At 37.0% G+C, this 72,089-nt stretch overlaps 2 protein-coding genes across 2 annotated transcripts; one reads left to right on the top strand and one right to left on the bottom strand.

Moving 5' to 3' along the window:
* Window positions 1-8,928: 8,928 nt before the first annotated feature.
* LOC107809942 (inorganic phosphate transporter 1-4-like) lies at window positions 8,929-12,985 on the bottom strand. The gene is given in 2 exon segments (NM_001325846.1): window positions 8,929-10,781; window positions 12,789-12,985. A coding segment is annotated over 1 exon segment (1,614 nt). The 5' UTR covers window positions 10,755-10,781; window positions 12,789-12,985; the 3' UTR covers window positions 8,929-9,140.
* A 30,168-nt stretch (window positions 12,986-43,153) lies between these two features.
* LOC142162009 (uncharacterized) lies at window positions 43,154-45,798 on the top strand. Its single transcript, XM_075218306.1, has 5 exons — window positions 43,154-43,475; window positions 43,818-44,485; window positions 44,654-44,764; window positions 45,044-45,363; window positions 45,546-45,798. Exons 1-5 carry the CDS (start codon window positions 43,154-43,156, stop codon window positions 45,796-45,798), a joined length of 1,674 nt encoding a protein of 557 aa, XP_075074407.1.
* The last annotated feature ends 26,291 nt before the right edge of the window (window positions 45,799-72,089 follow it).

Genomic DNA, 72,089 nt, shown 5'->3' with positions numbered 1-72,089 from the left:
TGCAACATAGTGGAAGAGTTAGGAAAATGAAGAACGAGGCCCGAGAAATAAAGAAGTATACAAGAAATAGATAGCACCTGCTGCAAGAACCCCTCTGTCGCCTTGACGGCACCAGGAATGTCGAGACTGACGTTATCGCTAATACCATTGAAGATATTGGCGAGTGAGCCTCCCCCCTTGAGAGGAATTCCCACTTTGGCGGCATTTGCATCTTGAGCATCGCCCAGCTCCCCCGATGAGACCTGAAAGCATGAGATGAAATTGCCCATATTGCCGATTTCTCAAAAAGACAACCCATGCTCCTAAAAAGCTCCATGATCGATGGCAGCGGTCCCGCCAAACAGAAACTGCGTCGAACCCGGTTGTGCGTTTTGAGGCTGCATTAACACCCTCTTCAAGGGTATCCGATTCACGAGATCAACCGGAGTAAGCCGTTCCGAACTTAGCAGCCTCCGATCGAGGCACTTGTGAGGCTCTCGCATTCGACCTCGTCCTCTACGCTAGCTAACATTCATCATCATAATCTTCCTCGATGATGGGATTTGCCCCTGAAGTTGAAACAGAGGTCCCAGCAGCGGCTCGATGCCCGAGTGACCTGGGTTTCTTTGTCGTAGGAAGGGCGACAGTTGCCTTGCCTTTTCTCTTTTTGCCCTTACCGGGCTCCGAAGCCTCTACTTCAATGCCAGGGGGCGGCCTCAACTGCATATTCTCGCCAAGACCGGCACAAGCGCAGTAACCGCAAGATGCCATCACTAAGGGTGCAGGAAGAAACACAAATATAAGGCGTAGGTGGTAAAGAAACTCTATAATGATTCTTGGCCACCCATCTCTCCTTGTCCAGGTCGGTCCAAGACCGAACAAGATATGGGAACGCCTTGTCCAACCGCTCAATCCATCCCAACAAATCCGGAACCGCCTCGGGGTACCAAGCAGCGGCTGCAGGAAGCGTAGAGAGGTCGTTATTTCAAAAGAGATGTAGTAAAAATGGTTAAGGGAAAATTGCTTACGTTGCGTGTTCCATCTCTCCGGAAAAGGCATCCTCCAGGCCGGGATGATATCTTAGGTCTTCACCCGGACAAATCTGCTCATCCACCCTCGATCCTTCCCCTCATCGATGTTCGAGAAGAATAATTTTTTGGATCGATGATGGAGCCTGATCAAACCTCAATAAAATCGAGGGCTATACATCCTGATCAAATGGTTGAGGGTAAAAGTCTCACCCCCAACCCCTTTGGTGAAATGGCAGAGCATCAATACTATCCTCCAGAAAGAAGGATAGATCTGACCAAGCGTCACTTGGTACTTGTCACAGAAGTTAAGGATGACCGGGTCTATCTCCGGAGGAGAAGATTCAGAAGAATTGTCAGGACCCAAGGTGAACGGGTAGGTATACACGTAAAGAAAGCCGGCCTTATGGTCCGTAATATTCTTATTAGGACCGGGAATCTCCACTTACACTGCCTCGTTCCATCAGCAGTCTATCCTCACCGTTTGTATGTTGGTCACGATGCTAATTTATCTAGAGACGTGCTCACACCGGCTCAGTATGGATGAAGTGGCATCAATGTTAAAATACTTTGACATATCGAGATTAGGTGGGGTACATTGTTTCAAGAAAGGAATTGCTCTAGCTTTCTCTTTAGATGATCGAGATGATGATGCAACTTCGTTCCGCCGAGGAACTGTTCTAGAAATCCTAGCCATATCAATGGTAAAAATTTCTCTAGAAAAAGATGAAAGAGTATCAAAGACAAAGGGTTCTGACTCGTGAATTTGGAGATGGGATGAAAGTAAGAAGTATCAAACAGTTGATGCATTTATAGGAACCGCTTGGGTAGCGGAAAGGACGAGCCAATGGCATTTCGTGGGTTCCTCGATTATTGCATTAGACGGCGACCTTTGCACGGTTTTCTAGAACATGGCATTTAATGCTCTTATCGGTTGATATCACGGCAGTGATATACTCGGAACGCCGACTCAAAATTGTTTCATGTTACTTCATTCCAGGAAACACGGAGACTATCTGTATACGGTGAGATCGGAGGGTCCGATTTCTCGCCATTAAGGTATTTTTAGGGAGTCATATCAATATCTCGAGGATGTGGGGTTGCGATCGAGTTCTCTCCCTTGAGGTTCATTTACGCTCGATCCAACGATGATCTCAAGGCTGGGAAATTCCCGAGGCGAGCAAATAGCACCAGTAGAGTCTAATATCATGTCTAGCCATCCCATCTCCGTATCTTTACAATTAATGCATTATGTACTATGTTGTATTTCCCCTCCAAAATAAAGGGGATCTCACCACTTTGTAAAGGGCTATTGTTGCTCCAACTATTCTACATAAGATCAATAATATCTCTCTCTCTTTTCTCTCTAACTTACACGCTCGAGACTACCTCTCTCGTTTATTGCTTTCATATTTGTTCTTCATTTATTGCTTGATATTGGCCACAAAGAGCCTCCTTTTAATTATATCCTAACTGTTATTCCCTTCTCGGTTACCCCCGATAGCTCGTGCTCGAGCCCAGGTATCGACCTCGAGGCCCCTCGCCGGTCAGCCTGAGGCCCGGATAGCAAGCCCCTCGGTTCTTTTATAACTCTGTTTTAGCTCGCTTTTCATCTTTTATCTTCGCGTATCTAGTATTAACTGCTCGAACAACTAGCATAAAAATAGGTCACGTATTTTTAGAGTCTCATCAATAAATTTAATTGTTATTACCATTTTTATAGTAAATACCTCTACATAAAGGATTAGACCTAATTTCATTCCCTTACCCTAGAGAACATATCAGATGAGAGAACACCCCAAAAAAATAGAAAAAAAAACTAGCAGCCTTCTCTAACAAAAGGAACAAGAATTGGATAGAAAGAAGCGGCCACCCTCCTTCCTCTCCTTCTTCTTTCTTCACTCATAACACACACAGAAGCTTATAATAAAAAATAGCTTAAAGCTTGTGGGTTCAAGCTTTGCATTTCAAATCTGGAAAAAAATATTTAAAAAAAAAAGAACATAAAACTTCTAAAGAAAAGGAGTTTCTGCGTTCGTTGGGGTTTCCATCGCTTGGCTTCACATTTTTGGGCTTTAAAGTTCGTGGTGAGCTTGGAGTGCTGTTGGTTCTGCTGCTAATTCTGCTTTAGAGGTCGGATTCTAGTTCGTGTTTATTTTCGGCCTGTATTTGGCTTGTTGCAGCCCTATTTCACCTTTTCCGAATTAGGTACGCACACATTAACTTGTAATTCACTTCTTTCATTTGAATAACTGGATTCATGAGATAAATGGTGTTTTGTGACTGTTGTTATTTTTCTATCATATACATATAATGTGATGCTTAGCCGGTTTAAATTTGATTTATCATGCCTATAATATCTGTAATTGGATAAAACCGAAGGTCCATCCCATGTGCTCAATTCGTTGTCTTCTCAAAGCAACCAGAGACAAATCTCTTGAATTCTAATCCTTTAATATTTTGGTTGCTCTTGGATCTAGCTCAAGGGAAAGAAATAATATTGTTTTTGCAATTACAAACTTTCTCGATTCTTTCTTCTTCTTTTTCTGCTGAAGTGAATGTTATTCCAATTGGGTTAGTTGAGATCAATTAATTGAAGATTTCTGTTGCAAATTTTGTCATTTATCTTGACTTTAATGTGAAGTAATTTTTCATTTGGGTAAGTTGTGATCAAGCAATTGAAGATTTGCACTTTGTATTCCGAAAAAAGATAGAAGTATTTTTACTGTGGAATTGCCTTTTTGTTGATAATGTATTGGGCCGTGGGAGTAGGGGAATGACCAAAGCCCACTAGTAATTAATAGTCTCATGTTTTAGGACTAGACTTGGTCGAAATGCATGAAATAAGAAATTTAAAAGAAAATGAGCATGAAATATCTTTTAGCAAAAGTGCTCCATAACCGCAGGCCTTTCACGCGTAATCTTAAAGTAGTTTAAAAATAATTCATAAACCTCGTAGCTTGCTTTAGGTGCGATTAGTAACAAAACATCATGATTATGGGTACGGTTCATGTGGCATGGTCACGATACATAATTCCAAATTTGGGTGTGCATTTCATGTGACCCAATCATAACTTCAAACAATATAAAATACACATGTTGTAGATCGTGGGTATGGTTCCAATGACGCGATTCGCAACGTATACAAAAACAAACAAGTGCGCGACATCGCGACTTGTTCAAACAAATTCCATAAATAAATAAAAGCGGTTATAAAATCAAAAATGCATAATAGGTTTAAAACATGTAATAAATCAGAAAATTAGGCCAATTATTAATAGTTGAGCGACCGTGCTAAAATCACGGAACCTGAAAATGCCTAACACCTTCTCCCGGGTTAACAGAATTTCTTACCCGATCTCTGTGTTTGCGGACTAAAAATAGAGTCAATTTTCCTTGATTTGGAATTTAAAATAAATCGGTGACTTGGGACACCATAAATTATTCCAAGTGGCGACTCTGAAAATTAAATAAATAATCTCATTTCGATTAATGTCACTTAAATTGGAAAAACTCCATATCCCCTCGGGAAAAAGGAGGTGTGACAACGGACGCACGTGGTTGAAATCGAGGCTGGGAACCTTTCGTACCGAGACCCATGAAAGATTAACGATATGCTCATTGTCGGGCGTGATAAAGCAACGCTCCCCGGTCCCAAAACGAGCTCTAAAACCTCGCAAAACATGGCAAACGGTCACGCACGACTAACAAAGAACGTGATATCTGTACCTAACCGGATATCACGGAGTAGATCTCGCCTGATGTCGGTTACAGATTAGTAATTAACGAGAAAGGAGAATTTTTACCTTTTTTAGACTTGTACTACGGATGAAACTCTCCTATTATATAAAGAGGGAGTTTTTCTTTGATAACACACATTGTAATTAGCAAATCAAGCTAATACAAATTCATTCTCTGTTTTCTAGCTGTTGCAAAATCTCTTTGTTTTGTTCTTTATTCGCAATTGGGTTCGAATCAAGGGACCGATCGAGAGCAAACTACTGTTCAATATAGATTCGGGCTAGGCCATAACATCGCGTTTGGTTTGGTCAATAATTTTGTCTTTAAATCGTTTATCCAATATTCTCGATTATTTGTATTGAATCAGTCTACATATCCTTTAAACCGCATACAAATTTAATTGTTATCCATGCATTTTAAGGATAAACAATGAGTCTTACCTTTTTTAGTTTATTTTAAATATAAAAAAAAGTAATACCTTCCTATATATAGTAGCTCTTTAATACTTTATCTTAATGACACTCCCTTAGATTACAAAATTCAAAGCGTATTTTTGGTATGTTACATACTCTTTAGTTTAGGACCACAAAACTCAAATATATTTTTTTACATTCAAAATCTTGCCTAAACTATAACTGTTCACATTCAAGTACTCCATTCTTTGGTCTTTCTGATTTTGATTAGCCGACCACCTGAAAGCAACATGAGAGCTACACTTTACCCTGGGGAATTGAATAATCAATGAAACATCGAGGAGGAAAAAAGATGGAAATTTCTAATATTCATGAAGTTAACAATTACGCCGAAGGAACAAATAATTAATGAATTTGTATAATCTAATAACAAGGAATAGATTCGCATTTGCCGTTGTACTATCTAAAATTGCACCATTTTGCTCTCTATTACACGGTCTATTCATACACATCCCATTAGCAAATTATCTCATAATTGCATGGAGCTTTAGCGTGAAAGGATTTGACACGATAAAAAAAATCTAAATTTACCCCTCAACTTTTCTCAGATTGGAGCTCTAGGGTTCAAGGAAAAAACGCTACTTTTTTCTAACTGCAAGGATAATATTAGACAAAAAAAAAGGATAATATTACTCAATTTCGAATAGTACATGACAAATTGAACCCTTTTCCATCTAACAAAAAATAAAATCAAATAAAATATAATCTACGAACGAGAATATATATTGCTTTGTCTTTCAACTCCAAAATCCAAATTAAACCTTGGTCTTTCTGATTTAGACTACCACCCTACCTCCTGAAAGCAACATGAATTGACAGCTAAACGTTACTAGGGAAGCAAGAATATTCAACGAAACTACGAGGTGAAACATAATTAAATTACGCCGAAGGAATAATATTACGAATAATTTTGTTATACTCTAGATTCTAACTTAGTTTAATTCGCGTTATTTCCAGGTTTTCTGCATGATTCTATATTATGTTCTTTCCTTTCGTCTAATTAACGTAGAGATTAAGGAAAAGTGTTGTCTTTTGTAGATAGAAGGCAAGCTGTTCTCCCAACTATTAAATTTGTAGGCCTGATGCAAATTGCTTTTGTAATTAATAATTTGAATGGACGTCGAAGAAACCTAGACATGACATGATGTTATATATATAATAACTTCCTTCCGTTTTCTTAGCTTTAGTTTTTTTACTGTCATTATTAAACCTTTGATCAGTACCGTATGACCTATAGGTCACAGTTCGAGCAATGGAACAAAGCGGTCACTAATGTTTATATTTGAGTCAACTGTCTACATTACACCTTTGGGTTGCGATTCTTCCCTATCCTTAGCTTTAGTTTTCTTACTGTCACTATTAAACCTTTGATCAGTATCGTATGACCTACAGGTCACAGTTCAAGCCGTGGAAGCGGTCACTAATACTTATATTTTGGTCGATTGTCTACATCACACCCTTTGGGATGCGACCTTTCCCCCGCCGGATCCTACTTGAATACGAAATGTTTTATGCATCAGGCTATTTTTATTATCAGTTTCGTCATGAACGTGGACTAATTCAGGCTATCGACAACCGGTAGGATTCCCAATCAATCACCTAAGGAGTGGAATAAAATATTGAGACTTGCCTTTATCAAGATAGAATAACTTTTTTCATGTAAGGCTCATATGGAACGTATGAATTGGTTCTTAGGTAAGAAATGAATAAATAAATAAACAAATAAATAATGACACAGAATGATAAGAACAGGAACGAATACGGCAAAGGCTTTTTGGCTGATATCTTTGGAAAAGAAAATCAAGCAAAAGGGAAAGAAACTTGCAGTTTCTTTTTTGGTTCCATCAAATCTGAAATCGTTCCAAGTTCTAACGAATTTATTATTTTAAAAGATTTATTATATTTAGATTGTTTTTAATATTGATCATGAACTTCTTGTAATCTATTATGAGCTTTAACCGGCTATGTTTTGCAGAGTCAAAGAGCCATTGTATAGTCGATGATTCTATTTTAATTTTTTAATATTATTTGTAGCATATTTTAATTATCTCCAGTGTAATCAGCTCAGTACTGATGAGGCAAACAATAAATGGCTTCTTCCATTTTTAATTACATGAACATAATTGGAACTTGTCCTTTGGTCCAATCGTTAGAGGAGAAGATTTAATGTCAGCTATTCATATAAGTAATTAAATATAAGCATACTTTCTCTAATAACGTAAATTTTCGATGATATAATCATACACTTCAATGTGACATAGGTATGTGAAAATTAATTCTTCGGCACTTCTTCAACTTCATAAAAATGTCCACTTTTTGCAACAAAAAGAAAAAAGAAGATTCAAAAATTTTAACCCTTTTCCTAAAAATAACTCGTGTATCCACAAAAAAATTAGTTGTACAAACAAGTGCAGATCTTTTTAGTTCCATTTCTTGGTCTTTCTGATTAACTTCACCGGACCATCAAATATTGTGATGAGATGGATATAATCCATTTACTCTTAACTAAATGTTTTGGATTCGTTCTAGGAATGAAAAAAATATTGGTGAAAACGCTTTTTCTTTAATAAACCTTATGCGATGCGAATTCAGATTAATTAGGGTTCCTAATATGATATCGGACACCAAGCAAAAATCAAAAAATAAAAATAAAAACTCCACATGAAAGCAACATAACAGCTAACCTTACTAGGGAAGAATATTCAATGAAACTACAAGGAGGAAAAGAGGAGATCATTTCTAGTCAACATATACAGATAGAGAAGGAAACAAAATAATGAATTTCATTATAATATAACTTATTCCATTCATTCAAATATGTTTGCTTCATCTACATGATGTCTTACGTGTAGAATTTAATAAAAGTGCTAGTTCTACGTGAAAACAACGCTATGTCTCCCGATATTTAAAAGTAGGCCCAACACAGAACTCTTGTGATTATTTTACTAAGTTAATGGTACTAATAACTAAAATCATGTTACAGCCGAAACATGAAAAAAAGAAACCGCGGTCAAAATCGCAAAAATATATAAAATTTATATATTTTCTATATATAACATAGAGAAATGTATATATATAAAAAAATACATATTTTTCGATTATTATTTTTTAAAGCGGCTATACAATATCATTTTTCCAAAACAAAAAGTACTTATTAGCTTTTAAATGAGATTTCACACAATTTAATAAAATACTAAAGCAAGCAAACGTCCAATATCTATATATCTCCACCATCAATAAATTTCTCTTTATTCTAGATTTTTTTTACGCTCCTTATAGTGTAATCCTTAGTTGAAGAAAGAAGGGAATCACATCAAAATAATATAAACCTATGCCTAATTTCATCAATGAATCATTAAAGAACGTAAATTTAGCGAGACCAATATAATCTTTTTCAACGAACTAAGGCAAAAGTCTAGAGCGGTAAAAATCCAAATATTTCAGAGATAAAAAAGATGAATTGTCTCAATTCTACCATTAAATTTGAACCATAACTCTTGCATAAAGGTGATACTCGAATCGCTAAGTTAAGTAGGTCATTTGTCATTCCAAAGAGAACCAAATAAAACGCATCCAAAATATTTCCACGTGAGAGCTTTAACAATATTATGATTTGCTCTACTTGGGGGCTTTTCTCTAGTTATACATGTGAAGATAGAAGATAAAAATGGAAGTCAACAATAAATTAAAGCAAACAAGAACATCTCTAATTGAAAATATTCTCTTCATTCTTATAATGTTAATTTTTTTTCAAAAGATAGAAATAGACAACAAAAGGACCTCATTTCTCTTCCCACTTTCCCATATAATTACCACCAGAAACAAGCAAAAAGTAGAGAGCATATTTCATCTTAAGCTCCAAAAAACACAAATTCACAAACATGCATCATATATATAGTATATGTTAAAAGGTCCAAAATTAAACAGGAACTGTCCTTCCACTATTCTTCATTTCTGTTCCACTTTCCTCTTCCCCTTCATTTTCCCTTGACATTTCTTCCAATGATTTTCCTTTGGATTCTGGCACCAAAAATGTGAACACCATTCCTAAGAAGTTAACACAACCTAAGACAATCAGTGAATTTCTCACACCAATTCCAGCAGGGTAACCGGCATCAGCCTTTTTTCGATCTGTTGGCTGAGCAGCGTACAAGAATCCGAATGCACCAATCATTGCTCCTGCTTTTCCAGCTGCTGCTGATATTCCATGGCATGTTGACCTAAGCCTGGCTGGGAAAATCTCCGCGGGGACAACAAATGTTGTGGCGTTTGGACCAAAATTCGCGAAGAAAAAGGTAAGTGAGTACATGATCACGAACCCGATTCTGTTATCCTTTAGAGTCCAATGATGATATGGAATGGCTAAGGCAAACATGAATACTGTCATGAAGAAGAATCCCATTAACTGAATTGCAAATCGACCTATTTTGTCGATGAAGAATACTGTGAACCAGTAACCAGGAACAGTACTGCAAAGGGCGATAAGAGTTTGCGCCCTTGCAATTTTGTAAACTTCCTCCAACGCATTCATGGTTTGCGCTGGAGGAATCCATCCAATTGCGCTGAAAATGTCCTTTTGGAAAAGGTTTTGACTGTAGAAAGCAATGTCCAACAAGAACCATGTACTAGCAGTTCCAAGCAAGTGAAGTCCATGGCGACGGAGGAACTCCTTAGAAAACAAACCAAACTCATTCCTAGTGTTTTGAGAAACATTCTCAACTTTCTCTTGCTCTTCTTCAATATCGACTTGCAACACTTTAGACATGTCGTTAGCTGCCTGTTTTAAGTTCTTGGCCACCAATGCAGTATAACGAGCAGTTTCAGGCATCTTCATACGCCAGTAATAAGTCATTGCAGCTGGGATTGCACCAAACATTAGAATTATGCGCCACACGAAATCAGCCTGAGAGACTGTTGAACCAAGAGGGTCAGTCTGATATGTTTGTGCAGGAAACGCGCCCTTAAATGCAGCAGAAACAATGATTGCTACCATTCCACCAGCCAAAATTCCAAAACCTTGCATTGCAAAAACAGCAGCAATGAACGCGCCACGCGTCTTTTTGTTAGCATACTCGGACATGATAGTAGCAGAAAGAGGATAATCACCACCAATGCCAAAGCCTAACCAAAACCTGAAGAAACAAAGTGTAGTCATAACACTTTTTGGTGTATGACCAAAAGAGAGTCCTGAGGCTATTGAACAAATAACCATCATCATAAGAGTCATTCCATAAACTCTTTTTCTTCCCATCTTATCTCCGAGCCACCCGAAAAACAGTTGTCCAGCAAGGGTCCCACAGAATGCGACTCCATTTACAGCAGCCGAGACATTAGGAGGGAGAGTTCCAGGTTTCGGTGCCCCGTCGTGGTGGTAGTAAATCCGGCCAAGCAATTTTGTGACCAAAGAAATGCAGAAAAGATCATAAGCATCAGTAAAGAAGCCCATACCAGCAATAACAATTGCTGTAAAGTGATACAATTGTGTTTTTGCTACATCTAGTGCATTTAGCACTTGCAATTGATCTTTAGCCATGACTATACTTTCTCAACCCTTAAATTCCTGCAAAAAACAAAACAAGAGAGGGTAAATTATAAGGATTCCACTTGCATATATTGACAATGATCTTTTTTTAACACTAGTAGTGTATTTTGACCTATTATATAACAAAGAGTTAAATGTTGAGGTAACTAATCCCAATTTATTAATGGTTTACACTGTTGTCAGTGTACATAAGTTAAACTCAAACTATACACTATTGAAAAAAACAGGGATTAGCAATGTGCAAATTCTGTAGCTAAACAGCAAAGCCCGTCACTAATCCTACTTAACGACCAATTAAAAAAATTGTTTTTTATGAGCGATTTAAAAACAAATTAGTGACGAAATTCGTAGCTAATTCTAGTTTTTTTAGTAGCGATAGAACCAAACAAGAAGATGATTTTGGATGGAATTAATCAAAGCTTATCTGAATAATTAAGTTAAGTAGTTTGACAAGTAGGGGGTGGAAGTTAAACTAAATTTCAGAACCAAACAAGATATTTATGATGGAATTAATCAAAGCTAATCTGAATAATTAAGTTTGTAATTTGTCCAGCAGGGGGGTAGATATGACTTCTTGGTAAAAGACAAAAGTAGGGGACCCCAGAGTCATTTTCCTGCCTACTTTTCAAAGTTTGCGACTTAAGCTGTGTACTTTATGGCTATTTATGTGAAAACAATAAAGAAGCGTTTAATAGTCAAAATTGAAAAAATAGGTTAGAAATTACATCAGCTATAGTACTACTATTATAACAGCTATTTCCAGGAAGGGACTCATAGATTCTTTTAGATTCTGGCTGATGTTATCATCACAATTAATTGGTGAAAAAATAAACTTCAGTCAAAAAGACACACAATTTATTTAAACTACTAGAGTATAAATAAATTAAAATATTTTGTACATATGGAGTGGTTGATATGTAGTCAAATGAAGCTTAAAGTTCCTGTCAAAGAACAATAATTGAGAGAAAATACGTATACTAAAGTTTTCTCTGATAGTCCATAGTATGAAGTCATGCACCTGATACAAAAGTATATTTTTAAAGGGATATTATATTTTTGTAAAGTTTTAAAAAGGGGAAGACTTTTCAAAAACATAGGAAGAAGGTACATGTGAACCACAATTCTAGAAGACAAGTTAGTACTTTTCATGAACAGAGATACTAAACAAACCTAAATAATGGACCAGAAAAATGTCTTTTTTTGGTACATCAAATTAAAAAGCCATGTTACATCAAGGTTTGTTGTACGAGGGTTTTTGAATAGCGCCATAAACACAAAAGAAACACTATAAGATCCCGTTTTAGACATAGATTTTTTTTTTTACTTTTTTCAAAAAAATAAAATTGAAAATATTGTTTGTTTATGGTTGATTAGTTTTTGAAAAACAAAATGAAGAAAAAAAATTCCAAGTTCCAAAAAATGGCCGAAATTTTTTCTTTCCCTCGTAATATTTTAATTTTTTTTCAAGTAAAATACACGTCTAAAAACAATTTAAACAATGTGCCATCTACTAAATATCCATCCCTGCACAATTGTTTTTGGAGGGGCGGGGACAATTTTTTTTTTTTTTTTTTTTGGATTCATGAAAGGGGAAAATGAGGAGGGAGAGAGACACTTCAACCTCTATGATTCATAAAATCCATCATTAATTTAACCAAAAACTGGTTCACATTTGCAAAAAAGGATACAGTATAAAATTGAAAAACATGAAGGAGAAAAGGCATTAGAATTCTAAAATCATTTAAGATTTCATTTAGCTTGATTTCCTACATCGTTAATCTGCTAAAAATTCCTTTTTTTTTAAATGAAAACAAAAGAAAGTTATATCAGTATATAGGCATGAATATTTAAACTAGAGCATATACGCATTGATCAATTCCTCTTATTTTTCAATTAAAAACAACCAAAAACTCAGAATTTTCACTTCCTCCATTAAAACACACATGCATGGAAGTATGAACACACACACAAGAAACAAACAAACAAACAAACAAAAGGTGTTAAAGGAAAGATTTTTACACTGACCTTAAATGATTTTCTCCACGAAATTTTCAATTCCACAGAGTGCAACAGAATCAAGAACAGCAGAGAAGCAGAAAGCTAAAAGCTTGGAAATTTCAATGAAGAAAATTTCCAATAAAATTTTACGTTCAAAGGCTTAACAAAAAGCCAAAAATAAAAACTCTGATTTTTGCATTTATTAATTAGCTTCTCTGTATCAGAAATCTCTGAGTAATGAAGAGAAGATGGAGAATTAGTGCCGTATTTAAAGGGCTTTTTGATGCTGGCATCTTCTTAAGGTATATTCCTTCTATTCGCCCGCTTTTTAGAGTTGTACACCATTATGATCTTGCCACGTAATGTATGGGTCCCACAGGATGGTCTTATTTCCTCACGTGGCATGATCAGAGGAGTTCTGAGTTCTGTTCTTAGGTGTAAGTCAACGGAGTCACGTACATCACCCCCACTTACAGAGTGTTGACCACCCTAGTTAATTCTATGTATTCCCTTATAAAATTGCATTTATTTCCCTACTTAGTTCTATCTATTCCCTTAAAAAAATAAATTAATATTTTTTTTAATATTAATCTGGATTTTCATTATCCCCAAACAAAACAAAAAACGGTACTGAATTCTAAACTACTGCTATTTTTTGCGGTATTAGTCGCTTTGCAAATTGAATTGTTCCAAGATTTGACGTTTTATAAAAATTTATTATTAGTATCACTTTGAGTATTTATTAGTTGATATATTTAAGAGAATGATATGGATTATTATTCTTATATTAATGCTATTAAATATCTTTTTGATGTAAGAGAAACATAAAAGATTACAAGATAATATTGGAACTAAGGTAGTATTGAAAGAGATAATTGTTCCCAATGTTATACTTGACCGATTGATGCCATATGAATAACAACTTACGGATTTCATATTCTAATTTTGTTAAAATATTCAATGTAAGTATATCTATTTCATTTTTGATGGATAAGTTTTTTAAGGCTTGGGTTTGTAGATTATAACCGGTTACGTGACATATTAATTGAGGTATGTACGAGTTATATTGGAATCTTATATCATCACAAAAGAGATACAATCGACGACCTTAAGTTAATCGCTTAAATTTATCTTAAAGGATGTAATGAACCCAATATCCAAAACCAACGATTGATATATTAATACTTGAGAACAAAGAAATTACACTAAGAAGAGGAGAGTACACTACTAGAATTCCTGTAAAAAGCGACCAAAAATTAGCGACCAAATTTGGTCTGTCAAGAAAAGCGACCAAAGTTGGTCGCCAAACTGCCAAAAATAATAAAAAAAATATTTGAAATACTTTAGCGACCAAAGTTGGTAGCTATTTGGCCGCAAATTTAGTCAAATTGTTGACTGGACTAGTCAAACTTGCTTGGTCAAATATATACTGATATTAGCAACCAATATTGGTCGCTAAAGTGGGACCCACATTAAATTTGTTAATAATTTTATTATAAAATATAAATATATATAATTTAAAACTTGCGACCAACGTTGGTCGCTAATTGAAGGATAAGTTGATAGCGACCAACATTGGTCGCTAACATGGGACCCAGTTATAATATTTTAATAAATATATATTTATTTAAAAAAAATTAAAATATAAATAAATATAATTCAAAAGCTAGCGACCAAAGTTGGTCGCTTAATGAAATAGAGACCAACGTTGGTCGCCAATGTGGGACCCAGTTCTAACGTTTAACAATTTTTATTATTAATTTAAATATTATATAAAATATAAATAAATCTGATTAAAATTTAGTGACCAAATTTGGTCGCTAAATTAAATTCATGTACTGTTAGTGACCAACTTTGGTCGCTAAATTAAATTCATTTACAGTTAGCGACCAAAGTTGGTCTCTATATGGTCAAAATTAAAAATCACTTTTGTATTTACTATGTAAATAATATAAATGTAAGTCGTTAACACTTTTGTAATACAAGGGATGAATAGTACTACGAAGCGGGCGTGTGTGTCTATATATATAATATATATATATACTTACGCTATATACTATGCACTAAGTATAAGTGTACTTACGCTATACTATGCACTAAGTATAAGTGTATTAGGTAATACTGTATCGAATATAGCTTATATATATATAATATATGTACTTACGCTATACTATGCACTAAGTATAAGTGTATTAGGTAATACTGTATCGAATATAGCTTATATATATATAATATATGTACTTACGCTATACTATGCACTAAGTATAAGTGTATTAGGTAATACTGTATCGAATATAGCTTATATATATATAATATATATATACTTACGCTATACTATGCACTAAGTATAAGTGTATTAGGTAATACTGTATCGAATACAACTTATATATATAATATATGTACTTACGCTATACTATGCACTAAGTATAAGTGTATTAGGTAATACTGTATCGAATACAGCTTATATATATATAATATATGTACTTATCGAATATAGCTTATATATATATATAATATATGTACTTACGCTATACTATGCACTAAGTATAAGTGTATTAGGTAATACTGTATCGAATATAGCTTATATATATATAATATATGTACTTACGCTATACTATGCACTAAGTATAAGTGTATTAGGTAATACTGTATCGAATACAGCTTATATATATATATATATATATATATATATATATATATATATATATATATATATATATATATATATGTACTTACGCTATACTATGCACTAAGTATAAGTGTATTAGGTAATACTATATCGAATATAGCTTATATATATATAATATATGTATTTACGCTATACTATGCACTAAGTATAAGTGTATTAGGTAATACTGTATCGAATATAGCTTATATATATAATATATGTACTTACGCTATACTATGCACTAAGTATAAGTGTATTAGGTAATACTGTATCGAATATAGCTTATATATATATAATATATATATACTTATGATATAGCTTATATATATAATATATATATACTTACGCTATACTATGCACTAAGTATAGACTGTTTGACCAAAATAGCGACCAACGTTGGTCGCCATTTTTGACCGTTTGACCAAAAGGCGACCAAAGTTGGTCGCTTTTGTAGGATATAAATATATATATATATATATATATATATATATATATATATATATATATATATAAGAGGAAAATAATTATTTTATTTATTTATTTTCAAATATAGCGACCAAAGTTGGTCGCCATTTTGGTCAAACTGTCAAAAATGGCGACCAACGTTGGTCGCTATTTTGGTCAAACTGTCAAAAATAATTTGGCTACCAAAATAGCGACCAAGTTTGGTCGCTATTTTTTTTAACAGGAGCCAAAACGGGTTTCAGGTCCATTCTTTCAAAATTATTCCCCAAATTAAAATCTTTCTCCTCTAACACTCAAAACCCATTCCCCCCTCCGACTTCCAGCAGCAGCGACGCTCCCGCCACCGGCGACCCCTGACGGCAGCAGCAAATTCCGGCGACCTCCACTCCCAAGGTTAGTTTCTCTTTCCTTTCTTTTAGTTTTCCGAAAAACAGTGATTTTAGGGGTTCAATTCCAATATATTAGGGATCAAAGTTATATATTATTTGTTCAACTATGTTTAGTTCAAAGTTAATTCCATGTTAGGGTTTAATTTCTCCATGTTAGGGTTCAATTTCTCCATGTTAGTGTTCAATTTCTCCATGTTATATATTATTTGCAATTTTTAGGGTTCTTTTTAATACTTTTAGGGTTCAAATAAATTAACTATTTAGGTAGACTAATTTATATATGGGGTTAAATTTTATTTTATGAAGCAACAATAATAGGATATGAATTGGACTTTTAGTTAACTAAAAAAGATTAGGCTATGAATTAACTAATTTAATTTGTTCTTGCTTTATTTAAATAGATGGAACATCGTTCTTGGATGTACAATAGGAATTATCCTAATCGGCGGGGATTGCGGGAGGATTTTGTAGAAGGGGTTGAGGACTTTATTAGACATGCAATGTCACTTTCGCCATACATAAAAGAAGGAGTAATTAGGTGCCCTTGTGTTAAGTGCGACAGTATGAAGTTTAGAAAACCGGAGGAAGTTAAGGTTCATCTTTATATGGTGGGGTTTATAGCGAATTACTTTGTGTGGACTAATCAAGGAGAGATGGATGGTAGCCACGGGATATTTCATAACATGGTTGTTGGTGAAAGTAGTAGGTCGAGGGAGAATAGAAATAGTGATTCCAGAATTCATGATATGGTTGTGAATGCTTTTGGAATGCACTTTGGGGGTGAGCCCAACGAAAATGTTGAACAAACTCCTAATGATGAAGCAAGACATTTTTATGAATAGTTAGAGGAAGCTAGTCGTCCACTACGTGAAGGACGTCCGCACTCTGAGTTGTCTGTTGCAGTTAGATTACTAAGTATCAAATCTAATTGGAATATTTCTCAAGCAGCCATGGATTCTTTCATTGACCTTATGCGTGAACTAGTTGACGAGGAAATCGAATTACCTGGTGATTTCTATAAGGCAAAGAGATTAGTTTCTAAGTTAGGACTTTCGTCAATGAGAATTGATTGTTGTGAAGATGGTTGCATGTTATATTATAAAGATGATGCAAATTTAAGCAGTTGTAAATTTGCGGAAAGTCTCGTTTCAAGAGGCTTTCCAGCGGGAAGATGGTCTCTATCAAGGCGATGAAGGTTCCATTTTAGAGAAAAGGCACCAGATCAGGGGGTGCTCTTCTATCCTTTTGGTAGGGCATTCTCATTGGATACGTTTTTGCGTAAAGTCTCATTTCAAGAGGCTTTCCAGCGGGAAGATGGTCGCTATCAAGGCGATGTATTATTTACCTCTTATACCTAGGCTAAAGAGGTTATATGCGTCGATGAGTTCTGCTCCTCATATGAGATGACACTTTGAAAATAGAAGACCACCTGGTGTTATGTGTCATCCTTCAGATGGAGAAGCTTGGAAGCACTTTGATAGGACATATCCATATTTTGCTAGTGAACCAAGGAACATTCGGTTAGGTCTGTGTGCGGATGACTTCACGCCTTTTTCTATATCTGCGACACTGTATTCATGTTAGCCTGTCTTTCTTACACCTTATAATCTACCACCCGAGTTATGCATGACTAGTCCATATATATTCTTAAATTGTATTATCCCCGGTCCACGTAATCCGAAAAGTTTGATAAATGTATATTTGCAACCTTTGATTGATGAGCTAAAACAATTGTGGTACGATGGTGTTGAAACATATGACATATCAACCAAGCAGAATTTCAATTTGTGTGCTAATTTAATGTGGACAATTAATGATTTTTCTGCGTATGGAATGTTGTCTGGGTGGTTGACTGCTGGGAAGCTAGCTTGTCCTTACTGCATGAAAAATAGTAAAGCGTTCACTTTGAAACATGGCCGAAAGCAATCATGGTTTGATTGTCATCGTCAATTCTTGCTTGAGGGTCATGAGTTTAGAAGGATGAAAAATGCTTTCAAAAAGAATAAACTGGAATATGATTATCCACCTCCGATACTTTCAGGTGATGAAATTTGGGAGAGGGTCCAGAACTTCAGTAAAGTTACTGAAGTTCCACCGCATAGATTCCTCGGATACGGTGTTACTCATAATTGGACCAAACAGAATATATTTTGGGAGTTGCCTTATTGGAAGGATAATCTTCTCTGTCACAACCTTGATGTCATGCATATTGAGAAGAATTATTTTGACAATTTGTTCAACACAGTGATAGATGTTAAAGGTAAGACAAAGGATAGCCCGAAGGCTAGAATGGACTTACAAGAATATTGCAGGCGGCCTGAATTACACTTGCAGACAGCAAACAATGGTAAGTTATTCAAGCCCAAAGCAAGTTACACATTCACTTTGGAGGAAAGACGACAGATTTGTGATTGGGTAACGAAATTGAAGATGCATAAGGGTTATGCGTCGAATTTTGAGAAAAAAGTTGATATGAAGGTAGGGAAGTTGAGCCATTTGAAAAGTCATGACTGTCATGTTTTCATGGGGACCTTAGTGCCTATTGCGTTTTCTGGTTTGCCTGAAAGAATCTGGAAATCCATCACTGAGATTAGTTTGTTTTTCAAAGACTTGTGTTCTTCCACATTAAGGGAAGAAAACCTACGCCGGATGGATCAGAACATTCGTGTAACTTCGGGTAAGATGGAAAAGATATTTCCATGTGGGTTTTTTGATGTGATGGAACACCTTCCAATCCACCTTGTACACGAGGCACAACTTGGAGGGCATGTTCAATGCAGATGGATGTATCCCTTTAAGAGGTAATATTATAGTCCATATATAATTTTCTGTTTTATTTGAATGTTCTTGGCTAACCTGAAATTATGTAGGACAATTGGCAAATGCAAACAATTTGTTAAGCAGAGGAATAGAATTGAAGGATCTATATGCGAAGCTTATCTTGCAAAGGAAACTGCTCATTTTTGTTCTTATTATTTTGAGAGCAACGTGCCATGTGCTAGGAATAGGCCCAACAGGCACACGGTCGACCTTACGAATGATCCATTATATCCGCCTATGTCCATATTCAATCAACCAGGCTGATGTTCTAAGGATGGTAGAAAGAGAAATTTGAGTGATATGGAGTTCAAGTCAGCTACACTTCATGTGTTGCTAAATTATCCCGAAGTAGTACCATTTCTCAAGTAAGTATTGATTTAAAAGTTATCAAAATATAAAATTTACTGTGATTACATCTCAATGCAACTACTAAAAATATTTGATGTGTCACAGTCACTTCGTGGGTCAATTTGGCCAAGATGCTATATATACGGCATTTCATAGGTGGTTCAAACAATTTATAAGTATATCCTTAAAATATTCTAACACTATGTAGGTAAACAATGTTTGGAAGTTATGCTAACTTATGAATTTTGTTAACAATATGTAGGTAAATGATCCAAATAATGGTGTAAATCAATTTTTGAAAGATATATCTTGGGGACTTAGGGTTGAGGTCACAACATATTCCAAGTACGTTGTGAATGGTTATAAGTTTCATACAGAGGGTTGCTCTAAAAATAAAAAAAAGCAACAACAGTGGGGTGAGGGTTCAAGGTGGTGATGGAAACCAAGTTGGAGATATTGATTATTATGGTGTGCTCAAAGAAATAATAGAACTAGAATATTCAGGTAGGCCATTTAAGAAAATTATTCTCTTTAGATGCAAGTGGTTTGACCCAAATCCAACAAGAGGTACGAGAGTACACAATCAATACAACATAATTGAGGTTAATCATACGAGGGAGTATGATCGCTATGATCCTTTCATAATTGCACATAATGTTAGGCAAGTGTATTATGCTCCTTATCCATTTCGGTGGAATAAGTCTGATTGGTGGGTTGTAATCAAAACTAAGTCTGTAGGTAGGGTCAAAGTCGAGAATGTGTTGGATGTTGCATATCAAAATGATATCTCCAGTGTTCACCAAATAGTGGACGAACTTTTAGAAAATGATTTGGAACATTCTGAACACATATTGGAAGAAGTTGATATAAATGAAGTAAGAATTATAGAAAACGAGGAAGAATAATCAACTGATGAAGCTCAAACTAGTGAGGAAGAAGAATTCTCTGACGAGGAAGAATACGTCGATGAACTTTAAAAAGTTGGTTTCTTCGATAACTCTCGTTTATAGATAGTTTTCTTATATGTTTCAATCTAAATATGTATTATATTATGCAAATGACAGGCAAGGGTCGAGGTAACAATGAAGGTAGTGGTTCTCGGGGTCGAGAAAAGGCTAGGAAGCAAAAGAGGGGGGTAGAAGATACTACTCATCAATCTTTTCCACCATCTTCTGATTTGCCTATCACTATGCCACAGCCTCTACCCCATGGCTATACTGAGCTGCCACAGCATCACCAGCCCTACACCTTCGTGCAGACCCCGGGTGTTTCTTCACAGGGCCATCGGACTGTGCGTCCGACATACAGTCCACCTGCCTCACTACCACATGGATCCCACCCAACAGTATCACATGGATCGCATCGATCCATGTCACAGCCACATGGATCACAGCCATCAGTGTCACAGCCAGTCGGGTCACAACCACTCGGGTCACAGTAGTCAGTATCACAGCCACTTGCGATCCGTGCAGCTATGTCGCAGTCACAAGGATCACATCTATCGTCATCAGCGACTCCACCTATTGGAGGCCTTCGCTTGCGGGATAGTAGCTTTGACCCCCCTACTCCTTCCACACATGCCTCTGATACACATGTTTCGGACGATGATGCTGATGCTGCTACTGCTTCTGACGAGGAGGTGCATTATGATCAGTATGGCAGGATCATCATAGTCCCTGAGGGTGATGGGTAAGAGTTATTTGTTATTTTTATGTTTATTTTTTTGTATAGTTTTTACTAAGATATTAATTTGTTTTATTTATTAAAATGCAGGTTCCTCCCGAGTAATATCACTACGATGATAATCACCAAAGCAACCAGAAAGCTTTATGATGCCCCTTATGCGTCTTGGCGTGAATTCCCATTCTCACTGAAGGAGGCAATTTTCAATGAATTTAAGGTATAAATGTTCTTTTAAGCAGTATAATTATTTATATTTATGATATTTTTATATAATATTTAACTTTTAAAATACAGAGCAAGTGTGTATGGGAACACCAGTATAGCGCGGACGTAGCTGCAAATTTTAATCTCAAATTTCGCAAGCGGTTGTCGCATTTTTTCTCCATAGCTAGACAGCTGAACCAGAAGTCTGGCTGGTTGCTTCAGGAGTTTTGGGATGATTTGCAAAGGCAATGGCTTACTGCAGAGTTCTTACAGAAGAGCGAAAAGGGAAAGAAAGCTCGCGCATCTGAGAAGGGAGGATCATTGCATACTGGAGGTGCGGTCAGCCAGGGGACAATAAAAAGAAGAATGGTACGTAATTGCTTAATTTATTTTAATTTTCAAAGTATATCTATTATATTTATTAATTAAAATTTATGAGTTTTCAGGAAAAGAAGTTGGGTCGTCCGATGAACCAAGATGAGCTATTCAGGGAGACTCATATTGTGAAGAAGAAGAAAGAGACGGATCAAGAAAGGTGGATCGAGGTACGTGCCTCGACTGTACATGTAAGTTTTCACTTTTCATTAAGTATTTTCATTTACTTTTATATAAATTTTGAAATACTAATTCAATTTACTTTTTCTTATAGGATCGCTTCAGAGTTGAAGCTGAGGAATTCATACGCAGCCAGCCACCTAATGAGTCGGGCGCGCCATTCCAACTTTCGGCCGAGGATGTTGAAAGACTATGGACGCGGGCTGCAGGCGGTCCAAAATGGGGGAAGGTATACGACCTTCCTACTAAGACATTCCATCGCTATAGGTGTGGAATGCAAGGAATAGGGACTTCCTCGCAAGCCGAGCAACTTGATGGGGAGAGCTTCTCCGCTATGCGGGAGACTGTGACAAAGCTCACATCCGAGCTAGAAGCGTCCAAGGAAAGAGAAAAGCTTAGAGATGCTCAGTGTATTGACGTGGTCGCTCAGTGCCAGAGCATGCAAGAGCAGATCAAAAATCTCCTAGCTGGATCTTTTTCGATTCCCCGGTCTCCGCCATCATCGCCAGAGGTTGCCCGTCCCCGTGCTCGTTCGTCCCGTCCTCAAAGTGGTCGTTCCTCCCGTCCTCCCCGTGATCATTCTTCCCGTCATCGACAAGTAGACCCTTCTCAATACCGTGATAATGATGAAACTTCATCAGACGGTGATGATAATGATGTACCAAACAATGAATGAATTTTAGACAATTTGAACTAGACAAATACAATTTGTTTTCCATTGGGTTATAATAAGAGTTAACTTAGTTTGGTAGTTCTATTGAAATTTACACTTTCTTGGTTTTAATGTAGCTTTTAATGTTGTTTTTGTGTTGTTGTTGTTGTTGTTGTTGGGTTGTTGTTTGGTATTGTTATTGGAATTGTTGTTTGAATTGTTGTTGTTGTTGCTTGTTAGGGTTTGGTATGACTGGCAGGTGGTGTAGCTGCCAAAACAGGCAGTTTCTCCCAAAATAATACACAAAAAAACGACCAAAGTTGGTCTCTATTTGGTCGCTTTTCATGTTAAAAAAAAAAAATTCTGGAGAATAGCGACCAACGTTGGCCGCTATTTACCCAGATTTCTACAAAAAGCGACCAAACTTGGTCGCTATTTCATTAAAAAAATAAAATTTCTGGTGATATAGTGACCAAAGTTGGTCGCTAATATTTAAAAAATAAATTAAATTCATGTATTTAGGGACCAAAGTTGGTCGCTAGTTTAATAAAATAAATAAATAATTGAATAAAAAAGCGACCAACATTGGTCTCTAGTTTTCAAATTTTAAAATATAATATTTGGATTAGAGACCAAAGTTGGTCGCTTTTTAATGATTAATAATAAATAAATAAATAACGTATTTTATATTTAGAGACCAACTTTGGTCGCTAAATTTATATTATTAAATTAATAAAGCGACCAAAGTTGGTCTCTATAGTCAATATCCGAAAACATTGGTCCATTTAGCTTAAAGACCAAAGTTGGTCGCTAATTAGTGACCAACTTTGGTCCCTAAATAAAAGGGACCATCAATATAGCTACCAGGCCCTTTTGGTCGTTTTTTGGTCGCTTTTTAGCCCAATAGCGACCAACTCTGGTTGCTTCTTGCGGTCGCTTTTTTCCGAATTTGAAGAAGAGAGTAACAGAAAGAAATAGAGGAGGAAGAGACGGAGCATAGAGAGAAACAGACGAGGGATATAGAGAGAACAGAGGGGAAGCTTCTAACAATTTCAGCTTGCCCTATCTATGCTAACGCTTAGTTCCTTTTAACTGATTCCTTATTGCACTTCTTGGGCCTAGATCCCAAATTAACCTTTTTGAAGGTCTTCTGTCCCTATGGCTTCTTCTCGGCTCAATAGTTCTTCTAAGCCCAATAGCTTGATTCATAACAATACTCCCGCCCTCAATAAGAACCTTGTCCTCAAGGTTCGAGTATAGCTTTATCAATGAGGAAAGGGCATTGATATGAGGTAAATAACAAATGATCACCAGTGGTAAATAACAAATGATGCTAATAAGCACATCAATCCAACTAGCATCATCAAGGCCGTCGACAATATCCAAAACAAGTCCACTTAGCATCTTGGATCGAGTTAATAACACAAAATCATATGTATAACCATCACCACTACTCTGTAAAGAAATGAAAACACTGACAGCAATATTCTCCCTACATATAGAACCATAGGTGTTCGGAAGCAGAACATGGGGTCCTGGATCATAAGGATAAAGGTCAAATATAGTGTACAAGCTCTAATTGTTTTGTCCTGGATATAAGGATCCTGGATCAAATTGTTTTGTCCCGCACAAGCTCTAAGCAAGTCACCTATGGTGGTCTCATAGTATACATATACGCATACTGGACTGCAAGTTGTAGGCACCCCATATAAGGTCACCGCACCAGGTTTAAGCTCCATCCAACACATTGCTACTTGCACAATGCCTTGGACGATACCATTTGCAAGCCCCTGTCGTGTGTCCCTTACCCAAAATCTATACCATAATTTTGATGCTACATAAAGCAGCATTTCAGCTGCTACCTCATGAGATAAAAGAATCACTAGAGTAGTTGCCTATCTCTTATAGTCACGAGCCACAAAAATGAAGTTTGCTGCTAGAGCAACTGATACTAAGCTAATGTCCCCAATCACTGGCTCGATTTTAAATTCAAGTTGCATATCAATTGAAGAAAAACCAACCCGGCTAATTACACCAACTATTTGCAGAGCATTGTCAACATTAAATGGCTTCTTCAGCACCATTTTGTGAAATGAATTAGTCACCAAATAGAATGGTCTAGTCATGCAAAAAACAACCAAGCAATGCTTTAAATTATTTAGTAGGCTGTCACTATCAAGCTCGAAAAAAGTTGTGTGTACTCTACTTCTCTATTCTTCAGTATCATCATATAAATTTAATGCACTACTAGGATGATGCAAAGGTAAAATATCAGCAGGCCAAGTATCAAAATGTATTTCACTTGTTAGAAGGCTAGCACACTGTTTAATGTTGCGCACATTATTTGTTGTTACATTTTTGCGGGCATCAACTGTATTTCTCAACTTAAGCAAATATGTACCAGGATCGAACGGGAAGTCTATGATGGGAATGTGGCATGGAACCTCAAATAATATATTTGTATATCCAAGTAGGGTTGTGCAGTGTACAAAAATACCAGTCTCATTCTGCCTTAGTGCTAAATCACCCTTAACTGCCAAAATTGGTTGAAACATCTCATTGAACACCTAGGTGATGGAATTTACTGAATCTTCAAAATTCATGTCAATCTTTTTTGCTGTTATTTCAGCAAACATCTTGCAGGCATAGTTCCGCGAATATTCTTATTTAACATTTTTAGTTTCAAGTGAAGTATTTGAATTCCTAGTGCAACCAAATGAAACCACTAAGGAAGGAAAATGCAGCGAGTTTGAAGAATTACCAAACGGATTTACTGGCTCATGAAGTACCTCAGGCTTGTCCACGGGACTAGAGAGATCTTTATCCAAATTAAAATCCATCTCTGCTCCTGAGAACTCCTCTGATTCGCACTTATCATCCAAATATACTGGAGCTTCAGGGATCGTCTTGGAAGAGGCAGACAACTTGTTCTCTATGTTGTCGAGCAGGTTGAGCATACGAGTGTTATTATCCATCATCGCCATCATCAGTCCCTAAATGGCGTCGAGGTGATAATTGATAATAGTAGAAGAGTAGAGACCCATAGAGTCCAAATCAATGAAAGCACCAATGTAAAGAACCCAATATCCAAAACCAACGATTGATATATTAATACTTGAGAACAAAGAAATTACACTAAGAAGAAGAGAGTAACAGAAAGAAATAGAGGAGGAAGAGACGGAGCATAGAGAGAAACAGACGAGGGAGATAGAGAGAACAGAGGGGAAGTTTCTCACAATTTCAGCTTGCCCTATCTATGCTAACGCTTAGTCCCTTTTAACTGATTTCTTATTGCACTTCTTGGGCCTAGATCCCAAATTAACCTTTTTGATGGTCTTCTGCCTCTGTGGCTTCTTCTCGGCCCAATAGTTCTTCTAAGCCCAATAGCTTGATTCATAACAATACTCCCGCCCTCAATAAGAACCTTGTCCTCAAGGTTCGAGTATAGCTTTATCAATGAGAAAAGAGCATTGACATGAGGTAAATAACAAATGATCACCAGTGGTAAATAACAAATGATGTTAATAAGCACATCAATCCAACTAGCATCATCAAGGCAGTCGACAATATCCAAAACAAGTCCACTTAGCATCTTGTATCGAGTTAATAACACAAAATCATATGTATAACCATCACCACTACTCTGTAAAGAAATCAAAATACTGACAGCAATATTCTCCCTACATATAGGACCATAGGTGTTCGGAAGCAGAACATGGGGTCCTGGATCATAAGGATAAAGGTCAAATATAGTGTCCTCTTCATAGCTACCAAACATCAAATTGTTTTGTCCCGCACAAGCTCTAAGCAAGTCACCAATGGTGGTCTCATAGTATACATATACGCATACTGGACTGCAAGTTGTAGGCACCCCATATAAGGTCACCGCACTAGGTTCAAGCTCTATCCAACACATTGCTATTTGCACAATGCCTTGGACGATACCATTTGCAAGCCCCTGTCATGTGTCCCTTACCCAAAATCTATACCATAATTTTGATGCTGCATAAAGCAGCATTTCAGCTGCTACCTCATGAGATAAAAGAATCACTAGAGTAGTTGCCTATCTCTTATAGTCACGAGCCACAAAAATGAAGTTTGCTGCTAGAGCAACTGATACTAAGCTAATGTCCCCAATCACTGGCTCGATTTTAAATTCAAGTTGCATATCAATTGAAGAAAAACCAACCCGGCTAATTACACCAACTATTTGCAGAGCATTGTCAACATTAAATGGCTTCTTCAGCACCATTTTGTGAAATGAATTAGTCACCACATAGAATGGTCTAGTCAAGCAAGAAACAACCAAGCAATGCTTTAAATTATTTAGTAGGCTGTCACTATCAAGCTCGAAGAAAGTTGTGTGTACTCTACTTCTCTGTTCTTCAGTATCATCATATAAATTTAATGCACTACTAGGATGATGCAAAGGTAAAATATCAGCAGGCCAAGTATCAAAATGTATTTCACTTGTTAGAAGGCTAGCACACTGTTTAATGTTGCGCACATTATTTGTTATTATATTTTTGCGGGCATCAACTGTATTTCTCAACTTAAGCAAATATGTACCAGGATCGAACGGGAAGTCTATGATGAGAATGTGGCATGGAACCTCAAATAATATATTTGTATATCCAAGTAGGGTTGTGCAGTGTACAAAAATACTAGTCTCATTCTGCCTTAGTGCTAAATCATCCTTAACTTCCAAAATTAGTTGAAACATCTCATTGAACACCTGGGTGATGGAATTTACTGAATCTTCAACATTCATGTCAATCTTTTTTGCTGTTATTTCAGCAAACACCTTGCAGGCATAGTTCCGCGAATATTCTTCCTTAACATTTTTAGTTTCAAGTGAAGTATTTGAAGTCCTAGTGCAACCAAATGAAACCACTAAGGAAGGAAAATGCAACGAGTTTGAAGAATTACCAAACGGATTTACTGGCTCATGAAGTACCTCAGGCTTGTCCACGGGACTAGAGAGATCTTTATCCAAATTAAAATCCATCTCTGCTCCTAAGAACTCCTCTGATTCGCACTTATCGTCCAAACATACTGGAGCTTCAGGGATCGTCTTGGAAGAGGCAGACAACTTGTTCTCTATGTTGTCGAGCAGGTTGAGCATACGAGTGTTATTATCCATCATCGCCATCATCAGTCCCTGAATGGCGTCGAGGTGATAATTGATAATAGTAGAAGAGTAGAGAGCCATGAAGTCCAAATCAATGAAAGCACCAATGTAATGAACCCAATATCCAAAACCACGATAGATATATCTATGTTAATGCTTAGTCCCTTTTAACTGATTCCTTATTGCACTTCTTGCATCTAGATCCCAAATTAACCTTTTTGAAGGTCTTCTATCCCTATGGCTTCTTCTCGGCCCAATAGTTCTTCTAAGTCCAATAGCTTGATTCATAACAAAGGATTACTCAACAAACTAGTGAATTTTTACCCACTCTCGTAATTTACCACTTCTGCTATTTTGTTTTGCAAAGCTACAAATTAAATTTACTCTTTAAAAGCCAGTTGTATTATTCAAAGTCAAATTTAGCAGAAGGATGAAACAGAAAAATCCCTTTGATCGAGACGAATTTTTTTTTTCTTGGGGGGGGGGGGAGCGTGGGATGGGGGGTTGAGGCTATTGCATGATTCATGCAACTATTCTGAATTTGTCTTAGGTCAAAATATAATTGATGCAATTATAAGCTAGTGGGAGTTATGTCGTGATACTTTGCAGGCGTAATCCAATCATTAACGTAAAAAAGTTAAAATAGAATGAACTGTAGCATAAAATAAAATTCAATGTATGGCATCTTAATAGAAACATATCATATATGGTGTGAAAGTTCACTCTGGTGAACGAGAATTGAAAATGAAAATATGTAGGCCTTCCACCTTACTTTTTGTTGCTAATTGAAGATTATATTATATGGTGTGAAAAGGCGCTTAAATGGGGGGAAGAAAATAAGAGCAGCAAATATACGTATGATTTTGGACTTTGAAGAATAAAATGTGGGCAATTAATTTGAAACGTCATGAAGCCGAGGAAAATTAGTAGTACTATTTTTATGTACTGATTACCACTAAAAAAATGAAAACTAATATCATATAAGAGTATTTTTTCCATTGTAATAACACAAATTCGAATACAATGACATGTATCACTGTCGAATTAATTTGAGCATTGTCGAAGCCAGAATTTTTAATAAGGGAATTCAAAATACTAAAAAATAAACACACAAGCAAGTCATGGGGATTCAACATTACTATTTATGCATAAAAAGTAATTTTAACTTTATATATACAATATAATTTATTTGTAAAGTGTTTTAGATGAATCCCTTCCGCCACCCTAACTCCGCCCTGCATTTGAGACTTCTCTACCTCGTTGTTTTATTATCTGCGAAGAATTATTAATATTGTGAATTAATTAATTTTCATATAAGTCTATGTAAATAATGTGTTACTAAATACAATAATCAAGTGCATGAAATGTGTTTGGCACAAGATAACAACTTCTTAAATGTAATCTAAGATATAACATGATATTTCCCTTGTTTTGGATCATAGTATCAGAAACTACCTGTAATAAATGAACATATACTTCCAAAATTAAAAGATAAGGTTTTAATGTGAACACGAGACCATTAGCGTAAACTCGACCCAAATCCCAATATCTATTTATCAGATTAATTAAATAAGTTAATCCTTAATCACACATTCACACTCAATCTTTGCAAAATTACTGTTTTCCCCTTAAATTAAGCCCATCCTTCGCCGTTAATCCATTCTCCCATTTGCATACGGAATCTGAAGCAATAATTGACAAATATTTTTATATTTTATTTGATCTTTGGAAGTGAGCAAGGATTAAGGGTGAAGGAAATAATAGGAGATAAGATCACTAGGTTCAATTTTTACAACTAATAAGTGGTTGACATATAAATAGTCGACTTTATATATTTTGCTAAATTTTATATTAAAAATGAACATTTTCATGTCGCCGAATAACAAGCTGACTTTTTACATCCAAATTCGTTGTAGATTTTTAATTATTTAGAAAAACAAGATATTCTTTTTATATCAGAAAGAGCTTGAACAATGATCTTCCACACCTGAGATATTAATTAGTTGTGTAAGTTTATAAGTTTAGTAACTCCATCTATCTCAATTTATGTATTACTATTGTTCAAATATAGAGAGTCAACTTTTTAATTTTGATCATGGATTGAGACATAGACTTTTTAAAAAATTTAAAATAAAATTTATATATTTAAAAAAGTAATAATAAATTATAATAATTAATAATTTAAAGTATTAAAAGGCATATAAAAATTACGTTAAATGCAAAACTCGTTTAATTCTTGAAATCCAAAAATTACAAATTAGGACGTAAGGATATTAAGTGGGCCAGCTGGTGGGTGGGGACTCTATTATTGTGAAAATACTAAGTCTCAAGTCAACGGGTGCGAGTTAATACAAGTAGCTGGTTGATTACAAGAATTTCTCTAGTCTGTCCTTTTCCAAAGTAGGACTTTTCATGTTACTTTCAATTATTAAAAGTAGGCTTTTTTTAATATTTTTTTTTTATTTTACATTTGTCATGTGACAGTTGTATATTTGCCTTTTAAGTCAACTCTAATAGTCTATTATTCCATTTGGTCAAGCTGTAAAAATCAGCTTATTTTGAAATGTGTTTTTTTTTCAAAAGTGTTTTTCTCAAAAGTATTTTTGGTGAGAAACAGTTTGTGTTTGACTAATTAGTTTCAAAAGCACTTCTAAGCGGCAATTAGTGTTTGGTCAAGCTTTAAAAAACTGCTTCTAAATGTATTTTCTCAAAAATGCTTCTCAAAAAAGTGCTTTTGAAGAGAAACTACTTTTTTCTACTTCTTCAAAAATGCTTCTGCTTCTCCTCAAAAGCATTTTTTTCCCTTCCAAAAGCTTGGCCAAACACCTCAATTTTTGGTTAAAAGTACTTTTGATAAAAAAAAAAAAAAAAAAAAATTGGCCAAAAAGAAGCTTGGCAAACAAGCTATATTACTACTGATAATAAAATTTTGAAAAACCTTTATATGGCTCTCATTTGAATTGCGTCCGTTATTCTTAAAAGCTTGTTCACATTTATCAATTAAAACTATATATATAGTTTACGAACAAAAATTCGAGAAAGAAACAAAAAAGAAAAGTATTCGAATGTTTTTCTCTATGGTCGTGTGTTTCTAATTTTGGTATGGATTTTATTATCCATTTAATAATGTTTGACTTTTTAACTTCAACTATTTTTCGAATGTTTTATTATATGTTTATTAATCGATGATCGCAGCAACACAGGTTCCACTATCCTCTTCTTCTTCCTTTCTTGGTGGGTATTAGACTTTAATTGTATATATTTACCGTCATACATTGAATTTCCAGTTGTGATAAGCAGTAAATTTTGAATAACTTCTAGAGTTACATTAGTAGATGATCAATTTATGTCCTAAATAAAATTCACCAAAATTTGAATTCAAAAAAAAAAAATCAAAATGATGCATGCAACTTTTTACAACAACGACGACCCAATAAAATCTCACAAGTGAGGCCTGGGGAAGATAATGTGTATGCAAATCTTACCATTACCCCGATGGGGCAGAGAGACTGTTTCTGATAGACCCTCGGTGCAAAAGACGGAAAAAAAACATAAGAGACAATATATCAGTACCGTCAATGGAAACCATAAAAATAATAACATCATCATAAAAACCAGAAAATGAATGTCATGCAATAAGAATGACCAGTAATTAAGGTCCGGTGCTATGAAAAACAGAAGGATAGTGTGAATACAACATTAACCACTACACGTCTAAGATCAACCCTATCAAGCTAGCCTCACCCTCGGTTCGACGTAGAAAAAGGCTCGACTATCTCCTATACTACAACCCTAATGCCCGACCCCCACACCTTCCTATCAAGGGTCGTGTCGTCAGAAATCTGCAGCCATGCCATGTCCTGTTTCATCACCTCTCCGGAATACTTCTTAGGCCATCTACCTCTTCCACTACTAGAAATACATACTTTTCCCACGGAAGAATCGGTGGGAAATCTATGTGAAATTTCAATATTCCCACGACATTCCCAGAGGAGACACTCAGTGGGAATTTGGCTGGTAGGAAAATAATTTCCCAGGACATTCGTGGGTAATTCCCAGGGAGATTCCCACTGAGGGTTTCACGAGAACTTGGTGGGGTCACATAGTGTATTTTCCCATAAACGTCGTGGGAAATGTAAGATAATATAATATTTTAATTTTTAGGTTTCCCACCGAATCTGTGGGATTTATTAAAAATAATTTAAATATTTGTTTATTTTACACATCAACTCAAATAATTTGTGAAGAAAACCTGTAAATACATAGCACCAACCCATATAAAAACATATCTGAAAAATAGACCAAACTAATAAGAATAAACCAACCCAATATTGTCTTTTAACAAATTTATTATTTCTAATACGAAACAAATAAAGAGTTAGGTTTTATTAGACTATACATGCACAAGAAAACGACAATACTTTTTTACTATTTTTTCATTAATTCAAAATTTAATATTATACTAATTGGAAATAACATAATAAAGCATACAAGCTAACAACAAAAAATTGCACCATAATCATAAAATCAAGAACTATACTATTGTAAAATAATATCTCATTACAATCTCCTTAAATTAAAACACATAAATAAAATAAAATTTATCCAACACAAAGTCCAATTGAAATACATGAATATTGATTTTAACAAAAGAATAAAGTATGTTGCTTCCCCAAATGCTAGTGCTAATAACTTCACTCTTGAATATATTTCCATCTTTATGTACCTTAAAAAAAGAAAAAAAATTGTAATTTTAGTACTTATTTTTTTATCAAATGAATTAGAAAACATATATTTTAAATGTTAATAATAAATTAAATATTAATAAAACAATAAATAGAGAAATAAGTAGTGATTGAGATACTTACTCCAATTCTTCTTTGGCTACAACCACAAGAATTCAGACCAAGAGATATAATGAGTAATTAACCTCTCAAAAATCAAAGACGAGTAGATAAGAAATTTCATACCAGTACAGGAAAATTAAAAATAAATAGGAACATACTAATACATACACGTCATATAGCACCGGGAGAAATCCAAATTTGTAATGTTCTAAATACATATTGAAAGTAAAGTAGATTATATACCTTGTCTTAAGATGTCTGCCATCGTAGATTTGATCTTCTATGGTATTAAATCAACAAATTATTTTTTGGAGAAGACACATACACACACGGAGAGAGAGAGAGAGAGAGATGAAAATATAGAAGATTTTACTTGGGCAGGGGTTTGATTGGGGGTATGAAGTGCATATAATAAGATATGAGGAGGGAAATAGGGGAAAACTAAATATAGGTGGCAATAAAAAGAGGGATTTCGAAAAAAAAGAGGGAATCTTGCCGCTACTTTTTCGTGAAACTTTGAGAAAATAGAAACTTAGCCATGTTTCCAGCAACTTTATAGCCCCACCATGTGCTATGAATAATAATACTCTTTCCCAATACTTTCATGGGAAATATCTGTGGGAAATATTTTTCATAAAGTACAAAAGTTTAAAATTCAAAAATATTCGGCCATACGGGAATCTGTAGGAATATTTTATTTTATTTTTAAATTTTTCCACTGTTTTCCCTCAGAAATAATTTTTTGTTTTATATAATTATTTTTTTAATAATTTTTCCCACCGAATCAGAGGGAACTAAATTATGCACATTTTTGCGCAAAAATGTTCCCACGGATAGTCAATGGGAAACGTTATTGTTTATTCTTGAAAAAGAAATTTCACTTTTCCCATTGAATTTCGGTGGGAATTGCCACTAACAATTTATCCGTGGAAAATTTCTATGGGAAAATGTTGTGTTTCTAGTAGTGTTCTCGTACCCGCCAAATCCAACTGCTCACACTTCCTTACCGGAGCATCAGGGCTTCTCCTCCGCACGTGCCAGAACTATTTGAGCCTCGCTTCCCGCATCTTGTCATCCATAGGGTCCACACCCACCTTCTCTCGAATATCTTCAATCTTAATCTTATCCATCCTAGTGTGCCCGCACATCCACCTCAACATCCTCATTTCTGCTGTTTTCATCTTCCATCTATGAGAGTTCTTAGCCGGCCAACACTCTGCCCAATACAACATGGCCGATCTAGCCATTGTTCTATAAAACTTACCTTTGAGTATCGGTAGCACTTTCTTATCACATATAACTCCAGATGCTAGCCTCTATTTCATCCACCCCACTCCTATACAGTGTGTAACGTCCTTGTCGATCTCTCCGCTCCCCTGGATAACCGACCCAAGGTACTTGAAACTACTTCTCTTTGAGATGACCTGTGATCCAAGCTTCATATCCATGCCCACTTCCCTCGATTCGGCGCTGAACTTGCACTCCAGGTATTCTATCTTAGTCCTGCTCAACTTGAAATCCTTAGACTCAAAGGCTTGTCTCTATACCTCCAACCTCTCGTTAACACAGCCTGGCGTCTCATCAATCAGAATTATGTCTCACCATGTCACCTCCCATTGAATATGGTATATCAGTGCATCCATCGCCAGGACAAATAAGAACGGGCTAAGCATAGATCCTTGGTGTAACCTCATAACAACCGAAAAATGCTCCGAGTCGCCTCCCACAGTCCTAACCCGAGTCTTAGATCCATCATATATGTCCTTGATCACTCTAATGTAATCTACCGGCACACCTTTTGCCTCCAGGCATCTCCAGAGAACATCCCTAGGGACCTTGTCATACCTTTTCTCCAAGTTAATAAACACCATGTGCAGATCCTTCTTCCTATCCCTGTATTGTTCCACCAACCGCCTAATAAGGTGGATAGCTTCCGTAGTCGAACGACCCGGCATGAACCCAAACTGGTTATCGGATATAGACATCGTCTTCTCCACCCTCATTTCCATCACCCTCTCCCAAACTTTCATGGTATGACTTAGTAACTTAATACCCCTGTAGTAACTGGATGCATGAAACATTTTGTATATCATAAATGCCAACACAGATATTATAGAAGTTTTACTGAGGAATAGTTAGACCGTAATAATGTAAGTTCTATAGTTATTTTGTAAGTGAAAAAAATAAAATAATAGTAAGAGTTTAATTAAGAAAGCAGTATCTAATTAAAATTAAATATATTTAACAATCTTGAATAAGAAACTTAAATAATAGTAAGGATTTAATTAGATAAAACAATATTTAATGTAAACTTAAATATATTTTACAATCTTGAATAAGAAAGCAGAAAGAAGAAAGTCACAAACTTCTAAAACATGTAAAACATAAGTTAGAAGAAGGATGATGTTCTTAATTCGAAATGTTACTAATTTCATGTACATCAACTTCCCAACTACGTAACCCCTAATTATTTTCTTTGCCTATATGATGGATTCAAGTTGCCCCACCCCCCACCCCCCCTTTCAATTTTGGAAAAAGGGAAAAATGCATTAAACTAATTTCATGTATTCAATCTTCCTCTCTGCCAAGAGAAAAATAAGGCACAATTTGTGCAGTTGTATAAGTTATTAATTACGACAATAAGATTGGTTTTGTTTCTTGTTTAATGTATTACTTAGAGGAGTTGTTAAGATTGCTAGGTTAGCACTTAGCCATATTTAATTTGGACTCAGTTTATTTAGTTCAGTTCAATATATTCCTTTGTTTGTTTAGAATGGAAAGGAACGGGAATATGACTAAATAAAGGAATATATTGAACTGAACTAAATAAATAAAGTCCAAATTTAATATCAATACTTCGAAGTTTGTTAAACTTATTTTTGGGTAATTGTCATAAGTACGTGTCACAATCCCTCTTTTTGTTAGGTTGTTTAGTTACCTAAGTAATAGATTCAACTACTCCAAAAGATGTTGAATATTCAAAAGGTGACAAAGCAAAAAATTATAAGTGTAATCGATTTGGTAGTTATTACATTAGGTATCACGCGTACGTATGAATCGTCGAAAAGTTTAAAAAGGTAAGAGAAAGAAATTAAAATCCCAGCTTTATTAATTGTCATGAGAAGTGTTTGAACAAAAAGCTTGAGACTCTTTTGCCAACTTCAATTATAGATAATAAAGAAGGGTAAATTTTAGCCAAGCATAATCAACTTCAGATCTAAAAGTATATAGCGAGAAAATAATGAAAGGTAGGAACATCCCAGATTTATTGATGTCATAATCTTATCCCCGATGATAAGAAAAAAATAAGTTTACATTCTAAACAAAAAGAAATTGTAAGAGAAAGAGTAGAGAGGAAAAGTCCAGCCCCCTTTTCCCGAGAATTCCCCCTCTATATATAGTTCTTGGAACTTTATTCAATGTTCTTTGACCAACGTGCTCTCACGTGACGGTCCTTTTCGTTGTTATTCGAATATCGTTCTGACTTGACATACGCTGTCGATGATTTGACTCTGAGGTTGGTCATGGTGCTCTTCGCTATTTCGCCACCTGGGCGAGATCCCAGCTTGGTCGACCACTATGGTCAGATTTTGACTTATACAGTTAGTCCCTCCGTCTGTCGAGGTCGTCCCTTGGCGGGCTCGACGGGCGGATTCTGTTGATTCGAAGGCTAGTAGAAATCTAACTGTTCACGCCTTGAACGAGGTTTTCAAATCGAGGCGATGGCGCAACGCTTCAATGATGCCTTTGGATCAACGCATCCGTTCGGAGTCGAACCGTTGTGCTGATTCAAAACGTCATTTGTAGTTACTGTCATTATGACACACATTTCCTGTGGATTGAACCGTTTCTTATGCCCTATCAGTTTTGATTGGCAACTTTTGGGCTTCCCGCTTGGGGCATTTATGTTCCTATAAATAAGGGGAAACACCATTCTATTGGCACACTTCTTCGATTTATCAAAAGAATTTTGGGAGTGTTCATCTTCTCCGATACTTCAGATTTTCGATTCACTCTCCTGTTAGTCAGAAATTGACATCACCGTCTTCCCTCTTACTTCCCTTTGTTCATTCGTTCTGTTCAAGTGGGATAAATGGATGGTACTTCTTCCCGCGCTGAAAATCTTGCCGTAGTTCTGGCGCCGGAAAATGATGCTCTTCCTCCTGGAGGAGTAGAAGTGGTGGAGGATGAAGGGGTTCCAACAGCAGCCGAAATATTGCCCCGTCCGGGGAAGGCGTGGACCGATTTCAACAGCCCTGTCGGAGAGGAACCAGAGCATGTTTCCTCTATTATGGATGAAGCTGCGATTGCGGAACTCAAGACCATGTGGGGGATTCCGCACCACGTTGAGATGTTGCCGGCGGTAGGAGATGATATTATACATTTAGACCGCCCAGGATATTGTGCTTTCTACACATATACTTTTATTGTCGGGTATATGCTTCCTCTCCCTTCCTTGGTGGTAGATTTCTGTCGTTTCTACGAGGTATGTCCGGCTCAACTTTTGTCGTATTTATATAAACTGTTCCTCATGCTGCTCAAGTTCGCGGATCTTGCCGGTCGGAAGATCACTCTGGGGCATATGCTTAATATTTTTTCCCCTCAACTTATACGAGGCACGATGATCCACATACGCCATCGAGAGACGAAGAGTCTGGTGGTGAAGATAGACGATAGAGCCAATCGTCGTTTCTACAAAAAATATTTTTATGTGCGGACCGAGCACCTTGTGGCGGACTCTACAGGGTTCCATGAGGGGTGGAACTTCACACGTAAGTTTGTCTTCTGTCGGAATGATGGTCAACCACTTTTCTTTGAGCAGTATTAAATCGTTTTCTTTTTTTGCAGCCGCGAGACTACCCCCTCCGCCCATTGACGATATCTACGAATGGGTGAATGACTTTCTTCCTCATACGATGGGAGTTCGCGAATGGGCATCCTTCTATGAGAAATATGGACGTAAGCCCCTTACTGGTAAGTAGACTTCCCGCATCTTCTGTTTCTCACCTTACAATTTGACCTCGTTGCTTATACGACCGTTATCATTATCAGGGAGAGTGCGAAGGGTGAGGGCACCTCCGCTTGCATTCCGTCAACTGATGTCTTCTGCTCGGTCTGCACCAAGTTCTCCTGCCCTACCTACAGCGAGGGCTACTCAAGTTGAACCTACGACCGGAGTCGTGTGCATGGAAACTGTTCCCCAATCTGGGACCCCGGCTCCTACTGCCCACTCAACGGGTGAATCTTCCCGTGCTGAGGACAGGGAAGGGTCATTGAAGAGACGACGAGTGGAGTCTGAAATGGCTCCCCCAACCAAGCTATATTCAGAGGGCGACCTTTTCTTGACGGCGTCTGAAATGGGTGATGATACTAACCCGGCTGTAGAGGTGAACATGGCAATTGTGACCAACCCGGCGGCAGAGGCTTCGACTACTGTAATTGATCAACAGACCACCGCGACTGGGAGTCGGGATCCCGAGGCCGTTATTACTACTTTGGGCGGGCCTTCATCTTCTGGACCGAGTCGTGCTTCTTCTTCGACCGTAGATAGGGAAAAATGTGTCATGGTCGACGACTACGAGTCGGACTCCGATCATGATCCTAATGATTTTAGGATATTCGAGTAAGGCCTTACTCGTACGGTGGTAATGGCGGAAGGTTCGTCCCGTATACTTGAGATTCCGTCGGAGATTAACCTCCTGGGGGACGTGGTGGACTTGGTACAGAGTGTGAGTATCTTCAGGCGAAGGTGCGATCATTGTAGTCCGAGTTGGATCATAATTCCATCAGAGTCGAAGCTTTGAGTGCAGAATGGATGGGTATTAACTGAGCTGGAGAGGAAGGTCTCCAAGTTGGAGAATGCCGAGAGAGCCAAGCATCGGCTTTAGTGAGGACGACGGCTTTAGAGGACACTATCCGTGTCCTTCAATCCGAGCAGGAGTCCGAGAGGGCGACGGCTACACTCAGGGAGGCGAGGCTCGAAGAGAGTATTGGCGACATTGACCGGGAAGCTTCAACTTTGGGAGATCGGGTCGTTGTTCTTGAGGTTGAAAAGGCACAATTGTTAGCCCAAGTTGAATCTGCCTCCGCCGCTGTTCCTCGCCATTTGCACGAGCTCTGGGTCCATGTCGAATCCTAACGGGACATATACAAGAGTTTGTGGGAAGTGGACAATGTTTCTGAGGCCACTTATGAAGGAGCTTGGGTGAAGTCACGAGAGGCTCGTGTTAACTGTGGTTACGATCCTGCGACACCGGAGGCTTGCGAGGATGTTGATGCTGAGGAGGAGTTTCCTGGAGATGGCGACGAGGAGGACGACAGTGATGGCACCGAGTAAAAAAGTTGTTATATTTGTTATTTTCTTTTCTTGTTTGTCATTGTTTTTTTTGTATTTTCTGTACTGGATCGGTTTTAACCGTATGTAATCTGCGGCCATTTGTGCAACTGTTTAAATAAAAGGGGTTTTCATCATTGTACATCCTTTCTATTTCTCCCCCTTTTGCTTTGTATTTCTCCCCATTTTGGTTTGTATTTCTCCCCCTTTTGTTTTACGTATCTTTGGCATAAACTTTCGGATTTCTATATGGTGAACTCCTAATTTTTCAGGGAAACCAATTTTAACCAGACTGAGTAGGACTTCATTGTGTGAGTCTGAACAGAGTCTCATTTGATTCGCCTATTTGGGGGAGATCGACTAGTGACTTATTGCTTTAGGCAGATTCACCCTTGACTCAAACAAGGTTATATAATGGATTCATTGTTTTGGACGAAGTTAGTCCTGACTTGAGTCATTCGAGTGGGATCAAACTGTCGTTGATTCGGGCGAAGTTGCTTTTTTGTATATATTGGAGCGAGGTCAAACTTGGAGTTTGTAGCGAAATTAATTTTTTAGTAAGTAGAAGAAAAAATGTACGACAACGACCGATAGCTGCAAAGGCGTTATTGATTTCGAGCGAGGTCGAACTTTTCCTTTTCATTTGGCGATGGCCTTTGGCCGTAGGGGCGTTATTTCGAGCTGGTCGAAATGTTAACCCGTTGCAATTCAAGCGAGCTCGAATTTTTTATTTTTGCAATGGCCCTTGGCCGTAGGGGTATTATTTCGAGTTGGTCGAAATGTTAACCCGTTGCAATTTGAGCGAGGTCGAACTCTTCTTTTTGGCGACGGTCCTTGGCCGTAGGGGTGTTATTTCGAGCTGACGCCGATATGCTAACCCAATGTGATTCGAACGAGGTCGAACTCTTCTTTTTGTCTATGGCCCTTGGCCATAGGCTTGTTATTTCGAGCTGATGCCGATATGCTAACCCAATGTGATTCGAACGATGTCGAACTATTCTTTTTGGTGATGGCCCTTGGCCCTAGGGGTGTTATTTTGATTTGACGTCGAAATGTTAACCCAATATGATTCAAAGGAGGTCAAACTCTTCTTTCTGGCGATGGCCCTTGGCCGTAGGGGTGTTATTTCGAGCTGACGTCGAAATGTTAACCCAATGTGATTCGAATGAGGTCGAACTCTTCTCTCCAGCAATGGCCCTTGGCCGTATGGATGTTATTTTGATCTAACATCAAAATGTTAACCCGTTGCAATTCGAACGAGGTCGAGCTCTTATTTCTGGCGATGGCCCTTGGCCGTAGGGGTGTTATTTCGAGCTGAAGTCAAAATGTTAACACAATGTGATTCGAACGAGGTCGAACTCTACTTTCTGGCAATGGCCCTTGGCCGTAGGGGTGTTATTTCGAGCTGACGTCGAAATGTTTAACCAATGTGATTCGAATGAGGTCGAACTCTTCTTTCTGGCGATGGCCCTTGGCCGTAGGGGTGTTATTTCGAGCTGACGTCGAAATGTTAAGCCAATGTGATTCGAACGAGGTCGAACTCTTCTTTTTGGCGATGGCCCTTGGCCATAGGGGTGTTATTTCGAGCTGACGTCGAAATGTTAACCCAATGTGATTCGAACGAGGTCGAACTCTTCTTTTTGGTGACGGCCCTTGGTCGTAGGGGTGTTATTTCGAGCTGACGTTGAAATGTTAACCCAATGTGAGTCCCAGTTTTTTGGAGAGTTTCGGGTGTCCTTTGGGGGAGTTCTAGTTTTTTCTTAACCTCTGTATTTCCTGGGTGAGTCCCAGTTCTTAATTTTTGTATTCCTTGAGTGAGTCCCAGTTTGCTTAATTTTGTTTGCATTGGAGAGTGTGATGTCGGAGAGTATATACGTTGCTAATTTTCTAACGTTCGTTTTATACATATATTGGAATTTCCTTCTCTAGTCCCTTCATCGTTCGGCCTGGAGAGCTCGTCGGTAGGCGGGGCGATGAATTATCCCTTGAACTTTGTGACATCTCCCTTATCGCCTCGTTCAAAACCTCCCCGAGTAAACCTAATTGGGACAACACCTGGGTGAGGGAAAGGGAGTACGACTTAAAGGACGTCATTTTCCAAAAGTTGAAGTGTCTGAGATGGGCGATATTCCAGTTATTTTGTAGTAATTCTCCTTCCACTCTCTAGTTGGAGTGCTCTTTTGCTCGCTTGCCCATGCGGCGCTTGTGTTCCTGTTTAAGCAAACAACAGAAGGTAAACTAAGATGAGATTTTCCTTACCTCGATCCAATGAGTCGATGAACGAGGGTAGCCTTATAGCGTTGCTCGCTCTACCTGGCGTTTAAGTGGTTTATGGAATGGTGGTTTTTAGATTTGGCGGCTGTATTAAGCTCTCCTTTATTTTTTTTAAAGTGCCCTAGTTACGCGTGGGTTGGGTTCGCCTTAGCTTGTTCATGGATCATTCGGTGCGTGGGGGGATGTCAGAGTAGGGCAGGATGTGCCCATTCTTTTATAGGATTGCGCAGCATGTGCCGCCTCCTCTTGTGGGCTTTGCGTGGATATTGGTTATAACTTATGCTTTTATATAGCATCATGATCTAAATTAGCATGTGAGGTTTACTTACCACTCTTTCTGGTGGGTGATTATGTTTCACCGGTTTTGGATCTGAAGGAGACCAGGAAATTTGGTTAGGAAATCCCCACAGACGGCGTCAAATTGTTTGAACAAAAAGTTTGAGACTCTTTTGCCAACTTCAATTATCGATAATAAAGAAGGTAAATCTTAGTCAAGCATAATCAACTTCAGATCTAAAAGTATATAACGAGAAAATAATGAAAGGTAGGAACATCCCAACTTTATTGATGTCATAATCTTATCCCCGATGATAAGAAAAAAATAAATTTACATTCTAAACAAAAAGAAATTGTAAGAAAAAGAGTAGAGAGGAAAAGATCAGCCCCTTTTTCCCGAGAATTCCCTCTATATATATAGTTCTTAGAACTTTATTCAGTGTTCTTTGACTAACGTGCTCTCATGTGACGGTCCTTTTCGTCCTTATTCGAGTACCGTTCTGACTTGACTCCGAGGTTGGTCGTGGTTCTCTTCGTTATTTCACCATCTGGGCGAGATCCCAGCTTGGTCGACCACTATGGTCAGATTTTGACCTATACAAGAAGTGTATGTATCACTAAATCTCCTTTTACTTGTTGGTTGTTTCCTCTTTTTTTTGGGTTTCCCAATCAGTGTCCGGTACTCTCATTGGAGCCCGAGTAAATCCGCCGTGTAGGGGCCCATTTGGGAGGAAATATTCCCTATCAAGGATTTTTCATACTCAGGGTTCGAACTCGAGACCTCTGTTTAAGGGAAGAACAGTCTCATCCATTGCACCACATCCTTTGGCGGTACTTTTTGGTTGTTTTGACACATGAGTACTAGATTCAACTGCTCATAGAAGATGTTCAAAAATTAAAAAGGTCACACAAAACAAAAACTATATGTACAAATCAGATTGTATAGTTGAAGTTACCGGTTACGTTTATTAGAACCGCTTTTGTCAACACTTTATATTTGTGTTAAGAAATCTACTTAATATGCATAAATTAAATAATTTATCTAAAATTAATAAGCAAAAAATATTGTGGATTCCTAACTCATAGATTTAAAATCCTAGATCCCATATAACGTATCACGAGTATAAATTGTCAAAAGTTTAAAAGATACAAGGTGAAATCATCCTAAAAATAGTTTGGAAAATTATAAGATACATTGTTGAAGATAGGAGTAGTCACATACCAATCACGTGAGTGTAGTTAAGTCGATTAAGAGGGATTAGTTAGTTATAACTAATTATGGGATTGGTTAGTTTAGGTGATAAAAGGCTGTAGATTAAATGCAGTTGTAGAAGTGTGTATATGCATATATATATATATATATATATATATATATATATATATATATATATATATATATATATATATATATATATATAGTATCTACTCATTGTAATGCAGAGCTTCAATAATACAAGCCAATTTTCTCTCAAATAGAAAAAATCTCTCTAGAACCTTCTCTTCTATTTTCCGCCATTGTTGTCTTCACTGAAGCTCTTAGATCTTCATTATGGTATCAGAGCAGGGATGATATATCCGCGTTCATTGCAATTGTCATTCCTCATTTTCTCCGGCAAATTTCTGTCGTAGATCGATTGTGATTTTTGCAATCGATTAAGCTAGGGCACACCATATTTTTCTGCAGTTTGCGACTGAAAACTCTATTAATTGTGGAATTCAAAACTTAGTTACTTGAATTTGATAGACATGGTAGTTGGAGAAGAAGTTTCAGTTGGAACCAGCACAGGAACAACCGCAATAACCATCGATCATCATCACCCTCTGTTTTTACAGCCAAGTGGCACACCAGGTAGCTCCTTGATTTCAATTCAACTAACTGGAGCTGAGAACTATGTAGTATGGAGTAGATATATGAAAATAGGATTGATAGACAAGAGTAAATTAGGGTTTGTTGATAGACGATGCACTAAGGATAAGTTCGATCAGTCATTGTATGAACTTTGGGAGAAGTGTAATGCAATAGTTTTGTCTTGGATCATGAATGTTGTGAGCAAGGAATTGCTCATTGGTATTGTGTACAATCAAGTGAACATAAAGTTTGGACAGATTTGAAGGATAAATATGATAAAGTGGATGGATCTCGCATTTTTTTCTACATAAAGAAATTGCAACTTTGTCGCAAGGAACTTCTTCTGTGTCAGCCTATTTCTCACGGTTGACAGATTTATGGGAAGAATATGATGCCTTGATACCATGTCCTGGATGTGATTTTCCAGAATCTAAGAGCTATTCAGAGCACTTTGAATATAAGAGGTTGCTACAATTTTTGATGGGCCTAAATGAGACATATGCACAGCCTAGGAGTTAAATTTTGATGATGATCAAGGCGTATTCCATGGTTATTTCTCAGGAAAGTCAGAGAAATCTGGGAAAATCTACACATGCATTAGATATGGGGGACAATACAGCATTGTTCCTAACAAAGGAGGCATGACTAGAGGAAACACTTATAAGCCCAAAAGAAACAATCTATTTTGTGACTACTGTAACTATAAAGGTCACACAAGAGAAACATGTTACAAAATACATGGTTATCCAAATGATTTCAAAATGAGAAGGAAAACCAACAATTTTCCACAAAGATCAATGGTTAACACCACAACAGATAAAGGACAACAGTACATGGGAAAGGCAACAGCAAATGCAGTATCTCAAGAAGGGCAGCAGATATTGAATTCACCAGTTGGAAATCCAACACCTGCACTGCCTCAGCTAATCATGTTTACTAAGGAACAATATGATCAAATTTTAAAATTGCTCAACAAAGATACAAGTGACAATTCAAAGCATTTTGCAGGTACGACTAAGGTCACTACATTAGCTGACAAAACAAAGAGTGAAAACTGGATAGTAGATTCTGGTGCAACCAATCACATGGTTCACACCAGAGAATTGCTTGACAAGATTAATACTAATAGCCTAAAGTCTGGATCTAAGGTTCATTTACCTAATGGTACCTCACTAGATATTACTTGTACTGGAGAAATTAGGATTGGTGAATGTGGTATTATTAGGAATGTACTATCAATTCCAGATTTTAAATACAACATGTTGTCAGTCTCTAAGCTTACAAGGGACTTACATTGTTTTTTATCCGTCTATCCTGACTTCTGGATCATACAGGACCTTCACAATAGGAAAGTGAAGGGTATTGGTTAAGAGCTTGAAAGATTGTATAATCTGCAGTATCAGCAGGACAAAGCCAAGGCTACAACTGTGCAAACACATGATCATTCCAAAGTAGAAAAGGATCTAGGGGTCTGGCATGGGACACTTGGACATGCCCCTGATAAAGTGGTGAAATAAATCCCAAACATGAAGTTCAAGGTTAACAATGATAGTATAAGATATTTCACAATATGCCATCTAGCTAGACAAGGAAGATTGGCATTTCCAAAGAGTACAAGTAGATCAAATAAAACTTTTGAGCTGATTCATGTAGATGTATGGGGTCCATATAGAGTAGCAAGTCACAATGAATACAAATCCTTTCTTACTATAGTAGATGATTACACTAGAATGATATGAGTTTACTTGTTGAGACTTAAGAGTGATGTGATTGTATGCTTGAAACAGTTTTTTGCTTTAATAAAAACTCAATTTGGAGGAACAATCAGAATTTTGAGAAGTGATAATGGGACTGAATTTTTCAATTCTGAATGCAGCTGTTTGTTCAAATTGTATGGAATGATTCATCAAAGTTCCTGTGTCCATACCCCACAACAGAATGGGGTAGTGGAAAGGAAACATAAACATATACTGGAGGTGGCTAGGGCAATTAGACTGCAAGGTCATTTGCCTCTCAAGTTTTGGGGTGAATGTGTGCATGCAGCAGTTTATATCATTAATAGACTTCCCCTATCAGTGTTATCAAGGAAGTCCTCATTTGAGATTATGTATGGAAGAAAACCTTCCTTACAACATATGAGGATCATAAGATGTCTGTGCTTTGACAAAATTCTAGTAGGGGGAGATAAGTTTGGAGCAAGAGCCATTGGAGTTGTACATATGAGATATTCTTTATCTCAGAAAGGATATAGACTATATAATCTCTTGACTAACTCCTTTTTGTCAGCAGAGAGGTAAAGTTCATGGAGAACATATTTCCTTTCCAGCTTTTAAAGGAAGGAAAGTTGCAGGTTTTTCCCAATGGAGTCATAGAATCAATTACTAGCAATGACACAACATCACCCTCTCTTTCATCTACAGATGCAGATCCTCCACATGACGCATCAAGTCCTTCGTCTACAGATGCATTACAACATGAGCCAGTACCTGCTGCAGAATCATCATCTTTGCTGCCTTCACCAGTTCTTGAAGACATACAATAGCCACAACAGCTAGAAGGAATATTCTCAGAAGCAGTCCATCTTTCACACTCAGACAACCAGCCTAGAAAATCTAGCAGGACTGTAAAAGAACCTGCCTAGATACAGGACTATGTGTGCAATGGTTCATTGGCAAGCTCAACTTCACAGACATCTTGCAAGTATCCCATGCAAGATTTCCTGAGTCATGATGGGATTTCAGTCAAGTACAAAGCTTATCTTTCCAAGATAACTAGCTTAAAGGAACCTAGCAGCTATGAAGAAGCTGCATCAGATCCTAAATGGGTAGAAGCTATAACACAAGAGCTGAATGCCCTCAAAGAGAATGAGACCTGGTCCTTGGTAGATTTGCCAACAGAGAAAGTTCCCATTGGTTGCAAATGGGTATTCAAAATAAAATATAGAGCAGATGGTGAATTTAAAAGATACAAAGCACGTTTGGTTGCGAAATGGTATAATCAGATTGAAGGCCTCGACTACCAAGAGACCTTTTCTCTTGTAGTCAAAATGGTGACAGCCAGAGTGGTTCTTGCCCTAGCAGCAGCACACAATTGGAACTTGCATCAGATGGACGTATACAATGCCTTCCTTCAGGGCAACCTCATTGAAGAAGTGTATATGTGATTGCCCTAGGGATTTCACAGCTAGGGGGGAAAAGTATGTAGGCTGCATAAATCCTACTATAGATTGAAACAAGCTTCTAGACAGTGGAATTTGAAGCTGACTGAGGCCTTGATCAATTCAGGATCTGTGCAAAGTATATTTGATTATTCCTTGTTTACAAAAAGGCAAAGGATCAGTCTAGTGATCATTCTAGTATATGTGGATGATCTTCTCATAACTGGGAATGATCATTGCCTAATTTCAGAAGCAAAGTCTATATTGCAAACAACTTCAAGATCAAAGACTTAGGGGAGATGAAATTTTTTCTGGGAATTGAGATAGCAAGATCAAGAGAATGAATACTGATGAATCAACAAAAATTTGAAATGGAATTGATCACTGATCTTGGAATGGCAGGATCAAAACTAGTAATCACTCCAATGGAATGCAATCAGAGATTCATAACAGCAGAATATGACCAACACTTGGAGCTGAAAGATGATGAGAAGCTGCCAGATGCAGGGCCATACCAAAGATTGGTTGGGAAACTGTTGTACCTCACTATGATAAGACCAGACATTTGTTATGTAGTGCATGTGTTGAGCCAATTTATGCATTGTCCAAAGAAGTCATACATGGAGGTAACAATAAGAGTTGTTAGGTACATAAAAGGGGTACCAGGTCTTGGTCTACTGATGAGCTCAAAGCCTTGCTCAAAACTCACAGCATTTTGTGATGCTGACCGGGCATCGCGTCCAGTGTCCAGAAAGTCTGTGACAAGGTACGTGATGAAGCTAGGAGATTCTTTGGTATCTTGGAAGTCAAAGAAGCAGTGCACGATATCAAGAAGCTCAGCAGAAGCTGAGTACAGGAGCATGGCTACTGCAGTCTCAGAAATCCTATGGTTGACAGGGTTATGCAAGGAACTGAGTGCAGAGGTTGAATTGCCAGTGGAGCTGTTCTGTGATAGCAAGGCAGCAATCCAAATTGTTGCAAATCCTATATTCCACGAACGAACGAAGCATATAGAAATATACTTGCACTTCATCAGAGAAAAAATCCAACAAGGAATTGTCAAAACAAGATATGTGATGTCTAGAGACCAAGAAGCAGACATGTTCACAAAGGCTCTAGGAAGATCGCAACATGATTACCTGATAGGCAAGCTAGGGGTGCTGAACTTGTTTGCACCATCTAGCTTGAGGGGGAGTGTTGAAGATAGGAGTAGTCACGTGCCAATCACGTGAGTATAGTTAAGTTGGTTAAGAGAGATTAGTTAGTTATAACTAATTATGGGATTGATTAGTTTAGGTGATAAAAGGCTATAGATTAGATGCAGTTGTAGAAGTGTATATATATATACATAGTATCAACTCATTGTAATGCAGAGCTTCAATAATACAAGCCAATTTTTTCTCAAATAGAAAAATTCTCTCTAGAAACTTCTCTTCTATTTTCCGTCATTGTTGTCTTCACTGAAGCTCTCAGATCTTCATTATACATGAATCACAACAAACAATATTCGCTTTTCATTGAGTTAAGGAGAAAAATATCGATAAGAAAGATTTTCATATTTGGTTTAATATCGCAATTTCTTTTTCTTTCTAAGAAGCCGTTGCAGATATTGCGAGGATTATTAGATGGGCCTCTTTCCTTGCAATAATGTAAGGTTTTTAAAAGTAAAATAATAATATAAAAAAAAAAACTATTAGAATCGTGAATAAAATGGTGTGACAACCTACAAACCGCTGACAATTGAACTTGATATTAGCTGTGAAGCTTGCCTTAGGAAATCCCTCATCAAAATGGGAGGGAAGAGTTCGATATCATGCTAGGGCAAATTCAGAATTCAATTGTACATTGAGTTGCTTTTTGTGTAAAATCCAAAGAGGACAAAATTATGAAATTCGAAATTCATCGAGTGGCCTGAAGGATCAAGTCATCGATCGGACCCAAGCGGACAATACTTTGATAGGCATAGCGCAAGCACACAAATTAGGATAATGAATGCATGGAATTTTAGCTGAAAATATAATAAAATATGAAATAAATGGAGAAAGGGATGGAACATTTGATATGGAACCAGTGATGTCCCAAAAAGTCAAGATCAAAACCTTATTGCTATGTGAACATAAAGACTACTACTACTAGTTACAGGAGACATAAAGTAGAAGGACATACTATAATTAAGTTGTTTCCTCTTTGCTGACCCTTGTACTTTTTTGGATATTCCCCTTTTCTTTCTTATTATCTTATTTTGTTTTATTTTATTTTCGGGTTTTGCTTTTTTTTTAAAATGCAAATAGGAGCAGCTGGAGAGGGTCCTGAAAATTGTTCTGACTTGAGGCAAACTTAGGTAAGTTTTCGATTTCTTTGATACATAATTTTTATTAGGAAAGACTATTTTCCGTTGGATTGTAAATGATGTTGTATGTTCCTTTGGACATATCATGTCCTAAAATAAAGAATTAATACATGACTGCTTTTATTGGAAAAACAAATCCGGAATCGTCCCCTTTTTTTTTTTTTTTTGTGTTTCTGATTAAAGGTCAGCCAATAATTTCAAGGAATTTGAGAGGATAATCCGTAAAAATTATATGGATCGGGCGCCCCCATTTTACCTATACCCATTTTCTAAAAAAAGTTTTAACTTATACTCACTTTTTAAACAACTTCAGCCCCCTTCTCTTCCTCCTTCTCCACGCAAGAGATGCATTGTACAATTCGCCAGTTACAGAAAAATGAAATCAGTAGATTGATTCTTTATTTCGAGATATCTATCTGTAATTTGTTGTTTAGTTAATTAGGTTGGAAAATTCTTCCATGGCTTTGTTCCTCAACAATTACAATAAAGAATTCTCCGTGAGAAACAAATAAGTATTTACTGACTAGTTAGGCACTTTAAATTTTGAGTAAGAATTCCCTTCGTGAACGCTGGTGGAGATAGGAATGAGAGGTGATGAGCTTGCTCTGTGGAACTCAGGAAAATGGGATAATGATGTTGTAGTTTCGTTGGTAGTGGAAATGGGACTCCTATAAGGCATAGCGATGGGATTATCTTGAAGCAAATTATCATTCTTCAAACATTCTTACCAAGGTTGAAGTTTGTCAGTTACAAACAAAAACTTCAGCTCTAGAACCGAAGTTCGACAGTTACAAAATAAAAATTCCAGCTCTAGAGTCGAAGTTCGCCAGTTACAAACAAAAACTTCAGCTCTAGGGCTGAAGTTCGTCAGTTACAAAACAAAAGTTTCAGCTCTAGAGCTGAAGTTCCTCAGTTACAAAAACAAAACTTCAGCTCAAGAGCGTTCGCCAGTTACAAAACAAAAACTTCAGCACACTTACTACTTTAGCCTCGTATGCTGAAGTTACGCGAAAAAGTGGGTACGCTTGCAATTTATTTTGCAAAGCGGACACAAATTAAAACGTGACCCAAAAAACGGGTATAGATGCGAATGCCCCGGATAAACACGTACGTGGTTAGATAATTTTTAAAGTGGTCATGCTTTTTCTTTACTTTCAATTTTTTTTATTTTTAAGATTATAATATTTCCTTTTTCAAAATCTATATAAGATACCATATTTTCTCATTAGGTTTAAGGGTGGACACAAACCTAAGAATGGAGCCAAAACATAACCTAAATCCCACGGCAATTTTCCCCTTCCAATAAAAGAAGAAAGCTACAAATAGAAAATAAATGATTTTAAATGGAAAACCCCACTCTCTATTATGTAGAGTTTTGACTTAGTCAAGTCTTCAACAGCGGTTGTCTGCCATTATTATACCTTTGCTCTCATTCTCAAAATTTAGCTTTTTCACTTTAACGTTTATTTCCATACTAGTAAAATTATCCACGCGAATTAAAGATTGTTTTTAACGTATATGTATACAAATTTTAATTTTATATGATGGTGAAATAAAAACATAAATAAATTTTAATATAAAAAGTAGAGCTCAGGTGAACTTCAGTTAAATAGTTAGATCATCTTTAAGAAAGGAAATGTGAATTCTTACTTATGAATTAACTGCATAGATAGATTCAAATTCTTCTATTTAAATAAAAGACAAAAATATGGTAAAAATAAAGAAACTAAAACTAAATAAGTTGACTGCATTCTATTTTCAACATATGCTTCTTCTCCTATTGTTTTCCTTCATTGGTTTTTTTCTTTTACTGTTCTTTTCCTTTATAATTCTATCGTCGATCTTACTCTAAATTATCTATCTCCTAAATAAGCTCTATTTGAGAAAAATCTCTACTTGTCTTCGATCCTCTAATTTAAAATAATTTTTTTCTTAGTCTAATATGTTTTTCTATTTCCCCTTTCTTCCTCTTTTGTACCGTTACTTCCAAGTAAGTAATTATTTTCTTCTTTCTTTCTTTTTCTCTCTGTTTTATGTGGTTGGTCCGAGAAAATCAGAAACTTTGGCCCCCTAACTCCTTCATGTCGTACAAATCTATATTTTCTTCTCCTAATTCTGAAGAACTCCAAAAAAAATTGCTTCTTCTATTTCAAGCTTTTTTTCCTTTATCATATTAATAAGAAGTAAAAAATATCTAATTGAACACTTCGGGTTACGAAATAAAATTCGTTTGAGCAATCACTTAAAACTTAAGGTTCAATGAGACAATCTCAATCATTTATGCACAGTTATAAAAAAGCAAATAGAAACAAATAAAATTCTGTATTAGAGGGACACTAAAAAATTCTGAGAATACTTTTTTCTAACTTGAAGAAATAAAAAAAAAAAGATAGGTGACAAAAAACCTTGTACACTGCATTCAATCTATAGGCAATCAAAAAATTTCTTCAACATAACAGGGAAAAAAAAGATTGATAGTAGTGATACACAATGAAACCAACACTTATGCATTAGCCAAACTTGACAGATGCAGTAACATGCTTCCAATTCCTTCTTCCGACTCATATTTTAAATTTTAGGGGTAAAAAATGACTCCGCTATTAGTTCTTTAGTAATTCAACAAAGAGCCCTTACTAGCCCCTACTCTACTTCTTTAAATTCTTCTTCATCCTTAAACTCATTGACAATTCTCCCAAACATTTTACAAAGTCAGAAGGAAAGAAAAGGAGCCAAACAATAGAAAACGTAACATGAATATCTCATAATTAAACCTTTTCAAGAAGTTTACTGCATCCACCGCTTATTCATAAATAATTTTTTTTTAAAAAGAAAGAATATTGAAAACTCGATACATAACTTTTCATGTTGTATTTCATGTATTTTCCAACAGGACGTGGTTGTTTGGCAAGTGTAATGATGTCATTTTTCTCCATAAATAAGAAATATAAAAGGTTGGAAGTGTTACGGCTATTAATTTTTTGACCGTTTTGGAACCGTAACAGCCGTTGAAACAAAAAAAATATCAATTATTATAGGGAATGATAACAAATTAATGTCATTAATGTGTAAATATTATATTAATTACTGAGATAAAGCCAAAAAATAGGGGAAAAAAGATAAATAATATTGCTGGCTAAAGAGATATATAGACAAAAAGGATGACGACAACAAAAATAACATAGAATAAAGGGAAAAATGAAAAGTAAAATTGATTTCAACGCTGCAACCAATTGAATCAAATTCTATGAATATTTTCTCTAATTTTTTACCTTTCCTTTTCCATTTCATTTACTTTTTTCTTCTATTTCTTCCTTCTTCCGTTTTCCTTTTATACTCATTATCTGTTTATTTTTCTAGAAATAAAAAGTCAAGTCTCCTTTTTTTCCTCTTAACTTTTCAAAAGTAAAGAGAGTATGCAACCAAAGAGACTTAAAGGTATAAAAAGAAAAGTAACTTAAGAGAGCGAAGCATAATAGCATAATAGTGTATGTGACTAAAGATATATATAAAGCATTATTGATCTGAGTTTTTAAAATAAAATCGAATATAAGAATGGAAGGGTAAAAAAAAATATGAATCTACTCTAATTGAAGGTTCTTAAAAGAGACTTAGAAAGTATTTGTAATTTTGTCATCCCCACAATAAATTGGACTTCCTAATTCCTTCCACGTTCAAGAAAGTTTTCAGTTGTTCCCACCTGCTATTTTATGTATTATGAATTCATGATTGAAAAGATAACAAATCAAATAAATTTAAGCAAAATAATATACTATAATTCAACCAAAAATAAAATAAAAAAAGCGGTATAACTGCTAGGATTGTTTTATCTGCATGTCATCATTATCATGATTTCTAGATTGAATGATCCTCTTTGGAGTGCCAAATACCTTAATAGTGTTGCGGAAGCCAAATGTATATAGTGTGAATAAGTCACAACTACTATACCAAAAATTATGACAGCCACCAAATAATAAATAAGACAATAAAGCAACAATAAAGGGAACACCAGAATTTACGAGGTTCGGCTAATTTTGCCTACTCCTCGGACACAACCAATATTTTATTCCACTCCAAAAATACAAGTGAAATAATACTAAAGAGAGAAGATACAAATGCCTTAAACAGATGAGAAGGCAAATGAGAGGTGTGTTTAAATCCTAAACATTAGTCCTTCTTTTATAGGGGGAAAATCCCCCCAAAACTCAAGAGCCCACCGATGTGGGACAAAAATTTGCCAAATTCAACAAATCTCCACCTTGGCAAAATTCCACATCTTCAATTTTCTCTCAATAACAAATTTTGATTGTGTCTTCATCTTCAATCTTCAGTTTTCAACAATGTTGATCAAATCCAAACAATGTTGAAACTTGACCGCAGTCACCACCTTTGTCAGCATATCAACAAGATTCTCCGTAGTATGAATTTTCTTCACTGTGACTTCACCTTCTTCTATGATTTCTCGTACGAAATGATACCGAATATCAATGTGCTTCGTCCTTGCATGATACACTTGGTTCTTCGCTAATTGAATAACACTTTGACTATCACAAAAAATTGTGATACCTTTTTGTTCAACACCAAGCTCCTTTAGCAATCCTTGAAGCCAAATTGCCTCTTTCACAGCCTCTGTAATAGCCATGTACTCTGCCTCTGTTGTAGACAAAGCAACTGTTGACTGCAAAGTAGACTTCCAACTAACTGGTGCCTTTGCAAAAGTAAACACATAACCAGTAGTTGATCTTCGTTTGTCCATATCACCCGCAAAATCTGAGTCACAATATCCAACTACAAACTGATTGTCTTCCTGCTCAAAAACTAACCCGACATCTACAGTATTATGAATATACCGTAGAATCCACTTCACAACTTGCCAATGCTTCTTCCCTGGATTGTGCATATATCTGCTAATAACTCCAACAACTTGTGAAATGTCAGGCCTTGTGCAAACCATTGCATACATCAAGCTACCAACATCATTTGCGTATGGTACTTTTGACATATACTCTCGTTCAGCTTCATCCATTGGCGACATAGTAGTACTTAGCTTAAAATGGGGAGCAAGTGGAGTACTAACTGGCTTAGTCTTGTCATCTATGCCAAAACGTTGTAGTACTCTCTTCAAATATTCTTTCTGAGATAAACAGAGTTTCTTTGAACGTCTATCTCTAATTATCTCCATGCCAAGAATTTTCTTTGCCTCACCCAGATCCTTCATCTCGAACTCCTTCTTCAGTTCAACTTATCAATTTCTTCCGAATTCTTGGAAGCTATCAACATATAGGAGAAGATATACAAAGGAACCATCTTTAAGCTTGTGCAAATACACACAATGATCGTATTTGCTTCTCTTGTACCCTTGTCGTAACATAAACTCGTCAAAACGCTTGTACCATTGTCTAGAAGATTGTTTCAATCCGTACAACGATTTTTCAAGTTTGCACACCATATTTTCTTTTCCAGCAACTTTGAATCCTTCTGGCTGAGTCATGTAGATTTCCTCCTCCAAGTTTCCATGTAAAAATGCAGTTTTTACATCCATCTGAACTAGTTCCAAATCCAATTGTGCTACCAAAGCCAACATAATTCTAATGGAGGAATGTTTTACAACTGGAGAAAATACTTCATTGTAATCAATTCCCTCATTTTGAGCATATCCTTTGGCCACCAATCTTGCTTTGTAGCGAACATCTACTTGGTTAGGAAATCCTTCCTTCTTTGCAAATACCCATTTGCACCCAATTGCTTTCTTTTCCTTCGGGAGATTGGCCAATCTCCATGCATGATTCTGATGAAGGGACTGTATTTCATCATTCATGGCAATCCTCCACTTATCTTCTTCTGAACTTTGGACAGCGTCTTTATAAGTGGTAGGAACATCATCAGCTACAATTGAGGTTGCACAAGCAACCGTCTCTATGAGACGAACATGTTTCGTTATTGTTATTTTTGGCCTGCTGGTTGATATTGATTCAAGTTGTTGTTGAGGTTCCTGAGTTGGAATCTCCTCTACTGGCTCACCTTCCAGAGGGTAATCTTCATTTGTTTCCTCCTCTGCTTCTTGTGTAGGAAAAATAAATTTTCCCTCAAACTCCACCTGCTTAGAAGCACCTTTATTTTGTTTGGTGTCTTCTGTTACCTTATTTACTATAGCAGATTCATCAAAGGTAACATCTCTGCTGAATATTACTTTCTTTGTCATAGGACACCATAAGCGATATCCTTTGACTCCAGAAGTAATTCCCATAAAAATAGTCTTCTTTGCCCTTGGATCCAATTTTGACTCCGTCACATGATAATATGCAGTTGAGCCAAACACGTGCAAAGAGTTATAATCTACAGCAGGTTTTCCATACCATTTTTCAAATGGTGTCTTGCCATCAATAGCAGCAGATGGTAGACGATTAATGAGGTGGCATGCATATGTAATTGCCTCAGCCCAAAATTCTTTGCCCAAGCCAGCATTGGACAACATACACCGTACCTTCTCCAGCAAGGTCCGGTTCATACGTTCTGCCACTCCATTTTGTTGTGGTGTATGTCTAACAGTGAAGTGTCGGACGATGCCATCATTTTCACAGACCTTATTGAAATGATCATTTTTGTATTCACCTCCATTGTCTGTGCGAATACACTTGATCCTCTTGCCTGTTTGATTCTCCACCATCGTCTTCCATTTGAGAAAAATTCCCAACACTTCATCTTTGCTCTTCATTGTATACACCCATACTCTTCGGGAAAAATCATCAACAAAGGTTACAAAATAGTGCTTCCCACCCAATGAAGGTGTTTTGGAAGGACCCCAAACATCAGAGTGTACATAATCCAAAATGCCTTTAGTATTATGGATCGCTGTACCAAATTTAACCCTTGTCTGTTTCCCTTTAACACAATGCTCACAAAATTCCAAGTTGCAAGCCTTTACTCCTTTTAACAATCCTTGATCTAATAGAGTTTTCAAGGATTTTCCTCCAGCATGTCCCAAGCGCATGTGCCATAGCTTGGTTGCTTCTGCCTCTTTGTCGTCACTGGATGTCACTGTCGCTGTCCCAATAACTGTACTACCACGATAGCGGTACATATTATTATTCTTCCGATTAGCCTTCATTATCACTAGTGCACCGGAGCATACTCTCATCACTCCATTTTCTGCAATGATTTTGAACCCTTTTGATTCTAGGGCTCCCACAGAGATGAGATTCTTCTTCAAATCCGGTACATATCGAACATCTTGTAATGTTCTGATCATTCCATCGTGGTTCCTTAATCGTATTGAACCAATGCCATATGAGGTAAGAGGGCTGTTATCCGCTGTGTGGACGACTCCATATTCTCCTTCTTGAAATTCCACGAACCAGTCCCTGTTGGGACACATATGATAGCTACAAGCCGAGTCCATCAACCATATGTCTGATGATGTTGATGACTCTGTTGTAACTAATGAGAAGTCTGAATCATCACAATCAGCTACATTTGAATCCATAATGGCCTTTCCATTGTTATGTTTGGCCTTATTCTTCAACTTCGGACAGTCTTTCTTCCAGTGCCCCTTTTCTCGACAAAAGGCACATTCATCTTTGCTGGGTCTGGATCTTGACTTGGATCTTCCCTTCTTTGTCCTCGTTTGACTTTGAGGACGACCCCTCACAAATAGTGCTTCTCCTTCTCCGCCCTTCTGTTTTTCTCGCTTTCTTTGTTCATAGCTGTACAAAGCCGAACAAACTTCTCTAAGAGAAACTTCATCATTTCCATGGAGTAGAGTAGTTTCAAGGTGCTCGTACTCATCGGGAAGTGACGCCAACAACATCAAAGCCAAGTCACCATCATCATAAGTTGTATCCATATTTTGCAAATCTGTGACCAACTTATTGAAACTGGTGATATGTTCATTCATCGTTGTACCAGGAACATAGGTGAAGTGAAACAGTCTCTTCTTCATGTACAATTTATTTTGACTATTTTTCTTCAAAAATTTATCCTCCAGTGCTTTCCATAATTTACTTGCAGAAGTTTCCTTTGTGTATGGATATTTCTGCTCTCTAGCAAGGTAGGATCGAATGGTACCGCAAACAACACGATTGATAATCCTCCAATCTTCTTCTCCAATAGCATCTGGTCTCTTTTCTTCAATAGCAAGATCTAGCCCTTGTTGAAAAAGGACATCTAAGACCTCGCCTTGCCACATCCCAAAATGTCCGGACCCGTCAAATATTTCGACCGCAAATTTCGCATTTGACACAATTCTTGTCATAAGCGAAGATGCCAATGATGACGTATTGTTGACACTTGATGTAGATTCTTCTTGTTTATTGTCTCCCATCTTTGACACAAATATTATTTAATAGCTGACGACACAAATCAAGATTATTTCCTTTCTGGTGTGGAAGATCAGACTAAGCTGCAACCACAGAGCATACTCAGACAGAACCTTGACTCAGTCACCAAGATAAATCTTTTCTGATGTGGAAGATCAGACTATGCTGCAACCACAGAGCATACTTAGACAGTACCTTGGCTCTGATACCAATTGTTGCGGAAGCCAAATGTATATAGTGTGAATAAGTCACAACTACTATACCAAAAATTATGACAGCCACCAAATAATAAATAAGACAATAAAGCAACAATAAAGGGAACACCAGAATTTACGAGGTTCGGCTAATTTTGCCTACTCCTCGGACACAACCAATATTTTATTCCACTCCAAAAATACAAGTGAAATAATACTAAAGAGAGAAGATACAAATGCCTTAAACAGATGAGAAGGCAAATGAGAGGTGTGTTTAAATCCTAAACATTAGTCCTTCTTTTATAGGGGAAAAATCTCCCCAAAACTCAAGAGCCCACCGATGTGGGACAAAAATTTGCCAAATTCAACAAATAGTCCTTCTTATAAGATAAGAAGGACGTATCTTGACCTATTTCTCTTTTCCTGAAACATCAAGAAAAATAAAAATTAATTTGCATAAAATAGTAAGCACATAAAAAGATAAAAGAAAATTTACATTAGAACCCATTAGAGACATCGTAGATTGAGGATAAACATCATCCCATTCACCAAAAATAAAAAGAAAGAAATTGAAGGCTCATAACATCAAGATGAAAGAAAGTTACTACATGAGTGAAGACTACCTTAATCGGGGATATTTATAGGTCCGGGGAGATGTAAAGGTTTATAACTGATATGAAATTGTAATGCTTAATGGATTTTAATAAATAAAATAAAATACGTTTAAGAGTATTTAATGTGAGTCTTTGGGAATTAAAGTAATTTTTCAGTTTCTATCAATGTTGCACATTTGTGTATCATAAATTTTGTAAAAATAGCACGGTATAACCAGTTTTCGGACTGGTCATTCAAAATAGCCAGCGTTTACCAAGTCAATGAAAAATAGCCATTATTTTGCTGCAACAGAGACCGGCCCAACATAATATACTGGAGTTCGGTACACCTATGAACTCCAGCATATTATACTGGACCGGTATACTTTGCTGACTCCAGTATAATATACTGGAGACTGGAGCACCGGTGCTCCAAACTCCAGTATATTATACTGGACAATTATACTTGCTGGAACTCCAGTATATTATGCTAGAGTTCTAGTGTTATGGAGTTCCAGCATATTTATCCTGGAACTCCAGTATAATATGCTGGAGTTCAAGCATACTTATGCTGGAACTCCAGTATAATACACTGACATATTTTCCGGGTTTGAAATAGTGTTTTCGCTCAAATTTATCTTTACATGAAAAGTGGCTAAATTTCGATTACTTTTGAAACTGGGCTATTTTTGAACGATCAGTTGTAAATCTGGTTATTTTTGAATTTAACGCATAAATTTTAGAACGTGGGCTTTAACTCAATTAGGTTGTTACTGGCTTTATTGCCAAGGAACATTTATTTTGTTAATGCATAAATATAATAAGTAGAAAATTTATATAGAGAACTGAAGGGAAAAAAAATGCAAAAAAATTGAGAAAAAAGATAAATAAGAATGCTGGCAATGGAAAAGTATATATGCCTAGCTTTATATTATATATATATAGTTCATCAATCAATGTCGCTACTTTTTAGTTACGTACAAATTTACATGGAATTAGAAAAAGGATATGAAATTCTTTAGTCTTTTCGGTTTTAATTTTTATATTTTATTTTTACAATATTTGATTCGAGATGAGCTTAATAGAATCCATACAACCAATTCGAACTTGCTTCGGTTTGAGGCGCGGTAATTATTTTTATGCTACTGTACTGTGATGTCAAAGATAACATAGAAATTTAACAAGTTCAAAGGCCACAAAAAATTACTATCTCACTATTTTATGCATCCCCTTTTTCAGCTTACACCACATCAATGCTCTTATTGTTGACAATTTGAAACCTAGTATATTTGAAATTTGTAAAACTAAGGTCAGTGAATGTGGCGGGCATTAGACTTTAAAGTCTAATCAAACACAGTTCAGTCAATAAAAGGCAGTAATAGCATAGGAATGAAAATAATGGTTAAATCACCATTAACGTTGTCGTTATGGAATGAGATAGTCCAAAAAGTTGTCGAATTTAACATAGCGGCGAAGCCACATTTATCGAAAAGTTTCAACTGCATTTTCTTCGTTGAAAATTGTAATACGTATAAAAGTAAAAAAAAATCTTTTGACGTGTATATAAAAAATATTGAATCTCTTAAACACTATTCTAATCCCCTAAATGAAACTTCCGTTTTAGCCAGTAATTTAAAATTTTGTTTAGATGTCAGCCTATTAATGTGCCAACAAGGAAATCTAAACAACCAAACCTAGATATAATGGACTATAACTGTGATTATAGTTGGTATATCCAAATCTAATTTGGAGGGGCCCATTTGGCCATAAAAAAAATTATTTTTTCCCAAAACTTTTTTTATACTTTTTTCAAAATTAGTGTTTGGTCATAAATTTTTTAATTTTCACTTGAAAATGAATTTTGAAATTTTTTGAAAATTTGAAAAATTCCTAAAAACTGTTTTTCAAAATTTTCACTTCAGATCGCTCACAAATATTTAAAATTAACCCAAAATTATATTCAAGTTCAAACACAACTCTAATTTTCAAATACTATTTTTACTTGAATTTTTTTTAAATTTTTTCTGGAATTTTACAATTTTTATGTCCAAATGCCCACTTAGTAGCAAGTTTAGACAAAAGTGTTTCATAATTGGCCAAGGTTATATCCCCATTTTGGCATCATATGATGTTATAAAATCAAGTGAAAAGTGTCCATAATTGGCCAATTTTGGAAACTTTACCTTTTACTGTTCCCTTTTTCTCCCTCGTTCCTTTCCTTCTCTTTCCAAATTTTTTCAAAAGAAGTCGAAATATGACAACTTCCAATTTTGTTAAGCTTATCATCTTCTTAGCTTTCATAAAAAGTGATCATTAATTGGAGCTCTCTTTCCTTGTTCGTTGTTTTGAATATCTACACAAAGTAATGCATTCAACTGCTATTTAAGTTTTCTCAAAATTCAAAAGGCTTAAATAACATAAAATCATATGTAGTGATCCATTCGATATCATATACTATCTATTACTTATGATCACGAGTAAATGTGTTTATCAAAAAGTGTAACAAAAACAATAACAATATATTTAATGTAATCTCACAAGTTAGGCATGCGGAGGATAGAGTTTACATCCCCTATCTTGTGTAGATAGAGAGTTTGTTTCTGATAGACCATCGGCTCAAGGTAATCATAATCATAATCCTAGCAATTTAAAAAAGAAATACAGTAACAAAATAGCCATAGAAAACACATTTTCCGCCACATTGTGAACTCATTTATAAAATAGTTTGCTTTCAAGTAGGGCATGAAACAAGTCTCCAATCATAAGATAAAGAAGATAGACACAAAAAAGGTAGTGGTTAGATCAATTAAAAAAGTAATAGGCCATTAGATGATAAACAACAAAATAAAGAGCGAAAGATTTTTTTAAATACCAACAAACAAACATCACATATTCTTTTTGCATTCAAATCTAAACAATTAAAAAAGTCTTCAAAAAAATAGTGTTTCCAAAAGCCCTTAAGTGGATGTCATTCGTAGGAAACGTCCGTACTAAACGTACTTTGACTTTATTTCTCTCAAATTAATACTATCTCCGGTTCACTTTTAATAATTTTTTTAATTGTTTTCACACAAATTACGGAATCCACTTTTCAAACATAAATTTTACTAATAAAATTGATCATATTAATATTAATTTGTTCATTAAAAATACAACAAATACTCCTAAGCTCTTTACTTCAAGGGTAACTTTGAAAAAAAAAAAACTAATTTTTTCTTAATATCCGAAAAAGTAAATATTGTGAACCAAACAAAAGGCTCAAAATCAATTAAAATGGACCGAATGGAGCAGAATATATCGGGGAGTCAATGGAATAAGATTGTAATAACTATACTCTTTTTTAATTACCAAAAAAAAGTTATAAATCACCTTAAATTTTGAGGTTATTATTTATGTAATTAAGCCAATATTTTTTATAGTTAGTTAAACAGTCATTATACGTGTTTCAACTACCAAGAACAAAGAAAAAGAGTATTAACTAGTAATAGTAGTGTTATGACATCTAAAATAAGGTTAAAAATCATATAAAAGGAAGTTAGCACGCAAGTATCATTAAGTCTTAGTCACTGACTCTCTTCTCCCTTGTACTTTTTATATGTCGAGAAATTTTGTTGAAATTATGAAATGCATATATTATATTATAAGAGTCAGAAGTCAGTTTAGGCAAGTTAGTCCATTTTCGAATGGTCCATATCCAAATCAATTGGTCCGAAGTACCATTTAATGGAACTTGATCCAAAAGTTGGAGACTTATTAATTATAAATAGTCTGCATGAGGTATATATTATAGTTGTGAAATTTTCATTAATCTTTCCATTATTTTCAATATTCACAATGTTAGGTGTTTGTCCTGATTTTCTTACCCTATTTGGGTTTCCTATTTCTTGAAGGAACAGACAACATATTTATTGGATTTTTCTTCTTGTAGAAGGAAATTATAAATCTCCCATATTTGGCTAGTATTTTTTTCTCGTAGGAAAATGTTTGAACTTTTATAAATTGAGGATCATTCCTTCTCATTTAGTAGCATCCACAATGTAGTCATATGGGGTTTGAGAGTTTAGGGGAAAACTTTACGGGACAAGTGTTAGTATGTCATGTGTTTGCCTCTTCGTAAGGTTGTTCTCTTGATATTTTGTACTCTCTTTTCATTATAGTGGATTGTTCATCTCCGCCGTAGACGTAGGTCAGTTGACCGAACACGTTAAATGTTTGTGTCTTTTTTGGTATATTTCTCTTCTGTTATCTGATTTATTGTTGTTCGAGGTTTGTGTTACTAGCTTCTGCATGACACCTGAACTCGAGAAAAGAGGTTAATCTTGTTTGTCAAACGTAGTCCTTTTTTAAAGTTAAACAACGGCTAGCTTAGGTGGAAGGGGGAAAAGGCCTCCTTCCTGGAGGGGGGGGGGCCATGCGTTAATGCTAGTGTTTGACCAAAAAGTGTTAAGCTTTTTTGCTAAACTAATTAAATAAGAAGACTTTAGGTAGATCTTAGCCAACGATAATTTATCATAGATCTAAGATAGAAGATGAGAGCAAGTAAGCATAGCCCACATAAGATTTAACTGTAATATTGATCAAATCACACTATATAAGAAGAAGATTACGATTTCCATAATGTTTAACAATCAATGAGGAATACATGGATGGAAAAGGTCACCAATCTTTAATAAGGTGGGATCCCATACATTAGGTGTGATGAGACTAACGATCTATGCTGAAGATCTGAGCTTCCCTGCTTATTTCTCCTTCACGGAGAGAGAGAGATGATGACCCCTCCTCTTTTTAGGGAATGTTTGTCTTTTGATTTGTTCCGCCCCCCTTTCTTCTTCTTCTTCTTCTCACTTAGTTTATATACTAGATCTTCTCTCTTACCCAACGGTCATTAACCATAGTATTCAAGTCATTTGACTATATTACGGGTTGACCCCTTGAAATGCCATGATATCTAATTCGCCTCTTAGATATCCTAAATACAACACCTTGGCCATGGCCCGAAGTGCGTGTCGCTACAGCGTGGTACGGAAACGACAGTTCCAAGTAACCTTTCGTCGTCCATTCCCACGCCGATTCATGTCGTTAGATTTTGACCCATACAGTTAGTCCCTCCGCCCGTTGGGGTCACCTTTTGGCGAGCTCGATGGGCGAACTCTGTTGATTCAAAAATTGGGAGAAATCTGAACGTTTTATACAAGAGATGAGCACCTCATAGTGAGGTGGCGACGTGACGTTTCGAGAGCTGCAGCGGACCGTTACGTCAGTTCAGGATTGGACTGTCACGTCAGTTCAAGATGTTATAAATATTTCTCATGCGTCATTATAGCACACGTTTTCTATGCATTACATCATTTCCCGTGCCCTTTCCATTTTCTAAATGGCGGCATTTGGATTTCCCACTGAGGGCATTCATATCCCTATAAATAGGGGAGAATCTTCAATTTGAATGTTATGCTTCTCAATCGCTCAAGAGACTCTTACATCTCTTCTTCTTCTTCTTCTTCTTCTTCTTCTTCTTCTTCTTCTTCTTCTTCTTCTTCTTCTTCTTCTTCTTCTTCTTCTTCTTCTTCTTCTTCTTCTTCTTCTTCTTCAGTTTCTCATATTTCTGCTTCTGTGAGGATTTGTTGTGGCTGCTACCTTTTTTCCCTCACCACTCTCGTTTCTTTTTATCAAAGGAAAAATGGCTAGTGCTTCTTCTAACTTTGATAGAGCTATTGGTGCTCCGGTGCCAGAAAATGATGTACCCCTAATCGAAGAGGGGGTGGAGATAGTGGAGGATGTGGGTTTTCTGATAGTAGATAAGGTAGTTCCCCGCCCGGGGAAGGCGAGGACTGACTTTAATAGCCCTGCTGGAGACGATTTAGAGCCCGTTCCTTCTACGATGGATGTTGTGGTGCTCACGACGTTCAAAGTCAAATGGGGGATTGTTGACCACATTGAACTGGTGTTGGCGGATTAGGACATAGTGCATTTACACCGTCGGGGCTACTACGCATTTTATGCGTATCCCTTTGTCATCGAGTGCACGCTTCCCCTTCCTTCCTTGGTGGTCGATTTCTGCCGCTTCTATGAGGTGTGCCCGGCTCAACTCTCTCCGTACGTGTACAAGCTTTTCCTTATGCTCATCAAGTATGCAAAGTTGGTCGGCCGAGGAATTTCTCTACGATACGTGTTTCACCTCTTCGCCCCTATTTTCTTCTGGGTACGATAATTCACATGCGTCACCGAGGAACAATGAGTTTGGTGGTGAAAATGGATGACAAGGAAAATCGTCGCTTTTGGGAGAGCTTCTTCTACATCCGAATAGAGCACTTCATGTTGGACCCGGCGGGGTTTCCTAAGACGTGGAATATCGCCCGTAGGTTTTCTTTACTTTTCATTTTATGCATTTTCTCTTGAGATGGTCGTCGTTCGTCTCCCTTTATTGACCTCGTTGAGGGTTTGTTTATGTCTTTGTAGCCGAGAGAGTATCTCCTCCGCCAGCTGCTGGTATTCGTAGTGGGTGAGCGTGATTTTTCCCCATACGGTGGGGATTCACGAACGGGCGCCTTTCCATAAGAATTTTGGGCGCAAGCCTGTTGTTGTTGAGTCGGCTCGTTGTGGCCCATTTCTTTGCTCTTTGCTCCATATTTTCTTTTACTTTATCTTTGCTTGATCGAATCCCTTCTCGTTGGTAGGTCGGAGAGGAGTGAGAAGGCGAGGGCTCCTGCGCTTGCTTTTCGCCAGCCGACTTTCTCTGCTTGGACCGTTCCAAGGGCAATTGTGGGTGGCACCCAAAGTTTGATTGATTGGCAGATCATGCCCGCGGCTGGACCTGTTCATTTGGAGGTTGCTCCTCGGTCAGACACTCCGATTCTCACAGCCCGTTCAACGGACGAACCTTCTCGCAACAATGGCGAAGAAGCACCATCAAAGAGGCGGAGGTTGGCAGTTGGGGTATCTTTGGTTGAGATGTCCTCTAGGGGAGACCCTACTACGGCGGTATCTGAAGCTGGCGGTGATGCCGATTTGGTTTTAGAGGCGACGCCCATTTTGGTCATGGAGGAGACCACCATAGCAAAAGGACAGAGTTCGGGGGCCTCCGCGATCGTTCAAAGTGGTCCATCGTTATCTCGGCAGGGTCGTGCCCCCTCTTCGGTAATTGAGATGTTGAAGGGCGTGGTGGTGGATGATTATGAGTCAGATTTTGACATTGATCCTGCGGACATGCGGATGTTCGAGGAAGGCTTTATCAGGGTCAATGTGAGGGCGGAAGGTCCTTCTCGTATACTCGAGATCCCATTGGACCTTAACCTGTTGAAGGATACGGTGGAGTTGGTGCCTCAATTTGACCTTCTTTGTTCCGCCGCTGAAAGTGACGCTCTTTGGGAGGTTAATGATTCCGCCTTGTCGCACGGTGTGGTCGGGATGGCCTTGAAGGTGAGTTTCTTTTTGCCTCTTTTTATTTTGTTTTGTGCTATTTTGCTTTCGTTGATTCCTCCCCTCTTTTTATTTTTTATTTAAACTTATATGTTGGAGATAGAGAGTGCTCGTAGGGCCAAGATCAGGGACGAAATCTTTCTAAAAATGGCCGTGAAGTATCGTCGTTATCATACCAAGTGTCGTGAGATGCACGCACAGCTTAGGGTGGGCGGCAGCGCTCAATCCGTTAGGCAAGAGTTGGAGAAAAGGGATGAGGAATTGATGCGGTCTATCCGTAGATGCAGTGAGCTTGAGGAGTTGCTCCATGCCAAAGACGAGGAGCTCAAATTGGGCAAGGGGATTGTGGCAGAGTGCGAAGACCTTCAGGCGAAGGTGCGATCTTTGTGAGCCAAGCTTGAACAGAATGCCACCAGAGCCACCGACCTGAACGCAGAATGGACGGAGAAAGTGGCTGAGCTAGAAAAGAAAGTGGCCGAGTTGGAGAAAGCCGAGGGGGATCGAGTGCCGGCTTTGGAGAGGGTGGCAGCGCTGGAAGACACTATCTGCGTCCTTAGGTTTGAGTAGGAAGCTGAGAGAGCGACGGCCATACTGAGGGAGGCACGGCTTGAGGAGCGGATCTGTGAACTTGATCGAGATGCTTCGAGCCTGGGAGATCGAGTTACGGGTCTCGAGGCTGAGAAGGCGCAGCTTTTGGCTCAGGCCCGCCCTCAAGAATATACCCCCAATGTTTTCCCCTGCCGCTTGTACGAGTTATGGGTCCATGCCAAGGCCTAACGAGATATATACAAGGGCTTGTAGGAGGCGGGGAGCGTTCCTGAGGCCACTTTTAAAGATGCTCGAGTGAAGGCACGGAAGGCTCGTCTTGCCTGCGGTTATGACCCTGCGACACCGGAGGCCGGTGAGGGTGCTGAAATTGAAGATGGGCTTCCTTCTGATGATGATGATGTTGGGGAGAACGGCGGTGGAGATGACACCGAGTGAAAATTTGTTGCAGCCTTTGTACTTAGTTTTTTTGTTGTTGTTTATTTTCATCTTTTTCTTTAGGGCCAGTTTTTGGCCTTTTGTAAGGCGCGGCTGTTGCGCATGTACATTTGAATAAAATAGTTGCTTTTCCTTTGGTTATATATCCATTGACTTTCTTTCTCCTTCCCTCATTCCCTTTTTTTGAAGAGGATCTTCGTATTTCTCCGTGATGAGTCCTTGGTTTTTTTATTTGGGAATTTGAATGAGGGTGGAGCTAGTTCGATGATCCGGGTGAGGTCGAATCTCATTTTGTGATTTCAAATGAAGTCACTTTTGATTTGCAAGTCCGAGCGAGGTCGACTTCTGATTTGCCAACTTGGGCGGAATCAGTTTTGATTCGTATATTCGAGCGAGGTCGAATTTAGACTTGCCAACTTGGGCGAAGACAATTTTGGCTTGTATATTCGAGCGAGGTCGAATTCAAACTTGCCAACTTGGGCGAAGTCAGTTTTGACTTGTATATTCGAGCGAGGTCGAATTCAGACTTGCCAACTTAGGCGAAGCTAGTTTTGACTTGTATATTCGAGCGAGGTCGAATTCAGACTTGCCAAGTTGGGCGAAGTCAGTTTTGACTTGTATATTCGAGCGAAGTCAAAATTGTAACCCGTTATGAGTTCGAACGAAGTCGAACTTTGATTTCACTTAGCGATGGCCGATGGTCATAAGGGTGTAAATTCGAGCGAGGTCGAAATTGTAACCCATTGTGAGTTCGAATGAAATCGAATTTTGATTTCACTTGGCGATGGCCGTAAGGGTGTAAATTCGAGCGAGGTCGAAATTGTAACCTATTGTGAGTTCGAACGAAGTCGAATTTTGACTTCACTTAGCGATGGTTGATGGTCGTAGGGTGTAAATTCGAGCGAGGTCGAAATTGTAACCCATTGTGAGTTCAAACAAAGTCGAACTTTGATTTCACTCGGCGATGTGTTGGCTTGGTGGGGTGGTGAGATTTGCCTGTTGCATTACTTCTATTGGAGAATATTACACGTTGTTGCATTGTTTATGCGTGCGTCGGGGTGAGTCCCGATTTGTTTAATTTTTCTTCCATTGGAGAGTACTGTTCATCGGGGTGAGTCCCGGTTTGTTTAGTCCCTTCTTTGGTGGGATAGGCGATGAATTTTGTCATTTGTTCCTTCTTTGGCGGGATAGGCGATGAATTTTGTCGCTTGTGCTTCTGGACGCCCTGGGATTTGATTAATTTCGAACGCAGTTCGGGCGTGATTCGTGATATCTAGTCAGTTGAACCGACATAGGATTGCCATGGTGAGTGGCCATGTAAGTTTGTTTGTTCTTACGTTCTGCCTGTAGGAGAGACTGTTCCATGGACTCACCGCCGAGTCCAAGGTCATGGAAATTTTCATAATCATACCGGCTTATTCTAAGCCGTTTGTCCGTTACTTGTAATATGGCATGGTGTGGAGGGCCTTGTTCGACCATCACCTGCGAGGTGATATGGTACGGAACTTTGTTCTGATGTGTCCGGCGGTGTTTGTTCCTTGTCCGCGCGCATGTGAGAGTACTCGTGTTCCTATCCTAATCCAAAAAAGAAAAACAATAAGTTAAGCTCAAACGAAATTGCCTATTTTACCTTGACCTGATGAGTTGGCGAAGGGAGAAAAACGTTGTAGGACGACTCGGTTTATTTTGTACTCGAATGGCGGTTTCAGATTCGGTAGTCTCGCATTTGGCTTCGCCTTTAATCCCATGTAGGCCTCTTATAGGCTGAGCATACTTTGTCCGTTGGGATCTCGAGCTCAGTCCCCGGTCCGATCCCGTCTGATGCACGCAAAAATAGGGAAAATTTGTTATACTCTGTACATAAATTACCCACCGTGCGCACAGATACAAAAATAAGGCAGAATGAGTTGGTTGTTTCAAAGAATCATACAGTAGGCTATCGTCTTTTCCTAAGAGGTGGAAGTGTAGATCGACATGTAACGTTACTATAGTGAATAGAATTGCGGACGTGCAAAGTGTGTAGTGGCTGTAATCCCGCATGGGGTACTCGTACAACATACCAAACCCATCGCTACAGCGAGATGTGAATTTTGGATAGATATCAAACATAATTTCGATTTTATGTAAAGATCTGACCCTGATTGGTTTGGTTATTTCAAAAGCTTGTCCACCACTTTTTTCAGGTTGGTGTTTATACGGAGATGGTGATGTTATGACACCCGGAAAATGATACTTTGGCTGGTTTTAGATCTAGAGGAAACTAAAAATTTGGCTAAGAAACCCCCACAAACGGCGCCAAGTTGTTTGACTAAAAAGTGTTAAGCTTTTTGCTAAACTAATTAAATAAGAAGAATTTAGGTAGATCTTAGCCAACGATAATTTATCTTAGATCTAAGCTAGAAGATGAGAGCAAGCAAGCATAACACACATAAGATTTAACTGTAATATTGATCAAATCACACTATATAAGAAGAAGATTACGATTTCCATAATGTTTAATAATCAATGAGGAATACATGGATGGAAAAGGTCACCGATCTTTAATAAAGTGGGATCTCATACATTAGGTGTGATGAGACTAACGATCTATGCTGAAGATCTGAGTTTCCTTGCTTCTTTCTCCTTCATGGAGAGAGAGATGATGACCCCTCCTCTTTTTAGGGAATGCCTGTCTTTTGATTTGTTCTGTCCCCCTTTCTTCTTCTTCTCATTTAATTTACATACTAGATCTTCTCTCTTACCCAACAGTCATTAACCATAGTATTCAAGTCATTTGACTATATTACGGGTTGACCCCTTGGAATGCCATGATATCCAATTTGCCTCTTAGATATCCTAAGTACGCGACCTCGTCCGTAGCCGATGTCCGTATCGCTACAGCGTGGTACGGACACGGTAGTTCCAAGTAACCTTTCGCCGTCCCCTCCCATGCCGATTCATATCGTCAGATTTTGACCTATACAGCTGGTATGGTCGTATCCTTATAAAACCTAGTTGGAATGCAAGTTTTGCATTAAATTTGGGTCAATAATATTAATGTAATATGAGATATATTTCTATTATGGCGTCCCCTTCCACTTTATTGATCCTGAAACAACATCAATGTCTCAAGACTGTGAAAAAAGATAGCCCAACAACGTTATTACACATGATTTAATTTGTTTATGTTACTTTAGTATTTAAAGTCAATTTTCTTTAACTTTTCAAAGTCATCGGTTAATGATCAACATCTTAGATGCTTTATCAAAAACTTGTGATTGAGGAAGAGACAATTTCAGAAGAATACAAGACTTGGATGATTTTGTACCTTTGTTTTGTATATTATAAGTAGCTTCACTTTTGTTTACTTACATTTTCTTTATACTTCATTGCTCAAATTTGTAGGTCGGAGCTATATATATTAAAATTGTATTTAAGATTTGAAGTTAATAGGCTTAAATGAAGATGAAACATTAACATAACATATAGAGAGTTATATTATAGTAACTTGAAGTAAATTTAAGAGTATCAAATTTTTGCCAACCCTCCTCTAGGCTCTAGCTGGATGTTTTATTAACTGTACGTAGTTATGAATTGTTGATCAACTCTAACCTACGTAATCTTATACTCAGATATTGAGATCATACTTTGTTAGGCTTTAGTCATTTCTATGTCATGCTTTGATTGTGTCAAAAATATTTAATATAATAATACGTTGTACTTCTATGTTTTCTGTATATTTAGCTTATGGTTCAAATTTTCACTTTTTCAAACTCTTGTATTTGTCAAATCTTTCAAATAAATAATTAATAGCTAATCGTAAGAGCAACTTCAGATCAGGACATGTTTTCATACTAAAGGGTCCCTTGCGACAGAAAATACACAGGTATTTGCCAAAACATATACAGTCAAACCTCTCTATAACAGTCGCGTTAGTTCCGATATTTTTTGGTTGTTATAGTGAAGTGTTGTTATAAAGGATATATATTATAACATAATATAAAAATTAGTTCCGAGAAAAATATGGTTTTTTGATGGTTTATACTTCAATGCCACACAAGAGGGGGATGATTTGTGTGGTGTCCAATTTTCGCGTGTACAGATTATAGAAGGACCTGGTTCTTCTATGTGTTTCTTAAACTACTATTGCGGAAATAATAAATGCAGAAAGTAAAGAACACAAGTATTTTTGCGTGGAAAACACCCGGCTCAAAAGGTGAAAAAACGACCTGCTACTTAGTAGGATTTTCCCCAACACTTCACTAAATCACTGAGCCAAAACAGCATTTACAAAAGCTCTTTGTAAACCTAAGGATTACCTCTAATCCTATTGTAGCAACCAGCCTCTAACTGTTGCGACAATTTCAAGTTAACTCTAACTTGAATACTCAGAGTACCTAATATAATTGCTTCTAGATAAAGATGAAAGGTACAATTTGAAAACCATCTACTACAATGAAACTAGAATAAAAGACAGACACTTAGAATTGGTTCTTCTATCTGGTTCATGTAGCTTCAGGTTTGCACACTTGAATCACACAATAATTGCTTGCAAAATGTCTAGCTATTTTTCTCTCAATTCATGTTTAACTTCAGCTTTTGTGCGTGCCTGTAAAGTGAGAACATCTTGTAATTTATAGAGTAAGTATAATAGTAAATAACTAGAGTTCCAATGCTATACTCTTCCTTGGTTGAACAGTTCTAGTTAACTTCAACTTCTGACTCCTTCCTTATCTTGGATAGTGTTCTCTTTGAGTAAGGAGTCCTTCTCCTTATCAATTATGCAACCTTTTCAATCAGGAGATATCAGATTGTTACATCCCGTACTTTTGTAAGCTGGGTTTATCGTAAAATAATCGACATAAGTTCAAGGACAAGACTATTTTTGAGGTTATAAGTATTTGTGATATGTCAAACAAGTGATAAGTAAGTGTTATGAATGTCAGGGGGTGAACAAATCAAAGAAATTGAGTATCGCCAAAGTTTGGCATTTTGAGATGAAATACGGTCTAAGCTATAACGCCCCGTATTTATGGATTAGTGCTATACCACATGATCATGATAGTAAGGTATATGAAGTATATTAGTATTTAAGTAAATTGAGTGCTGGAATTAATTATATGTGTAGTTGGTTAATTGGAAGGTTGTAGTGTACTAAGGTTGCCTATGTTCTTGATTCCCCATATGTCCTACTACCATATTGCCTATTCATGGGTCTCATGACATTTCAGAGAGATCTTATTGACTTACTTCATTATGCATTGCATTCATTTATACATGTATATTTACCCATGACCAGATGGCATTATATACACACATATTATATGTATATGGGGTATGGGAAAAGGTTATGGCGTTATATACGCACCACCACCTGATCAGCTGGTATTCATTGATGATAATTTTGTCCACAGTGGCTGAGATGATTGATGGGATGCCCTCAGAGGCTTGATGATGTTATGTACGTATATACCTATGCATTACATGACATTTATATGCATATGCATGACATTATAAATATTTCATGATTTACAAATCTATCCACACTTACATGTTATACATTACGAGTTGTGGCCATGTTGGTCCATGATAGTTATTGAAGAAATGAGTTTAGTCAAATCAACTTACGTATGTTCTAGTTTTCATCAAACGATCATGAGTTACAGAGTGGTTTGCTCGGCCAGTACGGCATCAGGTGCCAGCCACGCCTCCCTAGGTTTGGGGCGTGACACAAATATAATAAGTTAAGCTTATATCCATCACGTGCATCCCTTATGCTTGAATCTGCCTGTGTTTGTGTACAATATAGATGGACCTGGTTCATGCTTGAGTTCCTTTGTCAATTTTC

The sequence above is a fragment of the Nicotiana tabacum genome, chromosome 7, assembly GCF_000715075.1.
Source record: "Nicotiana tabacum cultivar K326 chromosome 7, ASM71507v2, whole genome shotgun sequence".
NCBI classification, from domain to species: domain Eukaryota; kingdom Viridiplantae; phylum Streptophyta; class Magnoliopsida; order Solanales; family Solanaceae; genus Nicotiana; species Nicotiana tabacum.
The sequence above is the reverse complement of the archived record's forward strand: the minus strand, read 5'-3'. Positions and strand labels throughout refer to the sequence as shown.

Excerpts from the sequence above, each read along its gene's own strand:
- LOC142162009 (XM_075218306.1), top strand. The coding sequence starts at position 43,154 with ATGGTAGTTGGAGAAGAAGTTTCAGTTGGAACCAGCACAGGAACAACC. Across the intron at positions 44,486-44,653 it reads AATGTGGTATTATTAGGAAT|TATCAGCAGGACAAAGCCAA; the intron begins GTACTATCAATT and ends TATAATCTGCAG. Across the intron at positions 44,765-45,043 it reads GACATGCCCCTGATAAAGTG|TTTTTTGCTTTAATAAAAAC; the intron begins GTGAAATAAATC and ends TGCTTGAAACAG.